The sequence below is a fragment of the Schistocerca serialis genome, chromosome 1, assembly GCF_023864345.2.
Source record: "Schistocerca serialis cubense isolate TAMUIC-IGC-003099 chromosome 1, iqSchSeri2.2, whole genome shotgun sequence".
In the NCBI taxonomy this organism is placed as follows: Eukaryota; Metazoa; Arthropoda; class Insecta; order Orthoptera; family Acrididae; genus Schistocerca; species Schistocerca serialis.
In genome coordinates, this window is record NC_064638.1 from 1,174,334,994 (window position 1) to 1,174,399,402 (window position 64,409).

The 64,409-nt window shown below is 42.0% G+C and overlaps 1 protein-coding gene and 1 non-coding gene across 2 annotated transcripts; one reads left to right on the forward strand and one right to left on the reverse strand.

Annotated features, from left to right (window-relative positions):
* The first annotated feature begins 7,606 nt into the window (after positions 1-7,606).
* On the forward strand, positions 7,607-57,923 carry LOC126456300 (mite allergen Der f 3-like). Its single transcript, XM_050092054.1, has 6 exons — positions 7,607-7,747; positions 11,752-11,840; positions 33,659-33,794; positions 41,780-41,896; positions 50,025-50,180; positions 57,762-57,923. Exons 1-6 carry the CDS (start codon positions 7,607-7,609, stop codon positions 57,921-57,923), a joined length of 801 nt encoding a protein of 266 aa, XP_049948011.1.
* Trnas-cga (transfer RNA serine (anticodon CGA)) lies at positions 23,181-23,255 on the reverse strand. Its single transcript has one exon. It is a non-coding gene; the product is annotated as a tRNA-Ser (tRNA).
* Positions 57,924-64,409: the final 6,486 nt, after the last annotated feature.

Below are 64,409 nucleotides of genomic sequence, written 5' to 3' on the forward strand. Positions count from 1 at the left end.
CGCAGGTTCGAATCCTGCCTCGGGCATGGATGTGTGTGATGTCCTTACGTTAGTTAGGTTTAAGTAGTTCTAAGTTCTAGGGGACTAATGACCTCAGATGTTAAGTCGCACAGTGCTCAGAGCCATTTGAATCATCTACATGCTGTGTTTCACTCTTAATGTGAGAGGAATTGAATCATTTCTTCATTATACCATATATTAAGGTTTCTTTAATTCATGCTATGATGAGAAGACTCGGGCGTGGATCCAAGAGGTGGAGTGTCAGGTGTCTTGATCTGTTTCATTCTCCTACCTCCCCCCCTCCCCCCTCCACCCTCAAAAAAGAAATTTTACTACGGGCATTTATGTTTGTACATACGTTATCTGATCAAAAGCACCCAGACAGCCGTATTTAATGCAAAATTTCCCAGTAGATATCACAAGATGCGAACCCGCCAAAGTAGGGGCTATTGCACTCTCGGTTCAAATAAGAACGCACAAATGACGACAAGCGAAGGTTAGTAGAGATTAGCGCATCTGTCAAATCTATGAGCGAAGCATACGACAACTACCGTTATACTTTAGGAAAGGATCTGGCAGAGAACCGGAGAAAATTTTGGTTCTACGTAACATCGCTAAGCGGGTCTGAGGCTTCCATTCAGTCCCTTGTTGACCGGTCTAGTGAGACAGCTGAAAATTGCAAAACGAAAGCTGAAGTTTTAAATTCCACGTTCAAGAAATGGTTCACACAGGAGAATCGTGCAGACATACCGTTATTTGGCCGTCGGACGGACTCCCGTATGGACGATGTAGTAATAAGCATCTCTGGCGTAGAGAAAGAACTGAAAGATTTGAAAGCAAATAATTCACCAGGTCCGGATGGAATTCCAGTTCGGTTTTACAGAGCGTACTCTACGGTATTGGCCCCTTACCTAGCCTGCATTTACCGTTAATCTCTCGCCCAGCACAAAGTCCCAACTGACTGGAAAAAAGCGCAGGTGACTCCAGTACATAAGAAGGGTAGAAGGACGGACCTGCAAAATTACAGACCAATATCCCGGACTTCGCTTTGCTGTAGAATACTCTAACATATTCTTAGTTCGAATGTATTAGACTTTCTTGAGACTGAGAAGCTTATGTCCTTGAATCAGCGTGCCTTTAGAAAGCATCGCTCGTGTGAAACTCAGGTTGCTCTTTTTTCACATGATATACTGCGAACTACGGATGAAGGGCAATGGGCTGATTCCCTATTTCTAGATTTCCTGAAAGCATTTGGCACGACGGTGTTAACGAAGGTATGAGCATATGGGATAAGTTCTTAGACATGAAAATGGCTCGAAGACATCGTAAGTAATGTTGTCCTCGACGGCGAATGTTGATCAGGGACCAGGATACCGTCAGGAGAGTCCCAGGGAAGTGTGATAGGACCGCTGTTGTACTCTATTAACATAAATGATTTGGCGGACAGGGTGGGCAGCAGTCTGGGGATGTTTGCTGAGGATGCTGTAGTGTACGGTAAGGTGTCGAAGTTGAGGCGGATACAAGACACCTTAGACAAAATTTCTAGTTGGTATGATGAATGGCAGCTAGCACTAAATGTGGAAAAATGTTAGTTAATACGGATGAGCAGGAAGAAGAATCCTGTAATGCTCGGGTTTATTATTACTAATGTCCTCATTGACACAGTCAAGTCTTCTAAATATCTGGGCCTAACGCTGGAAAGCGATATGAAATGTGAGAACTGTGGTAGGGAAGAATGTTTCACCTGTAAAGGAGGCCGCATATAGGACGCTGGTGTGAACTGTTCTTGAGTACTGCTCAAGTGTTTGGGATCAGCACCAGGTCAGATTGAAGAAAGACATCGAAGCAATTCAGGGGCGGGCTGCTAGATTTTTAACCGGTAGGTCTGAACAACACGTTAGTGTTACGGAGATGTTTCGGAAACTGAAATGGGTATCCCTGGAGGGAAAGCGACGCTCTTTTCGAGAACTGCTATTGAGAAAATTTAGAGAAATACCATTTGAAGCTGAACGCAAACGAGTGTACCGCCGCCAACATACGAGGGTTGACTGAAAAGTTATGCCTCCACCTTCGTAACTCTTCAACAGTTGGCAGCATTGGTATGCGGCAGGTACTAGCTTGTGCCGCAGCCTCTTCCCTACAGCTCCAGTTGGCCGGAAGCCTTAGCGTTGAACGGTTGTGTTGTTACAGTGTAAAGTACGGAACACTGTACAGACGGTCGGTCAATGCGATTTAAGCAACGTGCAGTCATTGAATTCTTGACAGCAGAATGTCACCCCAAAGGAGATTCATCAGAGAATGAAAACAGTTTATGGTGATTGTGTTGATGTGAGTACTGTGCGTCGTTGGGCGAGTAAGTTTAGAGATGTTGAGGCGGGAGCAACTGACCTGCGTGACAAACAAAGAGTTGGACGTCCTGCGACAGCAACCAGAGAGTTTCACAAGCAAAATGTTGACAGATTGATTCAGGACGATCGTCATACAATTGCAAGCACAATCTGCTTTTCACAAGGACTTGTGGGTCACATTATTGCTTTGCTTGGCTACCGGAAGGGCTGTGCGCGATGGGTACCCCAGATGCTGATGTCAAAGTGTTTGGTGCACTGTTATACAATTATTAATTTTAGTAGCTTTCAATGGTGTCTAGTGCTGTTTGTAGCGAAATAACGGTTAAATAAACTTTTGGAAACGTTCTCTCACTGTGTTCTTTAGAGTTGTCTGTGCGCTGAAGTCGGTTAGCAAATTTCGTGCGGTAGTTTTCAGCTGACGTTTCTTATTGTTTCTAGTGAAGTATTTCAGTAAAATTTTCATTAACTGTTTTAATTTCTTTGAGCTTTCCAGTGTTCGCTTGAATTTTTGGTTTTAGCTAAGAAGTTGTATGAAGTTTTGGTGGTACTGGTGTTGGTCGTTGTTTAGTTGTATTAATAAAAGTTGTTGCTTTCGTAATGGAGACAGCGTTTCGACACCACTATTGTTAGTTCTTTCAGTAGTTCTCAAAATGGTTCAAATGGTTCTGGGACTGAACATCTGAGGTCATCAGTCTCCTAGAACTACTTAAACCTAACTAACCTAAGGACCGTAGCGGTCGCGCGGTTCCGAACTGAAGCGCCTAGGGACGGGGAATATGATGTAGATGGTGACCTGTTAAAGAGGGATTCTCAAACTGGTGGCACTAATGTCCACTTCGTGTAACTGCATCAGCGTCATGATTGGCTTCATCTTAATGTTACTGTAAGGTGTGTTAACGTGGGGCTGAAGAAGGCGCTGATCGCGGATGGCATGGGTCTCATTACTGTTGTACCAGTGGAGGCCATCAGCAGATCGGGATTCACTGGACATGGCCTGCACCTCAGTTGGTACGGGAAGCAGAGGCTGGCAAATCTTACAGGTGACGGTGTAGTGGGTAGTGGTGGTATCACTACTCGTATTTCCTATAGTAGTTGATGTTAGAGTTGCACCTTTTATAGATTGAAGGGGGCTTATAGGTATACCTGCTTAAAGAAAGTCCCTCTAGCAAAGGAATCGCCTTCAGAGGAGGGCAGGTATCCAGGTAGAGATGGCATTTCCATATTTCATCAAAATATAAGAGGTATTAGAGATGAAGTTAGTGAAATGTTGACTCTGACAATATTGGCGGATTTGGGGAGTGGCCATGTACGTAAAAAAAAAAAAAAAAAAAACAAAAAAACAAAACTGTAATCCATTTGAGTCCATAGACGCATCACGGCACTGCACTGAACAGGTATTTGAATGTTGTGCAAGGGAAACTGAGTTTAGTTTCACTAATCTTCTAATTGTTGTTGTTTGTCGGTCCCCTAAATCAAGCTAGAGAGGGTTTTTGATTCATTTTATAGGAAGTTCTAAAAATTAGTTATGTATGGTGATCAATATTAATTTTGTATACGATTGTGCAAGAAAAAGGATGTTGCTAGATCTCCTAAACTAATATGTTCTGATGCAGATTGTGTTTTTTCCAACCAGGGTGCAGGGGAACAGAGGCGCAGCCATCGACAATATTTTTAATCATTCTGCATTACTAGACGGGCATTCTATTAGTAAAAGGGTGAATGGCTCTTCAGATCATGACGCACAAATTTTGACATCAAAGGGCTTTTTTACTCAAACAAATGTTACTTATAATTACAAACTATGTAGAAAAGCTAATCCAACGGCAATAGAGAGTTTTTCAAACCTCGTTAAGGAACAAGAGTGACAGGATGTTTATAGTCCCAATAACATACATGACAAATATAATCCTTTCCTTAACACATTTCTTATGCTCTTTGAGAGTTGCTTTCCATTAGAACATTCTAAACAGGGTACTTCTAATGAAAACCAGCGTGGGTATCTGACTAGTGGGACAAGGATATCATGTAGAACAATTCAGAAATTATATCAAATTTGGTAGAAAGTCAGAATCAAGCTACAGTAGCCCATTACGAACAGTATTTTAAAGTGAAAAAAAAATTATATTAGGAAGGCAAAGAGTATGTGGTACGCAAATAGAATAGCTAATTCACAGGATTAAATTAAAACCATGTGATCCGCTGTGAAGGAAGCGTCTGGTCAGCAGCACGAGGTCGACGATATGAAGTCAGTTTGTAGCAAAAATATATCTGTTATTGGTAAGTCAGATATATGTACAGTATTTAACAATCATTTTCTGAGCATTGCCGGTGAATGATATAAAAACTTTGTTTCTATGGGGAATCATATAACTCTCTTGGAAAATGCCTTTCGAGGTTGATGTCTGAAATACTCTTCTGTGATACTGAGAATGGGGAGATTGAGTCAGTAATTAAATCATTGAAGACTGACGGCTCTCACGGATATGATGGAGTGCCTAGCAGAATATTATAGTACCGTGCTGCACATGTTAGCCCTGTATTTAGCCGTATTTGTAATTTTTCCTTTAAGAACAGTCAGTTTCCTGAGCGATTAAAGTACTCTACAGTAAAGTCGCTTTATAAAAAGGAAGAAAGAGATAATGCAGACAGTTTTAGAGCTATTTCTGTGCCATCAGTGTTTGCTAAAGTTATTGAAAAGGCTGTGTATGTAAGGGTAATTGATCATTTTATACCACATAATTTGCTATCAAATGTACAGTTCGGCTTTAGAAGTAGTTTAACAACTAAAACGCTATAGTCTCTTTTCTCTGTGAGGTACTGGTAAAATTAAACATTTACGTCTACGTGATTACTCTGCCTGGGAGACTGTTCAATGAACCACCTTCAAGCTGTGTCTTTACCGTTCCACTCTCGCAAGGTTTTTCTACAGTGCAACTTTCTGTTTTAACTAAGGCGTTTGATCGTGTTGATTGCAAAAACTGTAAAATTGGGATAAAAAGCTAATAACTGTGCTAAAAAAAAACACACACTGTGACGATTAAAAGAAATACAAGACGAAGTACGGCCGGACTGTAAAAGTAGCGATGGGCGGTGTAGCACGTAACAGTCATAAAAATAATCGATTGCTGTACTGTTTATAAACCACTATAGTCAAAGCAATAAAATAAGAATAACGTTTATAATGTCATAAATAACAGCGAGTGTTACCAGATACAATAAAATGCTAGTGGCATCGAGCTTATGACAGACAGGTTCCAGTGATGCAGTTACAGAATGAGTAAGGTTCGTACGTATCTTTTATGCCAAAGACATTCAGACCAACGAGTTAAAATTTCATAGAGTGGCTATAGGTCCGCCATGTTTGAAGCAAATTGAAGTTCTGGCCGCCATGTTTTCTTTAGTCAAGGCATTCGTCTGCTGTGTCCCGCCCCCTTGCATCTGCGTTTGGATTACTTGAAATAGCCCATACTAGCTTTATTTTTTCTAAAACAAGCAATACACAGCAGTGATTTCAGTGTACACTGATAGCAAAAAGGGATGTTTTTGTCGAAATATGGCTAAACTTTTCGAGGTAGATAACACTACAAGACAACTCAAATAAGTCTGTCCATCCACTATAACGTTACTTGTTGCCCATAAATTAATGCAATTTGAGCAGGTACCACCAGAATATTACGGTGAAACTTCTAAACACGCTGTGGTTAACTATTACAAACAGTAACGGGCGCAGAAATGCGATATTTTTGTCGCTATTTCAAAGTAAACAGTCAAAGCCTCAAAAACCAGTACACTATGAACGAGAATTTATTTGAAATATGTGTCACAAGTAGTTAACACAAGCATAGTAATTCAATAACAAAGTCGAAGCGTTCTTGGGTGGGGTAATTTCACAAATTTTCGTAAGTAGCTGTATGCCTTGGCAGAATAAAAGTGTAGGGTCAGGGCAAATTTCCTTATTTGCTGAGAATAATGGCATACTTTAGCACTGCACTGAACTTCCAAGAGCTCCTTCAACAAACCAACTACATGTTCACTGTTTAACATATCAGAAACTGAACTACATAGCCTTCTTCTCAAACCAGCAACTAAAGTCTGTAACTGCACTATTCTTCTTTTGTGTCGTACACTAAGTTGCTTCATTTGCTTTATCCGCTTCTTTAGTCGCACATTCTCTGCTTGTACTCTGTTATATTGTGTTTTCAACTTCTTAGGGCTTGGTAGACAGTAATTGTGGTCAGCAGAAACTGATGTGGGTCCGACAGGCACTGAAAGAATGCAGTTACATCATAAGTTTATAACAGAGTTACACCATAAGATTATAATAGAAAGTATGTAATTCAAAGTAATAAGAACACGGAGTAAAATTAAATTATTGACTTACTTTGTGTTAATGATGTCACTGTAATAGCACTATCTTGCAAATTGTCGAAAGATCGCTTTCTGGGTTGTGGTCGTAATACTTTATCTTGCTTTTGTAAATGTGGTGGAAAGTTAAAGATAGTAGGTACTGCTTTTGACAAAAGGCGCCTCTGGACATTTGTGTGGTACATATATTTCTCTTCAAAATGAGCTGAACAGAGGTAACTGGCTGTAGTAGGAAACCAGTTTTCTCGCTTCATATTTATAACCCATCTTTTTGTAATTTCCTTATCTTTTAAAGGAAATCTGTAATCAACGATAAATAAATTGCTTCCTGCATTTGTCTTAAGCATAATTACAGTTCCAATGCAAATGACTCTTTAATAAACATTAAAAAACGTGTGTCGTATTTCGGTACTAATATACTTACTTATAATATGAAATATTTGTTGTTTTATCGCTGCGATTTGTGCAGTTGAACGCTGAACACACTGCAGGTATGTTGACTTTATATTTTCAACTAGAAAAGTTAAATATTGCAGTAATATCACAACAGCTGACACACTTCCAACACAAACAACAGTAACGCTTTCCTAATGTTTTGACTAAGAAGAACATGGCGGCCGAGTTAGCGTTGGTTGCCGCTAGGAGCGCTGTAACTAGTATCTCAGCCACTCTATGAAATTTTAACTCGTTGATTCAGACATACCACTTCAGTGATTTGGAGGAATACATGGTCGAAGTTATATTAGATATCGCACAGAGTGCAGCACTGACAAAAGTTTTTCGGATAAGGTTTTTAAAAAGCAGTTACACTAACATGACATATTAACAGAGCACAAATGGAAATTCATGCAATACAGAGTAAATACGCATTCTGGCACCTGTTATTGTCAACAATGTCCGTACCTTCATTGCATGAAGAACACATGGCAAATGTATGTTCTGTTGCAGGTGGCGCAGTGCAGCGGAGGGTGTCGGTACTACAAGGTCGCATAGTCAACGGCGTCGAAGCCGCACCCGGGGAGTTCCCTCATCAGGTGAGTACTGATGACAAAGAAGCTGGCCAAATGCCTGACTGTGTAACTTACAAGCGCTAAAAAGAGGAAATTCATAGGGCGCAGATTGGGTTGCTTCTTGCTAGTTACTTTTCTACAGTTCAACTTCCCAGTAACAATCTGTTTTTGTCCATCAAAAATGATTTCTTTGAAAGCCTGCGACTGCGAAAACACTTGGTTTGTCTATAAATAACTTTTCTGCTATCACGAAAATCGTGACTGGTAACAGAAAAGTTAATCATAAACACCCCCAGTAACACTCCCCCCCCCCATTGGGGAATCTCTCCGTTACTCAGTAAGGAGAAAGAAAATTTCTCAGCTACCTGTAGGTATACATCCCGTACAGCAAAACTCTTTGGAACTTCAATATTGGTGGCAATGTCGGTACGCTCTGTAGATTGCAACCCAATGTTTGTAGTAAAATAACTAGAAACCACTAGTAAAGTCTGATGTCCAAAACAGTAGAACGCTGGTGAGCGAGAATTCAAGTGAGCAGATATATTTCCGTGCTTTAGAGCTTCCTCACATAAAGCAGCTTAGAGAGAGCTTCTGTTATCTTTAGAGGTTTTTTCTTAACGTAGGTCTAGTAGCTGTGTATCTCATAGGAACAGTTAAGAAGAGAAGAAACACGGAAAGAAAGTGGAACGAATTAAGAAACTGTGTCAAATGATGCACTCTTACGCTGTCCAGCGTGTGTCAGAATGTGATGGAACTAGGACATGTGGAAGTATTCACGACGAACCGTCCATCGGATGGAGATGTTAAGCACAGCAGCGCCGTTAGTATTATTCGAGAGGTGTAGGTTATAAACTGGCATCGGGTTTAAGTCTCCCCCGTATTTCCTTTCCATAATTAGCACACATTTAAGCAACACGTAACAGGGGCGCACCACAGTGACACAAACCACACAGAAGCACGCCTTATTCTGCATAACAGGTTGGTGGAAGACCTATCTCAGGAGCTACAGTGGTAGAGCGCTTGGGAGACAATTTGGCAGGTATAGAATGGAGTGTTCTGCGATTATATATAATACCAGAGACAGGGATTTTTGTGAGAGTGTTCTGAGTACTTCTTCGAAAATTGCTTCGAGCAGCTAGAGAACTAGTTCTCGAATACAAGTTTTCGAATCGGTTAACGTGGGGGAGGGCATTAGAGATTGGAAGGCAGTGGTTGTATCAATGACTACAGGCGTTATAAAGATAAGAAAATTGGAAAAACGTAACTTAGCTAGAGCAACAATTGCACCAAAAAAAATGGCTCTGAGCACTATGGGACTTAACATCTGAGGTCATCTGTCCCCTAGAACTTAGAACTATTTACACCTAACTAACCTAAGGACATCACACACATCCATGCCCGAGGCAGGATTCGAACCTGCGACCGTAGCGGTCACGCGGTTCCAGACTGAAGCGCCTAGAACTGCTCGACCACACCGGCCGGCATAATTGCACAGTATTTGGGCGTCCTACATGAGATATTCAGCCGGCCGCTGTAGCCGAGCGGTTCTAGGCACTTCAGTCTCGAACTGCTCTGTGGCTACGGTCACAGGTTCGAATTCTGCCTCGGGCATGGATAGGTGTGATGTCCTTAGGTTAGTTAGGTGTAAATAGTTCTAAGTCTAGGGGACAGATGACCCCAGATGTTAAGTCCCATAGTGCTTAGAGCCATTTGAACCATTTCGAGATATTCAGCTGCGAGAACGATGATGTGCAGCAAAACTAGATTAAATTCAACAGAATTGTACAATCCGCCTTCTCCCAGTATGTGCTGAGCAAGCGTGTGATGCATAGGAAAGACCCGTAAAGGCTCATTTGCCATAGTTTCAGTTGACAAACAGAAGCTGAACGAAGTCAAAATGAGCACAAGGAGAGCAATGCAAGAAGCATTCAATGAAATATAAGATAAAATTTTGCTAACAGAGCTGCAAAAAATTCCTGGCACATTAAAACTGTGTGCCAGACCGAGACTAGAACTCGGGACCTTTGCCTCAGACGGTAGAGCACTTGCCCGCGAAAGGCAAAGATCCCAAGTTCGAGTCTCGGTCCGGCATACAGTTTTAATGTGCCAGGAAGTTTCATATCAGCGCACACTCCGCTGCAGAGTGAAAATCTCAGTCTGGAAACATCCCCCTGGCTGTGGCTAAGCTATGTCTCCGCAGTATCCTATCTTCCAGGAGTGCTAGGAGGAGGAAGAGATTAGTGTTTAACGTCCCGTCGACAACGAGGTCATTAGAGACGGAGCGCAAGCTCGGGTGAGGGAAGGATGGGGAAGGAAATCGGCCGTGCCCTTTCAAAGGAACCATCCCGGCATTTGCCTGAAGCGATTTAGGGAAATCACGGAAAACCTAAATCAGGATGGCCGGAGACGGGATTGAACCGTCGTCCTCCCGAATGCGAGTCCAGTGTGCTAACCACTGCGCCACCTCGCTCGGTCCAGGAGTGCTAGTTCTGCAAGGTTCGCGGAAGAGCTTCTGTGAAGTTTGGAAGGTGGGAGACGAGGTACTGGCATAATTGAAGCTGTGAGGACGGATCGTGAGTCGTGCTTGGGTAGCTCAGACGGTAGAGCACTTGCCCCTGAAAGGCAAAGGTCCTGAGCTCGAGTCTCAGTGCAACACACAGTTTTAATCTGCCAGGACGTTTTGAAACGTCCCCTTTGAACAATTCTACAAGACTGTGCTTAAACTGACACACAATATTTTGTTAGCGCAACGCAATCTGACTTTCAAAATTCCCTACAAAAGAATGGCCCTGACTAACATTAAACTATACCTTTCACAAATCACTTACCTCACAAAAATCTTCGCTGCTCAAGCTACTGCAATACAGCGAGCGCCACTACTGCCAGCTAAATAAAAGATTCAAACTACTGAAGGCACTAACTACTGATAGGGATAGTTAGCAAAATGAAAGATATTAATAGAGAACAAACAATGTATTTACCTTGATATCATCATATACAAATATAGCAGTTCATGACAAATTTCAAAACTCCGCCATCTCTCTCTCCACATCCACCACTGCTGGCGGCTCACCTCCAACTGCGCAACGCTACGCGCTGTTCACATCCAGCTGCCGCTGCCCAACACTACAATGGCAGACAACAATGTAAACTAGCCACAGACTGCACACAGCACAGCCAGTGATTTTCATATTGAGCGCTACTTACATAGAGAAAACATAAACAGCCTACTTACATAGTGAGCGCTACTTACATAGAGAAAACATAAACAGCCTACTTACAGTTTCATATCAGCGCACACTCCGTTGCAGAATGAAAATTTCATTCTAGATCTGAAAAAATCATTCCCACTTGCGAGAAGCGTTGTCAGGCACATGCACATAATTATAGTCCTAAATCGCTGATGCCACTTTGTAGCAGAATTATGAAACATATACTTCCGTATTATGACATTTTTGGAGAATAAAGATCTCCTATGCAAAAATCAACAGGTGTTCCATAAGAAGAGATGCTGCCAAACACACCGTTGTTCGTCACGAAATCAGTGGTACAGTAGTCATATGCACCCAAGTTGACGCCTTGTTTGTTGGCTTCCGGAAAGCATTCTTTGCAGTTCAGTGCTGTTCTATAGTGAACAAAAGAAGAGCTTACCGAGTATCGGATAATATTGTGATTCAGTTCAGAATTCCCTGCCAGCCTTAACCCAACACATTGTTGTTAACGAGACGAAATCGACGGACGCAAAGGTAAATTCGGCAGTTAAGTCCTCACGCGGAGGTTCATTGGCAGTCGTTCCCCCCACGCGACATTCGCGAGTGAACAGGGAAGGGTCAAACGGATGGTTACACATGAATTACCCTCCGCCACATACCGTAACGTGGCTTTGTTGAGCCTTCAAAACTACCTGCGCATGAAACATGCTCAGTGCGAGAAAGAAGTGAAAATTTGGATTATGGGACTTTTTTATTTGTTCGATGTCTTTTTTGCTGTTTGGAGCAGCTGGGAGGATGTAATACTTTGTGTTTCAGGTGTCGCTGCGGGCCAAAGGATATCACCAATGTGGCGCCTCCATCCTGAACGAGAACTGGGTGGTCACAGCAGCCCACTGCGTCGAAGTGTGAGTAGTTCCTTAAGTATGTAAAATACACCGATTAGTGGCGTATTCCCAGAGAGTATCGTCCATTAAACGCAGGACGTTGTTGGCACCACATTCTCTGTTTTTTCAACATTATTATTTGTAACGCCTGCACTAGCAGGACAGAGCGGACTAAGTTGTGGAAAGGGGCCAAAATGAGTTCCTGTCAGTTGTACTCAACATACAAACTTTACTTATCAACGCACAGTATTACAACAAGGATACAAAACACTTAAAACTTTAATCGACCTCCATTGATTAACTTTAGATCGGCTGTAGACCACACTCAAAATCCAAGAGACAAGGCCTAAACAAGAAATTGAATTACAAGGTTCTTCTGGAGGTTTCACCCAAAAATATTTTCTAAATCTTCAGTCTATACAGGCCAAAGGCCTCAGCAATTTAATTTAAATGGAACTTGGGTGAAGGCCGCATATTAAGCAATAGGGAGAGTTACAATCAAAAGGCAGAAGGCCATATCTTAAAACATTTCATGCAAAAGGGCAAGACAACAACATTAATTTAAGAGATATTAAAAATCAGCTGAAGGCCGCACATCAGCAAATAATTTTTGTATTTCATGAGTTGTAACGATTCTGCGACTGAATAGGAACAGTGCTCAAGTAAAACTAACCATATGGTTGTACTAAAAAGTGAGAACGATGAAATAATTTTACATAATGTGGAGAACTATTGTACAGTTGTATCGAACCATTAGTAATGGAACTTCTGTAAGCCGATCTCCTTATCGACTGGGCATAGTACTTTAATTTTTGCCTTATTACATGTGCATATACAGGGCTATTACAAATGATTGAAGCGATTTCATAAATTCACTGTAGCTCCATTCATTGACACATGGTCACGACACACTACAGATACGTAGAAAAACTCATAAAGTTTTATTCGGCTGAAGCCGCACTTCAGGTTTATGCCGCCAGAGCGCTCGAGAGCGCAGTGAGACAAAATGGCGACAGGAGCCGAGAAAGCGTATGTCGTGCTTGAAATGCACTCACATCAGTCAGTCATAACAGTGCAACGACACTTCAGGACGAAGTTCAACAAAAATCCACCAACTGCTGACTCCATTCGGCGATGGTATGCGCAGTTTAAAGCTTCTGGATGCCTCTGTAATGGGAAATCAACGGGTCGGCCTGCAGTGAGCGAAGAAACGGTTGAACGCGTGCGGGCAAGTTTCACGCATAGTGATGTGAAAGATTCAGTGTTTAAACCTCCTCTACCAAGAAACGTGCCAGAACTGCGAGCTCGCATCAACAATGCTTTCGAACTCATTGATGGGGACATGCTGCGCCGAGTGTGGGAGGAACTTGATTATCGGCTTGATGTCTGCCAAATCACTAAAGGGGCACATATCAAACATTTGTGAATGCCTAAAAAAACTTTTTGAGTTTTTGCATGTGTGTGCAAAGCATTGTGAAAATATCTCAAATAATAAAGTTATTGTAGAGCTGTGAAATCGCTTCAATCATTTGTAATAACCCTGTATATTGTAATTTTTATCTGTGTGTACTACATACAGAACAACCTGATATGGACAAGGGAGGAAATGTACGTTTTAATGGAGCTAATATAGGAATTTCACGCCCTTCCATTTCGTAAACAGTGTGATTTACAAACCAGACACAGCCGACAACTGCCACTGGAGCGCGTTGTGATCGCGTATACCACGTTGGGGCCCACGTACCGTATGCACAAGTCGCACCGTACCTGAGCGTTCAGCAGCTCGTTGAGCTTGACACGCTCAACGTTGACGTTCAAAAGCGCGGTCCGTGTGCCGACCTCTCTAGGAGTGGCTGAGGCGACAGGTGGGCCGCATCAGCTGTGAGGCTAAACCACTCTGGGAGAATAGAGCCGCAGCTCACAGTAAATTTTGGAAATTTGTGGTAAGGTCGTATGGGACCAAACTGCTGAGGTCATCGGCCCCTAAGCTTACGAACTACTAACGTAAACTAACTCACACTAAGGACGACAAACACACCCATGCGCCGGAGGGAGGACTCGAACCCCCCACGGGGGGAGCCGCGCGAACCGTGACAAGGCGCCTTTGACCATGCGGCTACAACGCGCGGCAGCTCACAGTTCATACCGACAATACCGAGCCGCTGCTGTAGCCGAGCAGTTCTGGCGCTTCATTCCGGAACCGCGCGACTGCTACGGTCGCCGGTTCGAATCCTGCCTCGGGCATGGATGTGTGTGATGTCCGTAGGTTAGTTATGTTTAAGTACTTCTAAGTTTAGGGGACTGATGACCTCAGATGTTAAGTCCCATAGTGCTGAGAACCATTTTTTTTAAATACCGAACCACTCACTGACTAACCTGAATTGTTCATGAGACCCAGAAAATATTAGATATAGGCTCCCAGGTAGGTGCCATTTTCCTTGACTTCCGGAAGGCGTTCGATACAGTTCCGCACTGTCGCCTGATGAACAAAGTAAGAGCCTACAGAATATCAGACCAGCTGTGGGGCTGGATTGAAGAGTTTTTAGCAAACAGAACACAGCATGTTGTTCTCAATGGAGAGACGTCTACAGACGTTAAAGTAACCTCTGGCGTGCCACAGGGGAGTGTTATGGGGCCATTGCTTTTCACAATATATATATAAATGACCTAGTAGATAGTGTTGGAAGTTCCGTGCGGCTTTTCGCGGATGATGCTGTAGTATACAGAGAAGCTGCAGCATTAGAAAATTGTAGCGAAATGCAGGAAGATCTGCAGCGGATAGGCACTTGGTGCACGGAGTGGCAACTGACCCTTAACATAGACAAATGTAATGTATTGCGAATACATAAAAAGAAGGATCCTTTATTATATGATTATATGATAGCGGAACAAACACTGGTAGCAGTTACTTCTGTAAAATATCTGGGAGTATGCGTGCGGAACGATTTGAAGTGGAATGATCATATAAAATTAATTGTTGGTAAGGAAGGTACCAGGTTGAGTTTCATTGGGAGATTCCTTAGAAAATGTAGTCCATCAACAAAGGAGGTGGCTTACAAAACACACGTTCGACCTATACTTGAGTATTGCTCATCAGTGTGGGATCCGTACCAGGTCGGGTTGACTGAGGAGATAGAGAAGATCTAAAGAAGAGCGGCGCGTTTCGTCACAGAGTTATTTGGTAAGCTTGATAGCGTTACGGAGATGTTTAGCAAACTCAAGTGGCAGACTCTTCAAGAGAGGCGCTTTGCATTGCGGTGTAGCTTGCTGTCCAGGTTTAGAGAGGGTGCGTTTCTGGATGAGGTATCGAATATATTGCTTCCCCCTACTTATACCTCCCGAGGAGATCACGAATGTAAAATTAGAGAGATTCAAGCGCGCACGGAGGCTTTCAGGCAGTCGTTCTTCCCGCGAACCATACGCGACTGGAACAGGAAATGGAGGTAATGACAGTGGCACATAAAGTGCCCTCCGCCACACACCTTTGGGTGGCTTGCGGAGTATAAATGTAGAAATGTAGATGACTGCTGCAAAAGTATCGTTTATAGTTAGAGAAGACGAAAAACTGGTGGAAATGGTATTCGCGTTTCTGTGTACTTTTCACGTAGCCAGTGCTGTGTATTAAGATGAAAACGTAAGAGACAGTGTTTGGAAGCAGATTGGAGAATTTGTTCAGAGATCAAGTAAGAGTAATACTGTAGTCACTTTTTTTGTATTATTTCTTAGCAATGTGTACTACAATTAGATCAAACTTTATACAACTAGAAATATCTGTTCTGACGGGTAGTACTAACCTGATTGTTTTGCCACGCTACGGCCCCTGCGGGGCGGGGCCGCACAGGGAAACCTTGAAACCTTCTTTACCGGCAAATCGCCACCAATAGCAAGTGGTATTAGACTACTCAAATGGTTCAAGTGGCTCGAAGCACTATGGGACTTAACATCTGAGGTTATCAGTCCCCTAGACTTAGATCTACGTAAACCTAACTAACCTAAGGACATCACAAACATCCATACCCGAGGCAGGATTCGAACCTGCGACCATAGCAGGCGCGTACTTCCGGACTGAAGCGCCTAGAACCGCTCGGCCACAGCGGCCGGCTATAAGATTATTATACAGGGTGTAAGGTGTCAGGCAAATCCAACACCTTCCATGAAAACCCTGACATGATAAGCAAATACAGTAGTATGTCACATAGCTCCGAATAAATCGTGACATTAAATTAACCAAAGTAGTACGAGTAACGAGTGAGCAATTGGGATACCACAGACTAACACAAGAATGCCTAAATGCATGTCATACCTTCCCACCGTGAGACAGACGCAGTTCCGAGGGGAGAAACGAGAACAGAAGCCGAGAGCAGAACCGTGTTAAGCTGGAAGGCCCTACGATAAGGGACAGACAGACACCCACGTCGTCAGCTAACCGCTAGGACCACACCACCCGCAAGTTTTAGCGTGAGACTTTTTCACGTCTCTGTTACATCAAGACCACCCTCCAGCCAATGTTAAAAGCTAGAGCCCTCCAGAAGAACAGTATAGATCTTACGATAACACAAAAAGGGCTACACCACTCGCAAGTTTTAGCGTGAGACTTTTTCGCGTCTCTGTTACGTTAGGACCACCCCCCCAGCCCATGTTAAAAGATAGAGCCCTCCAAAAGAACAGTATAGATGTTACGATAACACTAAAGGACCACACCAGCTGCAAGTTTTAGCGTGAGACTTTTTCGCGTCTCTGTTACGTTGCAAACTTTAAAAACATTGCCCCACCACGAAAAGTATAACGTTTCTCATTCGATAGACAGAATTTTTGTAGGCGGAGCTTAAGGTTAACTTTGAGACCCTGATTGGTCAGATGAAAACATAGCCAGATAATTTTTTTTTAAACCAACTTCGGTAAATTGTAATAAGGAGAAGTTAGGACATCAAGTTGCTTCGGAGACGGCGAGGTGAGCGGAGCTGTGCTGCTCGCCGCCCCCTGACGAACATTGACAAGGTAATGAACGCACACAATGCCGCATTTTTGAGCGCATAAGGCTTCACTCAGAAATGCAGAAGTCTCATCTGTTACATCCCCTTTTTGCGTAATGCTAGTGTCGATCGTCAATTAAAGCTCATGGTGTTCACATTTGCCACTTGATGTAATAATCTGAAACGCGATGATTTTTCTGTTATATAATTATTGAGAAGCCACATCAGCCACTGTAATTTATGACAAGTTAGATAAGTAATTAAAGATAATTGAGGGTCACTGTAGACCATTTTGATAGTTTTCTCTCTTGTGAAACTTAATTTAAACCTAGATTGTAATTCCAGTGGTAAACTTAACTGCTTTTTCGACGTTATTTTACCAGTTAACTAAAAGTAGGAAAGCCTTGAACCCCTTCCACTAAATTTAGTTAGTATTAAGATTCTTTTACAGGGAGTGCAGTGGAGCTGACGCTGAAATCATTAAGTATTTGGTTATATCATCTCACTGAACTCTTCTGAATAAGTATTTGGTTATATCATCTCACTGAACTCTTCTGAATTCTACATGTCATGTGTGGTCTGACGTCTCCTTACCAGCAACAGGTCCCAGGTTCAAACTAGTCAATTCCCTAAAAAACACGCTCAGGGCATCGTTGCGCGAAAGTGGCAGGGAGACACGATATAGAACAAACAGACAACACGCAGAATGTTTAGAAGGGTGATTCAGCGGCAGTGGGTTTTATGCAATCCACAACGCCTTCAAAAACCACGTGCAAAATTTTCATATTCTCTCGCTCCACAAACGATCCTACATAAAATACGAACAGTTCCTTTCTGTAGGAAATTTAATCTTGTTAAATTTTTTACTGGGATATGTTTTCGCTGGAGAGCATGGGTTTCGAGTTAATCAGTAAAAACGCGTTTGAACGTCACTTTTGCAAGTTTTTCTTGAATAACTCGTGGCCTCTAGCAAAAACGTATTTCGGTACAAACTTTATCTACATTAAATTTCCTGCAGAAAGGTTCTGTTCGGTTTTGCTGTAGGACCAAATAGTTGGCGCATTGCAAGGGAAAGAACATGAAAATTTTGTTCGTAGTGTTTGAAGGCACTGCGAGTTGCATAAAACCCATAGGTAGGGGCAGCTGTATCTCTCCATATAATAGTGGCTCTGTTTCATCTATATTATCATATGGTCTGTTGCTGCTCTCCAAGTATCCCTAAGCAGATTTTGCAGACAACAAGTGACAATGATTAGATCCACTGTTATTTCAGGCTCTACAACAATCGATGTATAAAAAACTCGAAAAATACCACTTAATAACGTAAAGATTTTTACAGACACCGTGCGAGAAACGGTAATTAAAAAGTGCTTTCTTGTTGTCGACAATTGCACCTGTCCGAGAATGTGGTAGCACTCAGCTGAAATGCCTCAGAACAGTGGGTAAAACGATGTCAGAATTAAGCAGTTTCCAAGGATGTGGAGCCACAGCGCCACTTCTTAAATGTTACCCTACATTATCCTTGTGAAAAATTCGACTGTCAGCTTCCTTTCTGTCAGAGCCTACATCAGTGAACATGAACGCGTAGCTAGCACCGACGATCGCAAGCAGCGTAATGGAAAAAAAAAAATGGTTTGTGATTCAGAACAGGGGCCCACTATTGGCAGAGGGAAATATTCCCACTTGTTTTCCATCGATAGCTACAACACAGTTTGGGAAATTCCACTTATGTTCAACTTCCTCAGACTTCGTCTTCAGATCATCAGATGAGCGTGCGTACTTAAACAGAGTCTCTAATTTGTTTCTGAGTACTGGCAGCGTGCTTTGTACTATTATGTTGTAACTGTACGATATTCTGAGTGGAAACGCTAACGTTTTAAATGACTCTCTCACTGTCATGAACGTAAAAACAGAAAGAAATTATATTAAAGTTCAGTAAATAAGATCGAGGTGTACAGGGGATTGAAAGTTATACGTAATTGTAATGTTTAATGTGAAATTGGATGCGACTTATTGAGTCACCAATAATTAACACTGACATATTCCACGTGAAGACTGTAAAAGAAGTTGGGGGGGGGGGACGATGTTAATGATATGTGACAGAAAAGACATGTCCGGAAGAACAGGCACCACGTGTTCATATAATTGATTAGCCTCGATGGGCAATGAATCGACCTTTTCAGTGCGTATGCACAAATACTTCCGACCTCCTACAGGAATCTCAAAGTAGCTAGCAGGGAGGACATGACTAGCCACTGCGGATAGATGGCCCTAGATGGGAGTGTGGGTCGGACGACAGGCGTACCGAGACAGTACGCGCAGCTGCAATAAACCGTGTCCAGGTGGCGCAGTGGTTAACGCACCTGACTACAAAGTGGCAGGTCCTGGGTTCGAATACCGGTCCGGCACACATTTTGTTTTGTCCCTGCTGATTCCGCTTAATGTCTCGATGCAGCTAACATCAGTAGCTCTCTTTTGGTTCCTTTCTTCCCCTCCACCTTCAGGTTACATAAAAGACAAAAAAAGAACAAGTAACTGGATCTTCTGCTTCCAGTCAATGGAAATGGAAATGGCCACTGCCTGATGTGCTGACATTTCTTGGCAGAGTGTACAGTAAGAGAAAGATAGATATTGATCACCATTGTTAACTTTCACTCTAAATTATGACATTGTAGTTTCCTTCACTGGAATTAAACTGTTAATTTCATTTCACTTTACAGAAGTACATAGAACATTCAGCTTTCTGATATCAGCATTCGGGAACATAAAGGTGATAAAATCATTGCAGTAGAACATCCTTTGGCAGAGAAATGCCCTTCTTTCAACTAGTAAAACGCAGAAACGATTTGATAAAATTTTAGAACTTGAGGAAGCTAGGCGCATAGAAAGAGAAGATATTGTTAAGAATAGATTACGAAGTCAGTTTATGTCCGTTAAAATAACTAAGACCAGACTTTTTCAAAGAGGCAAAAATGATGTCATTGCAGATGGTTTTCGAGCTGAAAAATCGTAACGAACAAACTGCATAATCATCATCCCCACGTATTAATACTGGGACAAATTTGTCACGACACAATGTGGATTCTACAAACAACCATGCACCTGAATGTAATTAAGCTGACAGAGTAAGAAACACGAGTTCATTGTCAATGTTTTTCATTGTTCAACAACGAAACAAATGTTACATAAACCACTGTATTTTTAAAAGTATTTTGACTTTTCTTACCTTCATGTTACGGCTAACTTTTCATCAGATATTATTGGATACAAATATCAAACTGATGAACCGTTCCTAAGACCTTTTTATGACCAGTCCTAAAACGCAGTTAAGCTGGGTAATATTTAACCTGAAGAACCCACGGAACTTTTGTCGTAATTTAATAAATGATTATTGATAAGTGTGGTGAAGAAACCTTCATTCAAGATTTCCAGTACATAAGTTACTGTTCTTTTCATCTTATTTACTGCTTATTTAAATGCCTTTAAATCTGTCTCGAAATAATGAACTTCATTACTATATCAATATTAATGTTATCTTTCGACTTCGTTAGACCTTTGCTAATCATTTACTGGTTCATTAACAAAACGTTTCTTTAAACACTATTCCAATATAGCTAGTTCTGCAAATAATTATTATTAACATAATTTTTAATTTTTAATTTTGGGGCACTCGGATTGCACAACGTTTGGAAAGGACCCTGTCTAGGTTAGTTGCGAGGATAATTAAATGATGCAAAAGTTCTGGTAAAATTTAGGTTATTATTGCACCAAACAAACACAGTTCACTCTCTGATCAATACGAATACAGTTTCAACCTGCTAGTATCGATGCGGCGGTTGGCGGGCGGCAAGATGGCGAGGCACAGAGCACACATACAACCACAGCTATGGCTCTTCACGTATCGGCACTTTAATTCTTCTTATCGTCGCAATACTTTTCCATTTAGTGCCTATGGAATTCTGCCATGTTGTCTGGGCGTTGGAACGGCATACCCGAGGCTCAGCGAAGCTATGTCTTCCAGGAGAGCCTCCTCGCTCCAGAAGTTGTTTCTCAAACCACTGCCAAACTCCAACTACTACTGAGTCCGTTGTGCCGTGCAGTTCTCACGCGCATTTTCCCGCGCTCGCCTGCCGTCCACCTTTTGCCGCTCCATGACAGACCGGGTATTCACCCGAGGTTTTGCATTCTACATATCCTAACACATTGCCTACATATGGATCAGATGCACAGTTACAATTTTAAACATCTTACAACAGTTTCAACATTTGTTACATTTCAATTCTATTACAAAATTACTTGACATTTGACATAAACATTACTATTCACATTGAAACTCATTTACCGTTTTCTTAGCATAATGGCATGAAACAAAAAGAAATTAAATCAGAACATCAATTACATAAGTGTATCGTAAAATCAGATGAAAGGAATTACTTATATACTTGAAAAAAGAGACAGCATTGGTCGTATATTTTTTACTATTGCAAAATCGATTTTCTGTCACTGAGTGACCATCTTCAGTGCTATATTGTATAACTTAAATTGGGATGCACTGTTGTCACTAAGCTTACGGCAATCACATAGACTGAGGTCGCTGTTTAAGTTATACAATACACAATATAGCACTGAAGTTGGTCACTCAGTGACAGAAAATCGATTTTGCAATAGTAAAAAATATACGACCAATGCTGTCTCTTTTTTCAAGTATACCTGTTATCTGGTCGTAGTGCACAAGACAACATGGAGTCGCCAATCAATTACTTATATGTTCAGTAGTACAGAGTCGTTGTTGTTACAAACTCACCCACATGAAACACAGGTAGTTCGGCCTGCTAGGCGACGCGGAAGGAAGGCTGGTCCCAAAATACGGCCGCCACTTATCTCGGCCCAGACGTTCCGGCTGCACCGAAGCTGATGATTCGCTGTCTCCATACCATGGGGGTTCTACACACTATCCCACAGATGACTATTTTGAAGATACCACTCTGCGTAAAGGTGGCCTCATCTGTGAATAGGATGGATACACAAATCCCGGAATCGTAGTTGCCTGGTGAAGAAACCTGTCACAAAACTGGTCCCAATGTGGAATGTCTGTCGCTTGTGAGCCCTGCACACGCTTTAACTGATAAGAGTAGTAGCAATTATCATGGAGAATGTTTCACACGGTTGGCTTATCCCGTACTGCGGGCCAACTGCTTGGTACTGACACGGTGGTCGCCTTCCACAGTGTTAATCACATTATCCACTAAGTCGTGTCCGAACATTTTGGGTACGCCCTTCAGGATTTTCTGCTTCCTGAAACGACCCTGTCTCAGACTGCTGCAAACATTGAATGCTGAGGTTGTTGTCGTCGGTGATAGGTCTCCTGATACAACCTTGCTGCCCGTTGCCATTTGCCTTTCCATTAGTAAACGCCATGTAGGCAAGCTCTCGATTCGAATAAGGAAATATTGTGTACAACGCTGTATCACATCCACTACAAGGTGAGTCAGCAAGGGCAGTGAATTGGTCACAACATTACCAACTACTATGGCAGGAGAGGGTGCCAGGGCATGTCGTATGAGGTACTTTACCACCCTTTAGGAGGAAACTATGCATAATGTAACTGTGGCTGCATGGTAGAGAGCGTCTTAAACTGCATTCTCTGTAACAAAGTGTGATTGAATAAATGGTATGAAACGTCCCCTTTTAAACAATTATACAAGACTGTCCTTAAACTGACACACAATATTTTTAGCGCAACGCAATCTGACTTTCAAAAATCCCTACAAAAGAATGGCCCTGACTAACATTAACCCATACCTTTCACAAATCACTTACCTCACAAAAATCTTCGTTACTCAAGTTACAGCAATACAGCGAGCGCCACTACTGCCAGCTAAATAAAAGATTCAAACTACCGAAGGCACTAACTAATGATATGCATAGTTAGCAAATGAAAGATTTTGATAGAGAACAAACAATGTATTTACCTTACTAGTGTTCAAAAGTCATAATAGATATAGCAGTTCATGACAACCAGTCTTACAAATTTCAAAACTCCGCCATCTCTCTCCCCACATCCACCACTGCTGGCGGCTCACCTCCAACTGCCCAATGCTGCGCGCTGTTCACATCCAGCTGCCGCTGCCCAACACTACAATGGCAGACAACAATGCGAACTAGCCACAGACTGCACACAGCACAGCCAGTGATTTTCATACAGAGCGCTACATAACGTTGCCAATAAGAAAACATAAACAGCCTACTTACACAGCCCCCATGCTCCCCACAAAAAATTTTACAAATTGTTTTGGGAAGTGGCCAGTAATGGATGTTTCCAAAATGAGATTTTCACTCTGCAGCGGAGTGTGCGCTGATATGAAACTTTCTGGCAAATTAAAACTGTATGCCCGACCGAGACTCGAACTCGGGACCTTTGCCTTTCGCGGGCAAGTGCTCTACCAACTGAGCTACCGAAGCACGACTCACGCCTGGTACTCACAGCCCAGGCTGTGGCTAAGCCATGTCTCCGCAGTATCCTTTCTTTCAAGAGTGCTAGTTCCGCAAGTTTCGCAGGAGAACTTCTGTAAAGTTTGGAAGGTAGGAGACGAGATACTGGCAGAAGTAAAGCTGTGAGTACCGGGCGTGAGTCGTGCTTCGGTAGCTCAGTTGGTAGAGCACTTGCCCGCGAAAGGCAAAGGTCCCGAGTTCGAGTCTCGGTCGGGCACACAGTTTTAATCTGCCAGGAAGTTTCATATCAGCCCATACTCCGCTGCAGAGTGAAAATCTCATTCTGGAAACATCCCCCAGGCTGTGGCTAAGCCATGGCTCTGCAGTATCCTTTCTTTCAGGAGTGCTAGTTCTGCAAGTTTCGCAGGAGAACTTCTGTAAAGTTTGGAAGGTAGGAGACGAGATACTGGCAGAAGTAAAGCTGTGAGTACCAGGCGTGAGTTGTGCTTTGGTAGCTCAGTTGGTAGAGCACTTGCCCGCGAAAGGCGAAGGTCCCGAGTTCGAGTCTCGGTTGGGCACACAGTTTCAATTACCAAGTATTTGAGAAGAAAATTATATATGCAGTTACTGTTATTAGTCCCTTCTTATTGTTCTTTCCATTCCAAGAGCTCCTTTTTCGAAGAATGTGGATCATAAAATAATTATTTGATAGATCTGTTGACAGAAAGTGTTCACATTAGCAAATGCATTTAAGTTTATTTTGTAAAACCAATGCTGCAACACAGCTGGAAAACAGATATCAAATGAAATAAGCAATTACGCAAACCAAAGCATAAAAACATCATTCAACAGCTATGTGGTATTTCATAAGTCAGTAGAAATTCTCTCAATTCTCGTGGAAAGACACTTGTCATAATCAGGTGTGCAGATGTACGAATATTTCCCATCAATTCATAAGCATTTCAGTAAGTAGCACAAAGTACGAGTAATCATGTTTCCAAGTAATGAGCGTGTCGTATTTGCGATGCTTTCTACAAAGAAATGTCAATAGCGAGGATAATGGCCTCTTTTTGTTTTCCACCTAATGGCTTTCTTTTGTCAGACGACTACCTCTCAGCTGGGCGCTCAAAACGCATTACGTCAAGGTCACTTACCTTTCTTACTGAAATATTTACGACAGCAGTTTCCATTACAGTGACAGTCTGATATAAAAATTTCACAGGTCGAGAATTTGTGTTGCAAATCTGTAGAAACAAAATCCTATAAATATAACAGTGTCCAAAATATATTCGTTGGCATGATACATTCACGCATTTACACACATTTCATAACTCTTAAAGTATGATTCTTGGTTTCCAACATCCTTTTTCTCAAATCAGAGTGCCTAACCACTACTCATTATTCCTTACCTTATTACTATATACATATTCGTCGACACTTCAATATATCATCATAATAAATACATAGCATAGTCAAATTCCTCATATAGCATCAGCTTATTGATCATAAACATATCGCAACAGCGTAATACACATCGTCATCATAACATCATAAAACCTCAGCCAAATCTCAAAATCGTCGTAGCTTCCTCCAATAATTTCAAAACCTAAAAAAAATCTCTGCCACTTCAATAGTGTCATCTACCTCAAACGTACTTTAAAAATCGTGATCCCATAACAAATATATCATTCAAAGCTTTCATAATATCACAATGGTTCTGAAAAAATATGAACAGTTCACAAAGTACAGACAAAATACAATTTCGTAAGTGTGAAGTTATCCAACTGTGTAATTACGTAAACATCTGTCACTGATGTAGTAAAAAAAAAAATGTTTGTTTCTCTGTTAAATAATCAGATAGCTGTGTAATTTATGTGTTAGACAAATATGGTACCGATGTGTAAAGTTGTATAAGCAAATACCATATTAGCTAGGGCTCGTTGTGTTTGCCAGACACATAGTACACAATGTAGGCGTGTACCCCCTGAGGATTGAAGATTTTGTCCCATTTGTCTCTGATTTTGTTCAAGCGTTGTGTCTAACTTTTGTAGCCTTTGTCCCATTTGTTGCATTAACTGTAATAACAGTGCAATGGTATCTGAAACATGTTCCTCAGTGCTATTCGGCAGTGCATTTGAACCGGCAATATTCGCATTTTGAAAAGCAGAAAATGTGTCTTGATTTATTTGAGAAAACTGTGAGGACGCAAAACCTGAATCTACAGTATTTGCAAGATTGTGCCATGTCATTTCGGAATCCTGAGGCGAGCTGTTGCCGACCAATCGATCGATAATGCTTCCCTGTTCACTAATTGTTTCACTGCCTACACCATTATTTGCAGTCCGCTCCATTTCCCTATGCACAATTACCAAACTAATACTTTGAACATTAGTTAATTCATTACATGGTGGCGCTAACACACTGCTTTCGTCTTCACTATCATTTCTCAGTTTACTTTGGAGCCTATTATTACGTTTTTCACACGCCATTATTGTCACAATATTTCACATGACAACACAGAAAAACACAATTTGAAGAGCAAAATAAGAAAACACATTAACATAGCACTGAAAATAATATCTAGTTAATTGCAAGCGCAGCTGCGAAATACTTGGCGCAAATTTACATGTGTGGCACACCTGTTTTACTGTACAACAATGAAAGACTGCAACTACAAAGGAGATTCTCTCTACAATTACGCGCTAGCAATAAACAAAGGCTGCACTATTTGCGCAAACTACAAGAAAAAATCAGAAGATTCCAGTGAGGTATCCTCGGCTAAGGGTCAACATATGAAACGTCCTCTTAGAAAAAATTATACAAGACTGTCCTTAAACTGACACAATATTTTTAGCGCAACGCAATCTGACTTTCAAAAATCCCTACAAAAGAATGGCCCTGACTAACATTAACCTATACCTTTCACAAATCACTTACCTCACAAAAATCTTCGTTACTCAAGCTACAGCAATACAGCGAGCGCCACTACTGCCAGCTAAATAAAAGATTCAAACTACCGAACACCAACTACTGATATGCATAGTTAGCAAATGAAAGATTTTGATAGAGAACAAACAATGTATTTACCTTACTAGTGTTCAAAAGTCATAATAGATATAGCAGTTCATGACAACCAGTCTTACAAATTTCAACTCCGCCATCTCTCTCCCCACATCCACCACTGCTGGCGGCTCACCTCCAACTGCCCAACGCCGCGCGCTGTTCACATCCAGCTGCCGCTGCCCAACACTACAATGGCAGACAACAATGCGAACTAGCCACAGACTGCACACAGCACAGCCAGTGATTTTCATACAGAGCGCTATGTAACGTTGCCAATAAGAAAACATAAACAGCCTACTTACAATGGCCTCTAGCATGGAAACCGTGCATTTCCGGGCGTAAGTTCATCAGATCTATTTTTTCCGTAACCTCTCATCGATAAATCCCTACAGTTCGCACACGATGGAAAAAATCACCCTGTATATATTCACTAATCAAATACGTCATAAATAATCCATCACAATTTGAGAAGAATAGTGAAGTCCATATTTACAACACTAGATAAAGAACGACCTTTATTACCAAGAAGCGAAGCTGTCAGTGGGTGAGAATCAAAATTTTTGATCAGTTGCTCAATAACATAAAATATATGACATGTAGCAAAACAAGCCTTAAATCTAACGTAAAACCATTTCTCATAGACAACCCATTCGGTTCCGTGGACGAGTTTATTTTTAAAAGTTGGTAGTACTGGTATTTAAAAAAATTATTTTTAAATGTAATTTGTGAATAGTATTAAAAATATATTCAGTAACGTTAACATCAATCACATGTACCCATCCTGTTAACTGGCTCGTTCCACACCATTTCCCTGAAAGATATCATCCAAATGCGCTATGGAACAGGCAAATCTGTTGGGCGCTCTGACGAAGCTGTTTAGTAGCAAGCCACCTCAAAATAGAAATTACTTTCTGCTGTAGGGGCTTCTCTTCCTGCCACCGTTAAGTTCTACGCCAAGCTTACTTCGTGAATACAACACTGAGGACCAAACACCAATGCCTGTATCAGCTGTCGGTCCTCTGCGGCATATCGCTACAATTTCCTAGCTTTACCAGTTCTATGAATACTACATCAGCATCATCCGCTAAAAGCCTCGTGGATGTTCCGACATTATCGAGCAGGTCATTTACGTACTTTCTGTGAAAAGTAATAAACCTGTAACACTTACGTACACCCACAACTACGTTCTTGTCTGAAGATTTCTCTCCGTTAAAAATATGCTGTGTTCTGTTTGCTAGAAGCTCTTCAGTCGCGCAGCAGGTCTCATATTTCGTGCGCAACAATCTTATTCATTAGGTGGCAGGGCAGAACTGTATAGAAGGTGTTCTGGGAGTCAACGGACACAGCATTACCATGGACACAGGTCTACTTGTGCTTTCTGGTCCTTGCGCACGAACAAAACGACCTGGCTTTATTTAACATGATAATTGCTTGTGCGATCCGCATTGATTCCTACACAGGAGGTTTTCGGTCTCCAGAAATGTCATAATGAGCATATAACGTGTTCCAAATCCAAAAACGGACTGACGTCAGCGATATAGAACTATAGTTTTGGGTGTTGAGGCGTAGCGCCGTATAACGATCCTGCCTTGGAGGCGGTTAAGTGGGAGATGTGTCTCAGAGCTGGATAGTGACAGATGGTGGCGCGAGACTGGACGCGCACGTAGTTTATGTATCAGCCGATAGATGACAGTTTTGGATAGGGTGGCTGTGATTTTAGTTTAGATTGTGCACTAAAGTAGTAGAATGCTTTTCATAAACTGTTCTAGTATTTTCATAAAGTGTTATTATGTCCTTTTGTGTATGTAAAATGTTATAAATGTGTTTTAGCAGTATGAATGATGCGTGAGTGTGGTTTAAGGTTAATATGAAGATAATTGTTTAACGAGTTATGTATTAGGATTTAGTGTGGGAACATTTCGAAGAAGTATGGATATGGACACAGGGGATTTTTCACCATCTGAACTTAACATTCCTATCACTCCACAGGACATCAGCCTCACACTCCACACTAAACGCAACACTGCTCCCGGCCACGACTGCATTGACTACCGCCACCTCAAACAGTGCCCTCCCTCCTTCCTTTCAGTCCTTGCCGCCCTCTACAATGTCGCCCTTGCCACTGTCTTCTATCCCGACCTGTGGAAAACCTCCCATATCCTGATGTTCTCCAAACCCAACAAGCCTCCATCTGATGCCTCTTCCTATCGTCCTATCTGTCTCACATCGGTGTTCAGCAAGCTCTTGGAATCCAACCTTACCTGGCGCATCCATCACCATCTCCGCCAAAACCACCTCCTCCCCGCTACCCAATGTGGCTTTTGACCTTCCTTCTCTGCCGATGACCAACTCCTCTGCCTCACTCATCTCCTCTCCCTCCAGCTTAACTCCCGTCGCTCCGCCATTTTTGTCTCCCTTGACCTCGAAAAGGCCTACAACCGTGTCTGGCATCCCGGTCTCCTGTTTAAACTCCAAACCTACGCCCTTCCTGTCAACTACATCCGTCTGATGGCCTCCTTCCTCTCCCGCCGCCCCTCCTATCTTACCGTCCACAATGCCAATTCCCACACCTTCTACCCCTCTGCAGGTGTGCCCCAGGGCTCTGTCCTCTCCCCTCTCCTCTACCTCCTGTACATGGCAGATATGCCCCCCCCCCTCCAGTACACCTCTTGCAATATGCCGATGACACCACATTCCTCGCCCTCGCTCCTACCCTTCAACGGTCCCAACGCCTTCTCCAGAATCACCTTGACCTTTTTGCTGCATGGTGTAACCAATGGCTCCTGAAAATCAGTCCTACCAAGACCTAGGCTATCATCGTAGGTAGTACCACTCGCTCCTTCCGGCTCCTGGATTTCTCCCTTACCGTCTGCGCCTGTTCTGCCCACCTCACCCTCATCGTCACCTCACCTGGATCCCTCATCTCCGCTCCATCCAATCCAAAGCCCACAACTGCCTCCGACTCCTCAAACTCCTCTCTGACCGGACATGTGAGTCCCGCCTGGATATCTGCCCCCCCCCCCCCAAATTCTGTAAGTCCCTCCAGATCCTTGAGTGTCACGCACTCAACCTCATCTTCCGTATACGCCTCCCGTCCCCCATGCAGATCCTTTATGACCTCATTCCTTTCCCCCATCTGCTTCCTCGAACATATCGCATACTCTACACCTCCCACCGCCTTGATCCCCCTCACGCTGTGGTTTCTCCACTCCTCACCCATCCCCGCCCCTGCCACACCTTCACCGTTGTGTCCTCCCTACCCTCCATCTCTACACCCTTCATCTCCTTTCCCATGGTGGCTTCCATCAACTCCCCCTCCTGGATGATGCCCTCTCCCCCTCCATTTATCCCTCCTATCAACTCACTCCCCCTCCTTTCCTCTGTCCTTTTCCCAGGCTCCCTCTACCCCCCTTCCATCCTCTTTTTTCCCCACCTACCCTCTCTGTGCCCCTCTTCTCTCCCCCGAGTCCTTTTGCATTTCCCTCCTCTGCCTTTTCCCATTCCCTCTCGCCTCTGGCCTGCCCCCCCCTTATGAGTCCTCTCCCTCCATTGGTTCCCCCTCTTTCGTTTTTTCCTCTCCTCCCTCCTTCTTTTCCCCCTCATCTGTCCAGTTTATGGTAAAGGGAAAGTTAATTCAGGTATAAATAACAATAGTAAATAACTTTATGCATAAGCAAAACTTCAGCATATTAGATAATTACGTCGGTAAGAAGTGCAGTCGTTAGGTTTATTATTTTGCGATTGGTTATTGATGAAAAGCGTAGATCGACGCGGGAGAATGTTGTTTTGCTATTGGCTGTTGAGTAAACTGACCGGTGGTAAAGCAATATTCTTCGCGCGCCTATCTGTGCTGGTAGAGAAGACTTATTCTAGAGAAGAGTGGGAGTTTAGCCATGAAACAGTTCGGACGTGTGTAGTAGTTCCGATGGAAACGATAAGTTGCCGGATCTAGCAGTGTTTCATACATCAAAAGTGTGATACGTGACGGCATAATTATTCAGATGGGCGTGTAGAAATTTCAGAATTTTTAAGTGAATTTTGTGACAAGAAAAGACATATATTCCGCATGGCGTATTGAGCAGGTCGGGGACTAAAAACTGTGACTGCATTTGGTACCGACAGACTTAATATTTGGCGAGCATTATCAATCAAAAACAGTAAGTATTTTTGTAGCTGTTACGTTTTCGGGAAATGCAACACCATAAACTTGCTAACGTGAATGAAAGGGATTGTGAGTGACTGTGTTAGGACTAGCACGGACTTGGCCGTGATACTTGTTCACCTAAGTATCAGAATATATTAATTGAGGACAAAATTTCCAACCTTTCATTTCGTGTGAAAACTTTCTCCCGAAACGTAGATTAGTGACTTTAATTGCAGCCTGGTTCACGTCGAAGTACAGTAGGTTTCGCTCGGCTTCCCTACTGATGATCTGCTGAGACAATGTTCACAGGTAGGTGCAGGTTCGTCGTAAAGGGACGGAAAGAACCGCGCCGCCGCAGCGTGTGTTCTCAAAAACAGGAATGACCTGGGCTTTATTCCATTCACTAGGAACGTTTCACTCCTCCAGTGGACTGCTGTAGGCTGCTGCAAGAAGCGGAGTAGGTTCTTTCCCATAATGTACGTAGAATCGTAGTGGTATCCTATCATTCCAGTGGCTTCCCTCCTATTGAGCGATTTCAGTGGCTTTTCCATCCTATATTCACCTAATTCCGACATCAAATGTAAAATTAAAAACACCTTCAGCTGCTCTATATTCAGAATGTCATTTATTTATGCCAGTAGTTTCGCCGTTTCACTACCCCATATTCAGGCCCCCTGACCAATATGTATGAGGAATCTAACCTCACGTGCAGTCGGAACAGGGGCCAAATTTAAGTAACTGGCACCCGTACACTTCCAGTTTCCACAGCACTATCACTTCGTTGTCAACTGAAGAAAACTCAACAGTCTTCAGTTTGTGAACGAAGTGAACTTATTGTTGAAACTAGAAGTCTACAGGTACCAGTTACTCAAGAGTCTTCAATTGATGAACGAAGGGATCACTTTGTTGAAACTAGAAGTCTATAGATATCAGTTACTTAATCCCGGCTCCTATTTTCTACTGCACGTGAGCTTGAATTCCTTCTACACGTTGGTCATGAGGCCTGAAGACAGCGCAGTGAAACTGCGGAAATGATCACATTAATAAATCAGATTCAAAATACAGTCGGTAGAAGGTGTTTTTAACGTTACATTTTATATTGAGCACCCGAAGTCCCTCAACCACGTTGTACAAAGATTGACCTCAGATGTTGAGTCCCATAGTGCTCAGAGCCATTTGAACCATTTTTTGAGACAAATTCAAAATCTATCATTTCGAAGTTCGCAAGACTATTTCAGTATAATGTTGTTCAGTCAATAGTTTTGGAAAAAGGAGTTTAGTATTTCGACATTCTCTCTATCATCCCCGCATAACATTCGCCATACTTTCATACATAACGGTACTAAAATTTAAATATACAATTGGACTCACATTTCACTTACAAGTCCTTGTATTTACTTTCGTCCAAATAAGAACAACGAGAAACTTAACATCAGAATTATGGATCATGAATAGACGAAGGTAAGGAATTCTCCTACCCAGCCAACAAAATAACTCATGACGGACGGAGCAAAAGCAGAAGAGCACTCGCAAAAAGGGCACTTCTGGCCAAGAAAAGTTTGCTAACCTCAAACATAAGCCTTACATATGAGGAAGAAATTTCTGAGAATATGCGTTTGGAACACAGCATTGTATGGTAGTGAGAAACGGATTGTGGAAAAACCGGAGCATACACAGTCGAAGCCTTTGAGATGTGGTACTATAGACGAATGTTGAAAATAAGGTGGACTGATTAGATAAGGAATGAGGAGGTTCTCCACAGAATCAGCGAGGAAAGGAATGTACGGAAAACACTGACAAGGAGAAGGGAAGAATGATAGGTCACCTGCTAAAATATCAGGGAATAACTTCCGTGGTACTAGCGGGAACTGTAAAGGGTAGAGACAGTAGAGGAAGACAGAGATTGGAATACATCCAGCAAATAACTGAGGATGTAGGCTGCAAGTGCTACTCTCAGATGAAGAAGTTGGCACGGGAGAGAAATTCGTGTCGCGCCTCATCGAACCAGTGCCTTCTTTTACTACGTCTTTAGGAATACTTTTTTGGATGTGTGCATTTTGTATGAATTTCCTCGATCTTCACCGTCACTTTGGAGAAAAACGTTTTCTCGTTAGAGAGAAGCCCCTTTCTTTTCTGAACATAGAATTAAAATAAATTAGGAGCACCTGGGATGGTTTTAAAGAATTATAGAGTGTATATTTATAGATGTGTCTAGGCTTGTCTGAGACGAGAATGGTTTGGTAGGTATAAGAGACTGGATTTTCGCAGATCCGTGTGATGTTGCTGCAGATGTAGAGTTTTCAAGGAACATCAGAGACAAGAATGTTGTCGTTCTAGTGTTTAACCATGCAAAATATTGTTCTACTGATGTCTTATCCATTTTCTCGTATGTGCACGATGGAAGTGTTAAATACAAGTCGCACCTTCCAAGAGCGCAGGGATGCCTTTCTGACTGAGCAGAATACAGCCCCAACTCCAGTAATGAAAACTGCTATCTTACAGCGTCGTTCGGGGTCCAAGTTGAACTGTTAGTCACCTTTACAAATGGCAAGGTAAGTGGCAGTAATAGCATTAAGGTAGCAGTGTAGCATTGTCAGTGTAGCCATACGTAGTAAACGTCTGTGGAATCCAAACCAACCTTTGAGTAAAGTACAGTTTCAGTTTCTGTATGTATAAAACATTTGCATGAAATATTTTGCATTATACAGGGTGAACCAAAAATCCACCGAAGGACTATCAGAGGTAATAGTACGGACCAAATCAAGAAAAAATGTCCTGCAAACGTGGGCCCCAAATCGCATAACTTAAGAATTATGGGCAACTGTTCGTCTTCACAACTATGAAACGTATTTCTTCTACTATACGAGTGCTCACAGCTCTTAAGGTATGTAGTTTAGAGCCCATGTTTACCGGATATTCTTTCTTGTTTTGATCCATACCATCTCCTCCCAAAGCACAGCAAGTAAAGAGCATGCAGTAGAAGTGATGTGTTTCACCGTGTCGAAGATAAACAAAAAAGTGACCGTTTTAGAGGCATTTTCTTGGTTTGGTCGGTACTATCACCTCTGGAAACTCGTCGGAGGAGTTCTGGTTCATCGCCCCGCCTTGTATAATCCGATAACGCATCTCCCTTAGCGCTGTCTACCTGCAAACAGCTCTGTGTAAAGTTACAGCCACTTCTCTTCTGCAAAGATGTGACGCACTCTTGTTTTTTTTTTCCGCTGTAGTTCCAACACATTCGACGTGCTAGCTGGTACCAACATCGTGACCGAGGGGGGCACCAAACACAATGTGACAGACATCATTTCTCATCAGGATTACGACCCCAGTGATTCCTGGATCAACGACATCGCCGTGCTCAAGGTTAGTATTCGAACTGTTCTGAAATGTGGATTTATATGGAAACAACTCAGTAATATTCGACAACATTTAAACTGTACAGCATCAAAGACTCAGTACACAAATGAGATGGAGAAGAATAGAGGCTAGGAAGGCGATTGCGGTCCTCCACTGGAGACAGCCGACAAAAGGACAGTGACAGGGTTCCACAAATCAGGAAGGCGTAGAAGACTGACTCGAAAAAGGCTGAAAGCGTACCAAAATATTGGTACTGATAGTAATAATAACCTCTTTACTATAATTTTCCTTCCAAAAATCTCAGTTCATGTGTTCAGAACGCAACATCGAAAAACTGCCCACAAAGTATGATCAATTCGAGAGACTCACGAATGTCAAGCACCATGCCGAGATCCTTAAATGGAGAAAATAACACACATACTGAAACTCCACACTTTGACCAAGAATGTTGTTTATCCATTCGTCTGAGACAGCGTGGATTTTCAGCTGACTAGCAGTTAGTATTCCGTCCACTGATTTGACTATAGTTTGCTAACGATGATTCATCCAGTTGGATTCTCTCCTTACTCTTTTTATTTTTATAGTGCGGAACGTTAACCGAACACACCGCGGAGACTAAACTTGTGGATTTTCGGCAACTGGATATTAAAGAAAAGGTACATATCACTACCACTGTACATATCGCTTTGATATGTTACAGAACGAGTCAAGCGAGCTAAATTCTGGTTATTATTAAAGACTGCTGGCTAGTTTTCTTCTTCACCATCGGTGTAGATGCATCACGTAATTTTATTCCTATCACATACGCCTGCGATATTACTGCGCTGCACGGCAACAATATTGTAATTGTCATTAAAATACCTCACCAACAATCGCCATCTTTCTTTAACTTTCTGCAAGAGCAGTTTTTTTTTAAATTAATCCCAGCCTGGCAATAACATATATAATTAATTTTCTGTAGAGGTTGATAATGATGTTTCAATCAAAATGATTTTGCTATTAGAACTGTAAAATACCGTGGAAGATTCTTTAGAATCGTTAACGACATTGGGAGATTCCTTACCAGTGATTAATTCTTTTATCAGTCGTTACCCTGCATTTCATTAATAAATATATCTTAAGTGTGAAGTCACGTTCTTGGATATCAACCTTTTGTTTTTAAGGTTTCTGTTTTCTTTTAAATTAAACCACTTTACAATGAGCAAATTTAATTTAGCTCTTAAATATTTAATCCTCCATAGGCCGGTAATGAAAATTCCTTTTGTTTAATATTGAAATGACAGAAGGATAACTACCGACTCACGTTGCTAAGGAAGTAAATGATAAAATTGTTCATTGTTGCTAGCTACTTATTATAAATTCAACTTCCCTACTTTGAATTAAAAAAAAAACACATTAATTACTTGTTTCATTTACATTTGTGATCTAGCTCACTGTTAGATAAAATACTTCTATTTCCGCTTATACCTACTAACTTTGCTATGTAGGTGTCCTACAAAATAATATAACAAAAATGACCTCTAATCGAAGTTGTAACTTTTGCCCTATCAAAACAAATATACTTTTCCAGTTCAGATACGATCTTCTACTGAAATCTCACGCTAAAAATACACTACAGGAGTTGATCAGCTTAGATGATACACGCTGATCTACATCTCCATTTTGGTGACTAACTCTGCTATTTACAATCAAGTGCCTGGCAGAGGGTTCAATGAACCAACTTCAAGCTGTCTCTCTACCGTTCCACTCTTGAACGGCGATCGGGGAAAACGAGCAAAGTTTTCTGTGTGAGCCCTGATTTCTCTTATTTTATCGTGATGATCATTTCTTCCAATGTAGGTGGCTGCCAACAGAATGTTTTCGCAAACGGAGGAGAAAACTGGTGATTGAAATTTCATGAAAAGAGTCCGTCGCAAAGAAAAACGCCTTCGTTTTAATGATGACCGTACCAATTCACGTATCATGTCTGTGACACTATCTCCCCTACTTCGTGATAATACAAAACGAGCCGCCTTTCTTTGTACTTTTCGATGTCATCGTCAGTCCCATCTAATACGTATCCCGCTCCGCTCAGCAATACTCCACAATAGGGTGGACAAGTATAGTGTAAGCAGTCTCTATAGTAGATCTGTTGCACCTTCTAAGAGTTCTGCCAATGAATCGCAGTCTTTGGTTTGCTCTGCCCACAACATTATCTATGTGATCGTTCCAATTTAAGGTGTTTGTAATTGTAATCCCAAAGTATTTAGTATTATTTACAGCCTTAAGATTTGTGTGACTTATCGCGTAATAGAAATTTAGTGGATTTCTTTTAATACTCGTGTGAATAACTCCACACTTTTCTTTATTCAGGGTCAATTGCCACTTTTCGCACCATACAGATATCTTATCTAAATGATTTTGCAATTCGTTTTGGTCATTTGATGACTTTACAAGACGGTAAATGACAGCATCATCTGCAAACAATCTAAGACAGCTACTGAGATTTTTTCCTATGTCGTTAATATGGATCAGGAACAATAGAGGACAAATAACACTTCCTTGGGGAACGCCGGATATTGCTTCTATTTTGCTAGATGACTTTCCGACTATTATTACGAACTGTGACACGAAATCACGAATCCAATCACACTACTAAGGCGATATTCCATAGACACAGCGTTTGGTTTCAAGACGCTTGTGAGGAACGGTGTCGAAAGCCTTCTGTAAATTTAAAAATTTGGAATCAATGTGTCATCCCCTGTCGATAGCACTCATTATTTCATGAGTATAAAGGGCTAACTGTGTTTCGCAAGAACGATATTTCTGAATCATTCGAGATACTTCATAATGTTCGAATACAGTATATGCTCCAAAACCCTACTGCAAATCGACGTTACTGATATAGGCCTGTAATTCAGCGGATTTCTCCTACTTCCCTTTTTGGGTATTGGTGTGACTTGAGCAATTTTCTAGTCTTTAGGTACGGATCTTTCTGTGAGCGAGTGGTTGTATATATTTGCTAAATATGGAGATATTTTATCAGCGTACTCTGAGCGAAACCTGACTGATATAGAATCTGGACCGAAGGCCTTGGCTTTATTAAGTGATTTAAGCTGCTTTGCGACACCGAGGATATCTGCTTGTACATTTCTCATCTTGGCAGTTGTTGTTGATTGGAATTCAGGTATATTTACTTCGTCTCCTTTGGTGAAGGAGTTTCGGAAAACTGTGGTTAATAACTCTGCTTTAATGGCACTGTCATCAGTGACTTCACCGTTGTTATCGAATGGTTCAAATGGCTTTGAGTACTATGGGACTTAACTTCTCAGGTCATCAGTCCCCTAGAACTTAGAACTACTTAAACCTAACCTAACCTAAGAACATGACACACACCCATGCCCAAGGCAGGATTCTAACCTGCGACCGTAGCGGTCGCGCGTTTCCAGGCTGTAGCGCCTAGAACCGCTCGGCCACCTCGGCTGGTTGTTATCACGCAGTGAAGATATTGATTGCGTCTTGCCACTGGTGTGCTTTATGTATGACCAGAATCTCTTTAGGTTTTCTGACAGATTTCGAGATAGAATTTAGTTGTGGATCTCTCATTGAAGTACGCCCTATATTTCGAACTTCTGCAAAACTTTACCAGTCTTGGAGATTTTGCGTTCTTTTAAATTTGGCATGCTTTTTTCGCTGCTTCTGAAACCGTGAACTGACCCGTTTTGTGTACCATGGGGGATTAGTACCATCACTTATTAACTTACGTGGTGTATATCTCAATTGCTATCGATACTATCTCTTTCAACCTTTCTACTCTTACATGACCAGATAGGAAAGAGTGAAGACTGTCTCTTAAAACGGTGTTAATAGCATTTTTATCAGCTTTTTTAAATAGATATACTCTGCGTTTCTTCTTGATGGTTGTAGGTGTTACGGTATTCCGCCTAGCAGCAACTGCCTTGTGGTCGCTAATCTCTGTATTCGACACGATACTCCCTATCTGTCCAGGATTATTTGTTGCTAAGAGGTCAAGTATGCTTTCGCAACCATTTACGCTTCGAGTGGGCTCATGAACTAATTGTTCAAAATAAGTTTCTGAGAGCTTGGGACCGATGAAGCGTTTTAGTTTGTCGTACGATATCATAAAATGCTTCACATGTGAGACTATTCACTGAAATACATTTTCTCTAGACGTTAGTCAATAGGTAACTCTCTGAACTTTAAATCGGGTCCTAGATGGTAAAAAATATTGTGCATTATTATTGAAGTTCACTCTAGACTGCTCAATAACAGTCTCAGTTATATTCTCAATAATATTGTGCAATAATACTGTGGTTGGGAATGTTGGGCAATAAAGACGCTACTGCTGTGACAATTATTCTACTTTGTTGCCTGCAGAAAAACAGGTAGATGCAATTTTTGTGTGCTGATGGTTCAGCATTTGATATATTACTGGAAATGGTTCTCTTCATGCATGACCGTTCGCCTAATAAAAAATCAATAACTCGAGAATGAAATGAGATATCGTTCTTCTCTCAATTTTAAATACAATTTCGAAATCTTATCTACATTCATTAATAGGAATGTATGAGCTAAAACTAACTGAGGCCATCATCAAGGGCCGACGGAAAACTGCCCCCTTTCTTTCGGCTAATAAATCTAGAGGTAAAAATTGCGGTCAGTTAGCAGAGGGTCAGATAAATGTACAACCTAGTAGAATTTTTCTCGCTAATGAGTCTCTTGGGTAGTTACACATCGCTCCATTTATCATCCTTCGACCCAATTGGCTGTAGAATCATTAAATTTGTCTGAGTTTCCTAGCAGTTCTACAGAATTGCAAAATACGGAAACATTTGCAAATAAAACAATACAATATGAAATTCAAGAAATTGAAAACAAGTATTTGTGACTGAAACTGAATAAAGCTAATTTTGTTGAGTTAAACTGAAGTCAGTAGTGAATGGTAGCCTCACAATAATAAAGATAAATTCAAACGGTTTTAACAACACTTCATCAACAAAGTTTATATATGTACACAGCAAAGTTAGCAGTAGTTCTGATATGAACAGAAACGAATCCCCATAACAAGCGAATATCACACAAGGGTGTTTAGGTTCAAAGTCCAGAAATTCAGGAAAAATCGGAAAATTTAGATCGTCATTTAATTCAGTAGTCCTTGAAAAGTGGTAATAAAACTGTCTAATGATATCTATTTATTTTCATTTTAGTGCTCCTAGTTCGCCATCAATTAATTTAAATAGATGGCCGATAAATTTAATATGACTATCAAAAACACTGAATATTGTAAAATATCTGAGCCAGAAAACAGGTTATGGATGCGCCAACACTGTGCAGACTTCGTAATACGTGGTATCGTGGGGAGTTGCGTATTCATGTTTAATATTTTTAACTGCAAAATTGTTCGCTGCTAGCAACGTTAAAACTATTTAGTCCATCAAATCGGGACATTCATAGATTATAATATACTCAAGCGTCAAAGAAACTGGTATAGGCATGCATATCAAATACAGAGATATGTAAACAGGAAAAATACGGCGCTGCGGTCGGCAACGCCTATATAAGACAGCAAGTGTCTGGCGCAGTTGTTAAAACGGTTACTGCTGCTATAGTGGCACGTTATCAAGATTTAAGTGAGTTTGAACGTGCTGATCTAGCCGGCGCAACAGCGATGGGACACAACACCTCCAAGTTAGCGATGAAATGGGTATTTCCTTGTACGACAATTTCACGGGTGTATCGTGAATATCAGAAATCCGCTAAAACAGCAAATATCTGACATCGCTGTTGTCGGGAAAAGATCATACAAGAACGGGACCAATGATGGCTGAAGAGAATCGTCCAACGTGATAGAAGTGCAGCCCTTCTGCAAATTGTGGCAGATTTCAATGCTGGTCCATCAACAAGTGTCAGTGCGCGAATCATTCAACGAAACATCATCGATATGGGCTTTCAGACCCGAAGGTCCACTCATGTACCCTTGATGACTGCACGACACAAAGTTTTACTTCTCGCCTGGGCCTGTCGACACCGACATTGGACTGTTGATGACTGGAAAAATGTTGCCTGTACGGTCGATTCTCGTTTCAAATTGTATCTTGCGGGTGGACATATACAGGTATGGAGACAACTTCATGAACCCATGGACACTGCATGTCGGCAGGGGACTGTTCAAGCTGGTGGAGGCCCTGTAATGGTGTGGAGCGTGTGCAGTTGGAGTGATATGGGACCCCTGATACGTCTAGATACGACTCTGACAGGTGACACTTACCTAAGTATCTTGTCTGATAACCTGCATCCACTCATGTCCATTGTGCATTCCGACGGACATGAGTAACTCCAGCAGGACAATGCGACTCCACACACGTTCAGAATTTCTGCAGAATAGTTCCAGCAACAGTCTTCTAACTTCCACTGACCACCAAGCTCCCCAGACATGAACATTATTGATAATATCTGGGGTGGCTCGTAACATGCCGTTCAGTAGATATCTCCAATCCCTTGTACTCTTACGGATTTATGGACAGCCCTACAGGACTCATGGTGTCAGTTCCCTCCAGCACTACTTCAGACATTACTCGAGTCCATGTCATGTCGTGTTGCGGCACTTCGGTGCGCTCGCGGGGCCCTACACGATGTTAAGCAGGTGTACCAGTTCCTTTGGCTCTTCAAAGTATAAACACGTATATTTCATTTGACACCTCCTTTGAGTTCGTAGTGGACTAGGTCCTCATAATATTAATTTGTTAAGGAATTAGCATTCATGAAAGTTATTAACATGGCTGTAACTTGAGTAGTTTTCTGCGTACAAAAACGTTCTAAGGGGTGATAGACTCGTCTCAACTGTGTTAGCTGGCTTTGGTATCATTTTAGCCTTACTAGATGGTGTATTGTGGGTATTCTCGCAATTGTCCATCTCCGTAGCTATGTTGTCAGTGCGATTAACTGCCATGCAGTGCACCAGGGTTCGACTGCCGGTAGGGATTTTTTCTTGGTGGTAGTACGAGTTAAACTCAGCTTCGTGAGGCTAATAGGGGAGGTAATACACCGCCTAGTAGCGTTTCCAAAGTCAAGGACACCAATAGCGACCGGGGGAGCTGTGTTCTGACCACATTCCCCTTCATACCGCATCCGAAGACGCCATTGGCAGAGGATGACACGGCGGTCGGTCGGACTTGATCGGACTCGATTGGACAATGTTTCAAGGCATTATCATTATGTCCCCTTATGGTAAGTAACATATGTGGTGAGCGTTTTTCTGCCGAATTGGAAAAGTAATTTCGCTTCTCAAACGCCGGTCGCTGATATGTTAGTGATTCAGAGTAGTTATTTATCGAGGATTTCTGCAGTCTCTGTCCGTATGAGTGGTCTCACGGTAATCGACCACAAGCGATTACTTACGCTGCCTGCAATCTACATTACAACAGGAAAAATGCTAAGTTCTCCCTCTACAATTTTTACCTGTCCTCCACACTTGTTTCCATTGCCAAACTGATTATTCCTTGATACTTCACGATGCACTGTGCCAACAGATCCTTCCTTTTAGTCAAATTAAGCCATTCATTTTTTTCTCAACTCGACTCCGTATCTCCTCATTAGTTACGCGCTCTACCTGTCTAATTTTCGACATTCTTGTGTAGCACCACATGTCAAAAACTCCTGATCTCCTCTTGACTGTACTGCTACTGGCCAAGTTTCGGTTTCACGTAGGGCTACACCCTAGACAAATACTTTGAGAAAAGTCGTCCCATCTCTTAAGTTTATTAGATATCAAGAACACTTTTATTTTCCAGGAACCCTGTCATTGCTAGTCTCCCTACTCCCGCCACCATTAGTCATTTTCCTGCCAAAATAGCAGAACTCATCTATTACTTTTAGCGTATCATTTCCTAACCTAATTCCGTCGTCATCGTCTGCTTTAATTAGATTACATGCCATTATCTATGCTTACAAAATAACTTTATAACGAACATGGTATGTCCATGCTCCTGCAGGTGTCGCCAGCTTTTCCAATTGATGGTGTCACGGTGGCGCCAATACAGCTGCCGGAACAGGGGGAGCAGGTTCCAGATGGCACCAATATCACCGTCATCGGCTGGGGAGATCTCTGGGTAAGAAACGTCTGCCTAATTTCTAATATCTACAGTCAATTTCTCCTAAAAGCCACCACTTTCAACCCCTGTATTCCCACTAACTGGCTGTGGCTCTTCAGCTTAGACAGCGGTATTCTTCTTGCAAACAGTAGATGCAGGTGATCAGGTAGTATCTGCCTTCCTAGATCTATAAAGGTTGTTCGATGTTGTACCACATTATCGGCTAATAACCAAGATACCATCGCTCTGAGTTCTTCTTGGATACGGTTTTGGTTCGAGATATGTTTGACTAATAGAAGTCAGGGCCAGCAGTGATACCAGATTCTCTACTGATGATAATGTTATAATTCATCAACAGTAGGAAAGTGCAGAGAGGCTGGAACAGGATGTCCATACGGTGTAACAAATCACAGATCTAATTAAATGCAGGTGAACATAAGATACTGATTGTAAGAATGGAAAGCAACTTAGTGGTATTCGATTACAAGATTAGTGATGGACTTCTGGAGTTCATCACATCATTTACATATTTATGGCTAAGAGTAAGAAGCAGTACGAACTGGGAGGATTACGAGAAACCAAACGCAGGACAGGTGACTGGGAGGCAGATGCCTTGGAGATGGATCCAATGTAGACTACTGCTGCAGTGTCCGCAGTCCTTATCAAGCAGGCATGACGACAGGCTTCGGTTGAATTCTGAGGCGTGTGGCTACAACTGTATCAGCTTGGTGCAGACCATGCAAAAATGTAGCAGAGTTGCCTGGGGAACTTAATGGGAATATTTCAGAAGTAGAGCAACGAAATCCGAAAACTACTGCTGCATGACTATGGACAACCAGTATTCGAGGAAGACTGTCCAATCATTTTGCTGTCACTTTCCTACGCGCAGGGACCTGAGAATGAGAGAATTATTTTCCCCACGCTCAGTGAGCGAATGAAATAGGATAGAAAAACACTCATATTAGCAAAAAGTAATGTCAGGAACTCATGATACTGTGGTTCGAAAAGTACGTACACTGACGGAAAGAGCTCGCAATTCCAAATTGTAATTAATGTAGAGGAATGAAGCTTTGCAGATCCATTTGTGTAGGTGACATATTCAAACGATTATCTTTGAAGGATCACATATTAATGTAAGCACGAGACACCCAACTACAAGTGTGAAAATATGGCACATTAATAATCGGTGTAACCGCCAGAATTTTGAATGCAAGCATGCAAACACGCATGCATTGTGCCGTACAGGTGCCAGATGTCAATTTGCGGGATGAAGCTCTATGCCTGTTGTACTTGGTCCGTCAATACAAGAACGTTTAACTGTGTTTGTGTATGACGCTGGAGTTTTTGTCCGATGATATCTCATATAAGCTCGTTTGGAAAAAATGGTTCAAATGGCTCTGAGCACTATGGGACTTAACATCTGTGTTCATCAGTCCCCTAGAACTCAGAACTACTTAAACCTAACCAACCTAAGGACATCACACACATCCATGCCCGAGGCAGGATTCGAACCTGCGACCGCAGCGGTCACGCAGTTCCAGACTGAAGCGCCTAGAACCGCATGTCCACACCGGCCGGCATATGCTCGTTTGGAGACTAATCTGCTGATTGAGCAGGACAAGGCAACATATTGACGTTCTGTAGAGCATGTTTGTCTACAAAAGCGGTATATGGGCGAGAGTTATCCTGTTGGAAAACGCCTCCAGGAATGCTATTAATAAATGGCAGCACAACACCTCTAATCACCAGATTGACGTACAAATTTGCTGTTAGGGTGCGTGGGATAATCACGAGAATCCTGCTGTCATACGAAATCGCACTCCAGACTATAACTCCAGGTGCAAGTCCAGTGTGTCTAGTACACACATAGGTTGGCTGCAGTTCCTCAACTGACCTCCTCCTAACCAACACAGGGCCATCACTGGCACCAAGGCAGAACGGGCGTTCGTCAGAACATACCGCACACCTCAACGCAGCCTTCCATTGAGCTCTCACTTGATACCACTGAAGTAAAAAATGTCGTTGGTTTTGTGTCAGTGGAATGCACGCTACAGGGCATTTCGCTCAGAGCTATCCTTAAAGTAACCTATTGTAAGACGTCGTGGTCTCCTGACCTTCATTGCTTACGTATTCCGCCCTCACAATCAGATTCCGCACATCAAGACGCTTCATTCGAACCCAAACTCGATAAAATAAAATGTATGAATTCATGTAAACGATATGCAAATAATTAGTAAATCGCAAATGCGCACCGAGATTGAAATACTCGAGGCTCGCGTACACACACACATTACAGACACGACGGTCACAGGAGCTTTTAGTTCGGGAGAGCCAGACCACATGCCGGGAGGCCGGTCCCTTCAGAGGACGAGTCAAGTCAACCTATCTACGTTGGCCGGCTGCCGCCCATGGAGCGGACAGCGTTTTCCCGAGTGAAAGGAAGAATGACCCCATGTTCGGCTTAAAAGCAAATTTCGCTACATTGTGTGGGAGCGCCCAGCCTACACATTCTTTACAAATATAGCACACAGTTTCAGAGGTTTTCACAGGGAGTCAGCAAACGCCAAACGCCGATGCTACAGATTTTCGGATTGGTCGCCTTAAACGAAACATCATTCTCCCGTTTTAGAAGAGCAATGCTGATTGGCAGACGATATTCCTGACGCCTTGAGCTAAAGGAGTAAAGGAAGAGACCGAAAGATGTACCACTTCACATCTGGCGTGGAGAGGGGCTGTTCCGTTGTCGCTCTTGGAGAAGGAACACGTAAGAGAGCGTCTGTGCTTGTACGTGTACTCCAAGAGCGAGGAACAAGTCTCTCGTCAGTACTTGACTAGGAGAGCAACCTCTGTCGAGAGCAAATCAGAGTGCGACTCTATAGTGAGTCCTTGCTATTAAGCGTTGTTCACTGTGTTGGCCGCCACACTTACTGTGCAGTGTGAATGGATACAGTTATAGTTAAACGCCTGCGAGCACATTTTTTAGTGGCATCGCAGTGGACTGGTTATCTGACCGGTGTACCACGCCAATAGTTAGACTAGGGGCGAATAGGAGTTCTTGACTTCATCAGGGCGTAGGGAGAGTTTTTGATTGGCGAAGGTCAATCCAGATAGAACGAATCTTATTTGTCAGTAGCGAGCGGTGCAGACAGCAATCATCGCAGCTTACGGTATTGTGCACTACAGCTGTTGCGAGCCCCATATTTCCTCCACAACAGTACCCTTCAATGCATTTCACATGCGACAGCCTCGACCGTACCTAGCAACATTCTAACGGATAATTATTCAAGTTGAGTAGGCACGGCTCTCAGCCATTCTGCCAAGTCAATAACAATCTTAAAGTCTGTATAGAAATTTCATTAGCGAATCCTATCCTTCAGAGGTAACTTCACATTCCGAAAAGAACCCGGAAATAACTTGTTCAGTTCATAATTAAAAGTGCCATTGTGATTTATCAGAATTTTTGCAAAATAAATAATAATTTTCGTTAGTTTCACGTTTTTCTTACACCAACTAGCACTACTCCAGTACCCAAGTATCCCACTAGTTACGTAAGAAATTTTGTGAATTTTTGTGTTATTTCCTTACAGCGGACGACTCCAGAAGATATTTATTTCTGAAAGTGTTTCAGGCATTTCTCTTTAGAACGTTAGGAGCGTCTGTCTGACTTCTGCAATAGTGTTGGGGTGGAAGATTGCATCTTGAAGGAGCCACAGGGTAAAGGGTACATATCACATTAATCGGTTGTGCAGAATGACAGAATAGCACCCACACACTCGCACTATGGCTAACAGTTCCTCGTGTCACTTTGGTGCCAACTGCTGCTCAAATTGCTACCGCAGCTGTAGTATGTTGCTCAGAGCCATACGCCAAACACGACAGTCTTCCCTCTCTGTAGCACCATGTCACTGTCCGGAGTTCGGTCTTTTTGCGACCATAAATTCTCGTGACCATCGCTGCCAGCCGTCATTCACAGTGGCTACACTCCTGCTAAGTCTTTCTACAATATCGGAGAAGGAATATCCAGCCTCGTAGCCCTGTTAAAATACTTCGTTCAGACTCAGTGAGGTGTTGATAAGGGTGTCTTTGTCGCCTTAAAGCCATTCTTGGCTACCATCAACTCACCACGTCCAATCTCAAAGGTAACTAACGCTAACGACCGTTATAGCGTGTATTTGAAGGAAACCTGACTTGCGTCCTCAACACAACTGGCGCGGCATTTGAATTTCGTTTATGTCGAATAACTCCTTCTTAGTGTTGTGAATTTTTTCCGTCAGTGTATAAACAATTAATAAGTCACAGCTGCAAAATACTAACGCGAATTCTTTACAGACGAATGGAAAAACTGGTAGAAGCCGACCTCGGGGAAGATCAATTTGGATTCCGTAGAAATGTTGGAACACGTGAGGCAATACTGCTCTTACGACTTACCTTAGAAGAAAGATTAAGGAAAGGCAAACCTACGTTTCTAGCATTTGTAGACTTAGAGAAAGCTTTTCACAATGTTGACTGGAATACTCTCTTTCAAATTCTAAAGGTGGCAGGGGTAAAATACAGGCAGCGAAAGGCTATTTACAATTTGTACAGAAAGCAGATGGTAGTTATAAGATTCGAGGGGCATGAAAGGGAAGCAATGGTTGGGAAGAGAGTGAGACAGGGTTGTAGCCTCTCCCCTATGTTATTCAATCTGTATATTGAGCAAGCAGTAAAGGAAACAAAAGAAAAATTTGGAGTAGGTATTAAAATCCATGGAGAAGAAATAAAAACTTTGAGGTTCGCTGATAACATTGTCATTCTGCCAGAGACAGCAAAGGACTTGGAAGAGCAGTTGAACGGAATGGACAGTGTCTTGAAAGGAGGACATAAGATGAACATCAACAGAAGCAAAACGAGGATAATGGAATGTAGTCGAATTAAGTCGGGTGATGCTGAGGGAATTAGATTAGGAAATGAGACACTTAAAGTAGTAGATGAGTTTTGCTATTTGGGCAGCAAAATAACTGATGAATGGTCGAAGTAGAGAGAATATAAAATGTAGACTGGCAATGGCAAGGAAAGCGTTTTCTGAAGAAGAGAAATTTGTTAACGTCGAGTATAGATTGAAGTGTCAGGAAGTGTTTGTGAAAGTATTTGTATGGAGTATAGCCATGTGTGGAAGTGAAACATAGACGATAAATAGTTTGGACAAGAAGAGAATAGAAGCTTTTCAAATGTGGTGCTACAGAATAATGTTGAAGATTAGATGGGTAGATCACATAACTAATGAGGAGGTATTGAATAGGATTGGGGAGAAGAGAAATTTGTGGCACAACTTGACTAGACGAAGGGATCGGCCGGTAGGACATGTTCTGAGGCATCAAGGGATCACAAATTTAGCATTGGAGGGCAGCGTGGAGGGTGAAAATCGTAGAGGGAGACCAAGAGATGAATACACTAAGCAGATTCAGAAGGATGTAGGTTGCAGTAGGTACTGGGAGATGAAGGAGCTTGTACAGGATAGATTAGCATGGAGAGCTAAATCAAACCAGTCTCAGGACTGAAGACCAAAACAACAACAATAAACAAATAGATTTCATTTTACACCTCGTCTGAGGTCGTTGCATATTAGATTCTCATATAATTAATTCATTAAGGAATGACCCCAAGTCACCGCCATTAGCGACTTTAGCGTTCGTTATCAAGCGAGAACAGTGTCTTCTGATGAAGGCCCGTTCTGACTCGGTACCATTGATGGCCGTATGGTGGTTAAAAGGAGGCCACTTGAGGGCCTACAACCAATCTGTCTGCACCTACACATGCAGTTATGGTCTGGTGTTTCATTTCATATGACAACAGCAGCACTCTCGTGGCTAGGCCAAGCGTCTTTGGTGCAAATTCGTACGTCAGTCTGGTGAATCGACTTACTGTGCTGCCATTCATGAACAGCATTTCAGGGGGTGTTTTCCGACAGGATAACGCTCTCCCTGACACTGCTGTTGTAACCTAACATGCGCTACAGTGTCTCAGCATGTTGTCTTGGCCTGCTCGATCACCAGATCTGTCTGCAATCGAGCACATGTGGGACATCAACGGACAACAACACCAGCGTCATTTATCAACAGCGATAATCGTCCCTGTATTGACCAACCAAGTGCAACAACTCCCTCCCACAAACTGACATCTGCCACCCGTACAACACAATGCATGCTTGCAACATTTGCAGCGGCTTATCTCGCGCTTACGTTAGCCTATGATCTTGCAATGTTAATCACGTAAGTGTATTACCTAGACAAAAGTATTCCCGAAATTATTTTATGGTGCTGTGATTTTTTTTCCACTACAGAGGGAAAAGAAAGTTAATACACCTGGAAGATAGTGTCGATTTTGATCCGACGACGACATATGCTGCCTGGCTGTTAATAGATGTACTGATAATGGTTTCTAGATCGTCAGGCATCAGACAGCGTATTGGCGTAGCTACCAGAGCGCCATATGTGTCTACCCTTTAATAGGGAGTGTTGACAGCCAAAAGGCTCAATGTGGTGCAAACGTGTGAAGCACTCAGGCAACCATGCCACGGAGATTCACTCGTGCTTCCTACGTCAAACTGAGCGAAATTGAGAGTGGTCAAATTGTGGCCTTCTGAATGGCGAGATGTTGCTTTCGAAGAATTGCCTCACAAGTTGGACGACGCTGGTATCAGTGGTCACATGAACATACTCACATCCATAGACGAGGCTCTGGCGTCCACGTGGCACAGACGCCTGACATGATCGTCATATTGTAAGGGCAGCAGTGTCAGAACGTACAGCCAGAGCAGCAAAGATAAGAGGGCTTGTAAGGTCAGGCGTGTCAACACGAACTGTTGTTAACCGATTATTAGCAGTGGAACCATGGGCATGCACGCCGCTAGCAAGTCTTCCAATCGCGCCACAGCATGAACGGGCATTGCTCGACTTGTGCTGTCCGAGGATCACTTGGAAGATGGAATGGCGCGTCGTTGGCTCAGTGCCAGCTAGACTGGCGTGGCTTGTACACAAAAAGGTTCTCAGGAGTGTACTTCAAGAGATTATAGAACGTGTATTTATACGAGGGTTTCTTAGAAATAACCTAACTTGCTGTCTGATAATTTCGCCAAAGAACAACTCGTTTTACTTACGAATTGTGTGGATGAGGAAAATGTCATTCAGTCTGGTCACTAAATCATGTAAATCACACGCAATTCTGCTAATAATCTCGTAAATACTGTAGGATTACACTAACGTCTGTTCACGTATCCCTGTGATCATCAACAACCAAGTTATTACTCAGGAAAGTGTGGTAATGTAACTCTAAGTACGATGTAAACACAACCTGCTTGGTATAACAGCTGTCACATTCAGTTTGACCTCGCCGCAAAGCTTAGACCACTGGCGGACAAATAGCTTGAATTCTATTAGTCGGCACCCAGAAACTAATGGCGGATGCCGCGGTTTGCGCGCGCGGGTGTTTCAAACGTTAAGATATGCCAACTCTCTTTGAAGATAACAGTCCAGACACTCTTGTAATACATCCCTCAAAACGCACACAAAATACATACAACTGCAGCAGCATAAATTTAAAAGAAAGAGACAGTTTAAGTAAAAGAAAAATACGTATAACTAATTGTGGATCAACGAAGCTACACTTAATGTTAACAGTTCACTTCAAGTAATTTTATTTACGTAGCAAAAGCTAAGAAAGAAAAGGAAACAAACGATTTACTATCTGAACAATGAATTTTCTCCAGGAGGGACTGAAAGATAAGTAAAAAAAAAAATACATTACGAGAATGATCGGCGATTGGCGGACTGTGGTCTGTGCTTCCTTGCTTTAGGTGACAGAGACCTTAAAGCTATTTTGTATCACTACTGGAGAGTGGAGCTCTATGGTAGCTGTTCGCAGACCGTGCTTGTCAAAAAATACTGCAACTCTAGACTTTAAATGACATATGATACCTAATTTAAGTTAGACAGTATGTCATAACTTTATTATTTATTTCTGTATTGTTTTAAAATTTAGGGCATTTCTATAATCGAAGGTATTAAATGTGATTCGCGTCATATATTTCAATATGTTAAATCCTAAGTTTTGAAAACTGGAACATATTACCATAGCACTAGTATACACAAAGACTCTTCCTTTTCCACAGTACCAAGGGCTGAGTACAGTTGAGCTGCGCAAAGTGGACCTTCTAATAGTAGACCAAGAGGAATGCGAGTCAGTGTGGAATGACTATGGCTACGCTGTCCACCCTACACAGATCTGCGCTGCTCGTTTCGAGGATATAAACTACGGCTCCTGTAACGTAAGTAAAGAGCAGACCGGTAGGGAAAAGTATATGCGGGCGAGGAACACACATGAAGTACTGCAGCTCGTGGGCCGATGTAGAAATACGTGACTTTGTCTCTGACAATTGACTTCTTACTATGCAGTTAAATTCAGTCATAGCATTTAAATAAACTCAGTAGACAAACAAGGAATGGACAGTGTCCTGAAAGGAGGATATAAGATGAACATCACTAAAAGCAAAACGAGGATAATGAAATACAGTCGAACTAAATCAGGTGATTCTGTGGGAATTAGATTAGAAAATGAGACACTTAAAGTAGTAGGTGAGTCCTGTGTTTGGGGAGCAAAACAACTGATGATAGTCGAAGCAGAGAGGATGTAAAATATAGACTGGCGATGGTAAGAAAGGCGTTTCTGAAGAAGAGAAGTTTGTTCACATGGAGTATGGATTTAAGTGTCAGGAATTATTTTGTGGAAGTATTTACACGGTGTGTAGTTATTTGTGGAAGTGAAACATGGACGATTAATAGTTTAGAAAAAAAGAGGACAGCAGCTTTTGACAAGTATCACATCAAATGAATTCGCAATTGTGAATAAGGTTTACCAACAGCTGTAGAATGGAATGACGACGACGAAAATTTGTGCCGCACGGGACTCGAACCCCGATGTTCTGCGTATCCCGAGCGGTAGCCTTACCATATGGCTATCCGTGTAGGGCTCACGGCCAGACCCAAACCTTCATATGTCTTTAACCAAGCGCCTACTGGTCTCACTGTTAGTCGTGCTCGGATAGCCAAATGGCAAGGCGATCGCTCGCGATAAGCGGGAGATCCGGGTTCGAGTCCCGTTCAGGCACAAATTTTCTCTGTCGTCATTCCATTTTACAGCTGATGGTAACCCTTATTCGCAATTGCGAATTCATTTGATGTGTTTCGTAACGGCTGTGGTAGCCGCAGTGCATGTATGCATGCATGCATGTCCAAAGGAACTTTGCATCGTAATCAGAATAACATGGGCACTGCAATATCGCTTTTGAAATGCAAATGAATGATGAAGATTAGATGAGGAGGCCACGTAACTAATGAGGAGATGCTGAATAGAATTGGAGAGAAGATAAATTTGTGGCACAACCTGTCTAAAGAAGGGATAGGTTGATAGGACACGTTCTGAGACACCAAGGAATCACCAATTTAGTACTGGTGAGAAGCGTGGGGAGTAAAATCGTAGAGGGAGAACAAGAGATGAATTCATAAGCAAATTCAGAAGGATGTAGGTTTCATTAGTTACTCGGAGATGAAGAGACTTGCACGGCTTAGAGTAAGATGGAGAGCTGCATTGAACCAGTCTTCGGACTGGAGGCCACAAAATCATCCTTAAAAGAGCTCACTGGTTGTTATGCTGCGTTGTGGACTGTCCACAACTGGTACTATGTGGTCGTGTGGCTCTCTACTCATGTCAATGAAGTGGAGATGTGACAGAATGACAGAATCGAACCCTCAGATTTGGACATGCCCACGACCATACGGTGAATAAAGTTTCTCGATTTGTTGGCATATTACTGGAACTGTACAACGTGTGTACAAGGAATAGTGTACGATTGCAGCCAGTGTTACATGGCGTGTGAACAGTGGCCGTAAAATGGTCGTAACAGACAAGGAATGGAGATGGTTTAGAGTGATTTCATAAACATAATATTGCACTACTTCTTAATTTAAGTACTGTAATTTACTACTTTTAAAATTATATTTCTTTGTGCGATGTTCACTACTATCACTTAGACATTGTGGTATGACCACTAGCCACGTAAAAATAGGGTTACAGCCACGAGTCATGTACACACTGCGTTACACGTCATTATTACATAATTGCACATCTAATTACGTTTTATTCTTTGTGACATCGTACTTATATATTACTCCACTGTAAATTATTTATTTGCAGTTATTCATTACTTATTCCGTGGTCTCACATTGCATATTTAATACACCTAACGTAGACCACAAGCACATCGCCATGTTAGCACCTAGACGTAGTGTTGTACTATGCATCTCTTATTACAGTGTTACCTGTTTATTTCTTTTCATTTTACGTCAATTGATCACTTTAACGTCGTTCATGTTATCTGTCTATTTTACATTACTGATACCGTTCTTTGTGGTAGTGACTCTCTCTCTCTCTCTCTTTCTATATATATATATATATATATATATATATATATATTCTGTAACTATACTTTTAGCTACCATGTTCTTATATGCTCATATATGTAAATAATTTACTGACAGTTACATCCATATTCCACTCACCACTCATAGCGCTATATTACCAATTATTTGTATACACTTCTTCAATTCTCAGTTTCTGGCATTATACAAGTAGCTTATTGCATCAGACGTAGACTTCGAGCACAATGTTACTGCAGCGCCTTAACCTTGTGTTGTCCTGTTGTTGGTCTACATTACTGTAATTTGTAGTCTATACAGTGTTTTGTGGATTCAGTATTTTCGTTGTTCCCTTTGGTTACCTACGTACATCATGACATGTACTATCTTGATTGTTCCTGTATTCTTAGCACATGAAGCTCGAGTGATATTTTGTAAGGTTATTCAGTGGCGATATGCTTTTCATATTGTACTTGCATTACAACTATTTTGACTTTATATGCAGTAAGTTAGTACATTTGACATACAGTAATTTCTTTTACATTTCTATAAGAATTGCAGTTCTAAAATTCTTATAAAATTAAAAAGTTATAAGTGGAATTTTGTTATACTCGTTTTGGATTCAGTGGCATATATACTTACATACACGATTGTGTATGTTGCTTTGTTTTGTGCACCCCTAGGCTGTAACTTTTTCCTTATGCTTTATACATTACGGCTGTTTTTCTGTATGCTTACTACTGCATTGCCACATTCTGGTAGTTCGTAACATTTTTGTTTTTGACTAGTGATTCTCATTCGTCTTTCATCTGCTATGTGGATATAAGCTTGTGCAGTCGGTGCAACATGCAAGATATTTTACGTAAATGATGTTGTAATGGTGATGTATCACTTTCTTCCTGTACCTGTAATGCTGTGTTTCGGTTTGACACAATATATTGCACATATGATGGAGATTTATTGAGGTGTACTTGCATGAGGTATGTTTTATACATACATTTGTGTAAATACGTACTTTACCCTATTGATCTGAACTGATTACCTTTGTATTTTCGGCGTATTTGCGTACAGATCCGATGACGGTCATCATACATAACATTTCGATCGTGACTGTTGAAGGTTTTACTTCTGCATTTCGTATTCGATTTTATTGATCGTCGTATGGGAAAATGTTGAGGTTGTGACAGGAAGATTCTGTGGTGGAATATTACATCACTTGTTGTACATGACTACTAGAGTGTTTGGAACTTTCACCAGGCAGGATTGGATGAGGAAACAGAAGCGACCGAGAAGCATGCTACAGCCTCTGTAGCGAATCGATGCAGACAGTACGAGAGTGCTACACGGTCGCCTTTGGAAGAAATACGACTTTTTTCTTGCGAAACGACATCCTGCAGGTTTAAGGAACAAATACACTTTGCATACTGTATGATTATTTTCTTGCTTCCAGAAAACAAAGTGCAGAATGCCGCGTGTAGAGACAGAGAATTGAAACACAAAATGACGGGTTGCTCATTTATCATCCTCATCAGTTAAATAGATACATTTCGTTATATACTGTCTACTAATATTAATTTGTCCACCAGTCGAAAGTCTATACCACCAACCTTTGCAGCAGGGACTGCTTACGTACAGGAAGAGAGTCAATGAGGTTGCAGAAGGTATCGACAGGGATGTGGAGCCATACCAATTCCAACGCCGTGGTCAGCTGCGCTACGTTTCTGGGTTTAGGGTTCATGGCATGAACAGCCCGATGGAGGTGCCCTCAGATTCTGGACTGGGTTTTTAATCCGGGAAGTTTGTTGCCCACGGGAGTACAGTAAACTTATTGTGGTGCTCTTAGAACCAAGCACATGTACTGCGAGCTGTGTGACACGTCGTATTCTCCTGCTGGTAGTTGCTATCGTGTCGAGAAAAAACGAACTGCATGCAGGGGTGAGCATGGACCCAAGGACAGATGCATACTTGCCTTGATCCACTGCTCCTTCAAGAATGACGGTCTCGCTCAGGGAATGCGACGAAACCGTTCCCCAGACCATAACGTCTCCCTCCTCCGACATGGACGCTTCTGATAATTGTCGCAATGTGTTCCAGACGTTTCAGGCCGCAAACGCCAAGGTTTATTTGACCGATGGAGCACGAAAAGTGATTCACCTGGAAAGGCCACCTATCGCCGCTCAGTGGACCTCCAGGTGGGTCATTGAGCGAACGCAGTTGGTACCTGTTGGTTCATATGCGCTGTCAGCTGGTCAACAGCTGCACTTCTGTTTTCCCGTACACGCCACCACAGCCTCCGTTCACCCCTGTCGTCTACGGCACGTGGTGCGCCACAGTTTATTCGGCGCCAGTCTTGTATGTCGCCATTTTGCCGTGCCCTGTATACTTTAACCACGCCGGCGCGCCGGCAGTTTACACACTTAGCCGTTTCGGTAATACTTCCAACCTTGGCTCGAAAGCCTTTGATCATACCCTTCCGTTGGACCTCAGGGAAATTTATCCGTTTCCACATTATGACAACGACTGCCCTGTTTTCCGTGTCCCAACGACACGCTTTGTACACCTTCCACTGCTAGTGCTGCCACATGCCGTCTGTGAGTGGTTAGTGCACGTCGACGTCGGACATAACATTTGTGTGACTGGATAGTGTAATATGTGATGCGCATTTTTGACTGTGCTCGTGTTGGACTGAAACAGTAGTTCTAATCTTTTTTTTTTATTTTTTTATTTTTGGTGGGGAAAATCCAGTGCCTCTTGTACGTGACACCAGTTGCTCACTCAAACACGCCCCTCCAGTGCACTTGCAACCTCTGATGATAAATTATGTGCGCTGCCTGATGCAGTCCGTCAGAATTTTCTACGATGTACTGCATGTGGTGGTAGCCATATTGAAGACGTTCTGTAATGTAAAACACTGTTAAATAAACAGTACAGTACTTCAATGAACTCATGGCGCTTTTGTATTAATTATCCTTGTTGTTTTTGGCATTAAAAAGCTTTCTCTGGTTCCGAATTACTTTCAGTGCGATTACGCTATTGGCCATTAAAATTGCTACACCAAGAAGAAATGCAGATGATAAACGGGTATTCATTGGACAAATATCTTATACTAGAACTGACATGTGGTTACATTTTCACGCAATGTGGGTGCATAGATCCGGAGAAATCAGTACCCAAAACAACCACCTCTGGCCGTAATAACGGCCTTGATACGCCTGAGCATTGAGTCAAACACAGCATGGATGGCGTGTACAGGTACAGCTACCCATGCAGCTTCAACACGATACCAGAGTAGTGACTGGCGTATTGTGACCAGCCAGTTGCTCGGCCACCACTGACCAGACGTTTTCAATTGGTGAGAGATCTGGAGAATGTGCTGGCCAGGGCAGCAGTCGAACATTTTCTGTATCCAGAAAGGCCCGTACAGGACCTGCAACATTCGGTAGTGCATTGTTCTGCTGAAATGTAGGGTTTCGCAGGGATCGAATGAAGGGTAGAGCCACGGGTCGCAACACATGTGAAATTTAACGTCCACTGTTCAAAGTGCCGTCAATGCGAACAAGAGGTGACCGAGACGTGTAACTAATGGCATCCCATACCATCACGCCGGGTGATACGCCAGTATGGCGATGACGAATGCACGTTTCCAATGTGCGTGCACCGCAATGTCGCCAAACACGGATGCGACCATCATGATGCTGTAAACAGAACCCGGATTCACCCTAAAAAATTACGTTTTGCCATTCGTGCACCCAGGTCCGTCGTTGAGTACACCATCTCAGGCGCTCCTGTTTGTGATGCAGCGTCAAGGGTAACCGCAGCCATGGTCTCCGAGCTGATAGTTCCTGCTGCTGCAAACGTCGTCTAACTGTTCGTGCAGATGGTTGTTGTCTTGCAAACGTCCCCATCTGTTGACTCAGGGATCGAGGCATGGCTGCACGATCCGTTACAGCCATGTGGATAAGATGCTCGTCATCTCGACTGCTAGTGATACGAGGCCGTTGGGATCCAGCACGGCGTTCAGTGTTACCCTCCTGAACCCACCGATTCCATATTCTGCTAGCAGTCATTGGATCTCGACCAAATCGAGCAGGAATGTCGCGATACGATACACCGCAATCGCGATAGGCTACAATCCGACCTTTATCAAAGTCAGAAACGTGATGGTACGGATTTCTCCTCCTTACACGAGGCATCACAACAACGTTTCATCAAGAAACGTCGGTCAACTGGTGTTTGTGTACGAGAAATCGGTTGGAAACTTTCCTCATGTCAGCATGTTGAAGGTGTCGCCACCGGGGCCAACCCTGTGTGAATTCTATGAAAAGCTAACCATTTGCATATCACAGCATCTTCTTCCTGTCGGTTAAATTTCGCGTCTGTAGCACGTCATCTTCGTGGTGTAGCAATTTTAATGGCCAGTAGTGCAGTTCCTGTTATAAACTGGTTGTACTTCGACTCCTCTGTTAGATATTTCACTTTTGTTGGCAATCTTTTGGAACATGCTGTATACCTGTGCACAGCTCTAAGTTGGTTTCTGGTACTGATGACATCTGAGTAATAAATTAGAGATCTCTCTCCAATTCTCTGAATTTTTGCCTCACAATACATTCTTTCCTTCTATATAAGTTTCTGTAATATCACTGTGAATGGAATCATTAGAAAATTGATAAGAAACTATCATCCAACTATGTCAAACATAAAAAGATTAACTCAATTTCAAAAAAATGAAATTCTTCCGTAATTGTACATTATTACATACTAAAACCAATATTTCTACTAATATCTGTATGAGGTTGCATTACTGTCCGGAAAATACATAAAGGTTTCATTCCATGTCTTCAGCATTTCTTCGTCTTTTTGGACAGAAATCGAACTTAAATGACACATGTGATGTGTATGAAAATGTTAAACACCTGAAGATATATTAAAATGTCTTAATACTCATTAACCATAACTAGGTTTTTGCTTGTTATATATTTTCACTGATCGGAGGAATGTATTTCAGTAAACATTACTGATTTGTACTAAAGTAATTAAAAGGCTAACTACTTGAGAGTTAGATTTGCAACTTTCCTTTCCTACATGGCAGACGAAGATTTCATAGCATATAAAATAGTACCAGAATGAGTTGGAGACATTATCATGAATTTTATTTCAAAATTGCATTTTAGCTGAAGTAAGCTCAAACTACATTCCAGAACCACATGCTGTAGAATTTTTTTCATAGACCCGTAGTCTAAAATGACAATTGTACTCCGTATGTTAATTAACTTACTTATGTTATGTATTTAAGGATGTGAACTGCTATAGACTCTCATCACTGATACTTTTCACTAGAAGAAATGTGTATTATGTTACGAGTGGTCAGGATATAACTTTCCATACTCTGTTTCTCTGCGCATACCACAAGTGACTTTATCCAGTGATTTTTTCAGGGTGATTCAGGCGGTCCTCTGCTCTACGAGGGAAAGATTGTGGGACTGGTGTCGTGGGGTTACGAGTGTGCTGCCCCTCCGTACCCCTCTGTCGGCACCCGTGTCTCCAGCTACGTGGACTGGATCATCGACAACACCAACGGAACACTGGTGCCGCACTAGCGCCGTTGGATTTGTATTTGCTACACTTTCTAAATACTGATCCAAATTAATGTTATTAAAATATCTTATCAATGTTAACATCTATATACAAGTGACAATAAAGTTTTGTTTATCGGCGATCTTGTCTCAGTATGTAGCAGTGGATTAGTCTGACATTCTTTACATTATAATGCTTGTCATTTAACGCTAATCTTATACAACAAGGTGAAAACATGCAGTTCTGAGGGTCAGTCAGCAAATTTCAGGCATCACCTGGAAAAAAAGCTGTTACCATCACACGTGGTGAAGGGGTCAGTCACCCTGAACATAAACAGCGCTCACTACGACATGGATGACGTGGCGGAGACCTTGAGTGTAGATGTCTGTATTTGGGCTGTACAGGAAGTATTCGCCTCGGAAACCAACTCCTGTCACTGTGGGAACACCTGCAACACAATTGTTTCTTCATCCGAGGAGTGAGGAAGAACTCACAGGGTGCCGCTTCAGCAAAATACAGAAGCTTAGACGAAATTTGATAGCCCAAAGAATCAGCATGTGTTTCTGTGTCCTGTGCACAATGAGTTGCAAATTTGTGGTCGAGCAAACAATGCTCTTAGACAATATTCCTTGGTGCTTCGTCTTGACCACCTCCCATAATGTGCTCGGGAGTTTTCCATAGAATGCCCCTGTGACGGTTTTTGAGCATAATGTTATAGCTCCGAACCATGATAGTCCAAAAACCCTGCCTGATGTTGATTGGGTCAAAATATCTCGATTGGCCTGACACAGCTGCAAAATTTCCGCCGCTGCCTCGGTTCGGCAGAATTTTAGAATCGGCGCGGGCAGTCAGGGAACCATGCAGGTGGCGACGATTTTTATCGTGTTAAAAACATCTTGCAAAGTGTTGAAACCTGATCCTTGACTGATTTAACTTGTTTTTAGCTTACGATAAGCCGGTGTTCGGGCAACATGGGCGTCAGTTTCTCATGCAACTGCTGGTTCTTGAGACATGGCCTGTCGATTTCTTCTTGGTAATTCAGACTTGCTTGAACACGCTGAAAGCTTCTGCACTGCGTTGTCGACCAGAGCTCGCAGTGCCACACCAAAGTCGGCAACGCTCATCGATGCCATAAACATCAGCGAGGTGTCATTGCAATCCGCAGTGACAAATGGGAGAGGCTTTCTCTCTCTGTCTAAGATGCGGCACCCTCACACGGAGGTCAACATAGAGCCGGCTATGGCAGCACTCTGCCCAACTTCGTGACCTCCACTGAAGCAGTCAACTGATCGAATAGAACCAAAACGCTATTCGAGTAACAGATGGCAATGTAGTTCAGCGTTGCACTTCAGGAGAAGAGTTTGTGTTCGTACGCATCAAGGGATGCTTTAACGCTCAAAGACAGTTGTAAATATTCTAGAATTTCTGTGGCAAACGACCGTGTGGAGGTAAGTAAATTTTTTTATCATTCATGTAATAAAATGAACTAATATTTCATAATTTGTAGTCTAATAAGCCATGTACCAGAACAATCAAAGAACCAACAGTTATGGCCAGATAAGTACTATGTATTTGATGATGCACAGTTGCCGTACACTTCCACCAAATCAGCGCCGATTTTACCAGCGTTACTCCCCTTCACATTCAAAAAAACTAATTCCTGCACCATAATTTACTTCATCCAATGAGTTCAATGAGACGCACCACAATGTTTCTACTTCGTCGCAGGGATTTTAGCGGCTAGTAGGACTCCAGACATGTACCTGTTTACCTGTTAACAAAGAAAAATTTAATGATGTGCCTTTTTTTTCACGATGATAATTTAAACTTTATAACCATCCCCCATATAAGAAGTGGTATCGTCCTCCGAATAATTGCTGTTCTCCATATATATATATATATATATATATATGGAGAACAGCAATTATTCGGAGGACGATAACAATGATTAGTTGTGCCAGTTTACTGTACTTCTACCAAGATATGTAGCTGCCTACGTTGTATTTCACTACGTTTTTGTACAGTTTCATATCTTGATTCTGAGCTGCCAAATACCATGGCAAGTACAAAGTTCACAGAAACTGAAGGACACTTACAACCAACAACAGCGTTGTACATCAGTAGCACAATGGTGCTGACAACATATGCACTGACAAAACTAATTTCACGCTTTCTTCGGAACAATTTCTTTTAATCTCTGTAACAATGTTACAACTAACCTTCTGTAAAAAAAAATGAATAAATGGAAAAGGATTTTTCAATTTAATTCCCATTATATGAAAGACATTCTTCTAATATATGATACAAAGCATAACTATCAGTTATCTACAAACTGTACATTATACTGCTACAAACTCGAAGAATTTGATGAATAACCAAAATCAAAGTATTCTGAAGGAACTGAATAATTACACAATTCACTCACACTCAGATTGTTGCTTTTCTTTCGTAACTACTTACTCTCTGGGGCTTTGCATTTTCCTACAGCTATTTAATACGATAATGATATTCTATATTAACACAATGCTCAGTACAAGGATACAGCAGAGCCAGAAATGCCGATCGGAAGCACAATTTATTGGAAGAAGACAGTGCATTTATCCAGTGGAACGGAAAAGTAATTACGTTACAAGGACTCTTTAAACAGCAAGAAGAATGGAATGGAATAAAATGAGTCAACATTTGGGCAAAGTGCTTGGATCTTTTTACACGACGGATTCAGATACCTGAACTCAGTAATGGTTCGATTACCGAGATCGGAGTAACAGAATGATTAACATTATAGGATATGGAATGTGGGAATGTTGTCACGTGCGTTCATACCAGCGTCGTTAACATGAAGCATTGTGTTCTGTTTCCAGGAGTGGAATAGTCTTACCACTTCCTCAAGCAATTTCACATCCAGCTTCACACATTGCGTACAAGAAACGTACCTCACAGATAAATAAAGCGCATAAGAGGAAATTCCGACAATTGTGTTTCAGACTACAGTTGTCGCCCGCAGCTGATTGGTGCCAGCCGAGTCAGCAGAGCAATATGATAACTGTGCACAGGACCCAAGATGTGACCAACTCTGCTCTGATTTGTTTATGATATTTTTTTATTTATTTAATCTGATCTAGTTGCATGAAGTGTGTTCACAGCTACGAATAAGAGCAACTATCAGTTGCACAAGGCAATGAAGACAGTGACTCGAAACCGCATTTCCTGCTTCCGCGAGAGGTCGTCTTACCGCTTTGGCTATCCGTGCACGACTCGCGCCCAGCCCCAACTTCCATATGTCGTCGTTCCTCCGCCACATTGTACGCGTATTATGTAATTCCCGTACAATGGAGGACATTTTAATTGATAGTCGCTTCTTCGTATCGGCGAATAAATACGATGTCTACATCTACATGTGCACTCTGCAAACCACCGTGAGGTGCATGGCAGAGGCTACGTCCCATTGTGCGACTTACTAGGGTTTCTTCCCACTCCATTCACGTTTGGAGCAGGGATGGGGTACACAGATTTTTTACTCCTCTGTTGCGGAGAAACCCATCGTATCATCTACATCTACATCTATACTCTGCAAACGACTGTGAGGTGCATGGAAAAGGGTACGTCCCATTCTACCAGTTATTAGCATTTCTTCCTATTCCATTGAGGTATAGGGTGCAGGAAGAATGGTTGTTTGAATGCATCTGTGGGTGCAGTAATTGTTCTAATCTTATCTTCACGATCCCTATGTTAGCGATACCTAGGGGACTGTGCTATATTCCTAGACTAATCATTTAAAGTCAGTTTTTGAAACTTTGTTAACAGATTTTCTCGGGGTAGTTTACGTCTATCTTCAAGAGTCTTCCAGTTCTATTCCTTACAATGTCTCTGAGACACTCTCCCACGGATTAAAAAAAATCTGTCACCATTCTTGCTGTCGTTCTGTGTATACATTCGATATCCCCCGTTAGCCTATACGGTACTGGTCCCGCACATTTGAGAAGTATTCTAGAATCTGTCGGCCGAGTGATTTATGATCAATTTCCTTTTTAGATCGATTGTAATTCCCAGTAGTCTGCTAATAATCCAAAGCCTTCCATCTGCTTTACTCATGACTGAACCTATGTGATGATTCCATCTTATATACCTATAAAGTGCCTGTGTTTTTAAGAATGATGCAATGTTCCTTCGGAAACGCATGCATGTCGGATGGAACATTTCTACATCTGCATCTACATGGATACTCTACAAATCACATTTAAGTGTCTGGCAAAGGGTTCATCGAACCATCTTCACAATTCACTATTATTCCAATCTCGTATATTGCGCGGAAAGAATGACTGCCTATATCTTTCCGTTCGAGCTCTGATTTCCCATATTTTGTCGTGGTGATCGTCCATCCCTATGTAGGTCTGTGTCAACAAAATATTTTCGCATTCGGAGGAGAAAGTTGGTGATTGGAATTTTGAGAGAAGATTCCACTGCAACGCCGTTCTTTTAATAATGTCCAGCACAAATCCTGTATCATTTCTGTGACACTCTCTCCCCTATTTCGCATTAATACAAAACGTGCTGGCTTTCTTTGAAATTTTTCGATGTCCTCCGTTAGTCCTATCTGGTAAGGATCCCACACCGCGCAGCAGTATTCTAGAAGAGGAGGGACAAGTATAGTGTAGGCAGTCTCCTTAGTAGGTCTGTTACATTTTATAAGTGTCCTGCCAATAAGACGCAGCCTTTGGTTAGCCTTCCCCACAACATTTTCTATGTATTCCTTCCAATTTAAGTCGTTCTTTATTGTAATACCTAGGTATTTAGTTGAATTTACGGCTTTCATATTAGGCTGATTTATCGTGTAACCGGAGTTTAACGATTTCCTTTTAGCACTCATGCGGATGACCTCACACTTTTCGTTATTTAGGGTCAACTGCCACTTTTCGCACGATTCAGATATTTTTTATAAATGGTTTTGCAGTTTGTTTTGATCTTCTGATGACTTTATTAGTCGACAAACGACAGCGTCATCTGCAAACAAGCGAAGACGGCTGCTCAGATTGTCTCCCAAATCGTCTATATAGGAACAGCAAAGGGTCTATAACACTACCTTGGGGAAGGCCAGAAATCACTTCTGTTTTACTCGATGACTTTCCGTCAATTACTACGAACTGTGATCTTTCTGACAGGAAATCACAAATCCAGTCACATAACTGAGACGATATTCCATAAGCACGCAATTTCACTACGAGCCACTTGTGTGGTACAGTGACAAAAGCCTTCCGGAAATCCAGAAATACGGAATCGATCTGAAACCTCTTGTCAATAGCACTCAACACTTCATGTGAATAAAGAGCTAGTTGTGTTTCACAGGAACGATGTTTTCTAAACGCATGTTGACTGTGTGCCAATAGACCGTTTTCTTCGAGGTAATTCATAATGTTCGAACACAGTATATGTTTCAAATTCCTGTTTCTTGTCGACGTTAAAGATATGGGCCTGTAATTTAGTGGGTTACTCCTACTACCTTTCTTGAAAATTGGTGTGACCTGCGCAACTTTTCCGTCATTGGGTACGAATCTTTCGAGCGAGCGATTGTATATGATTGTTAAGTATGGAGAAATGGTGTCAGCATACTTTGAAAGGAACCTAATTGGTCTAGAGTCTGGACCAAAAGCTTTTATTGCGCGATTTAAGTTGCTTCAGTACTCCGAGGATATCTACTTTCAAGCTACTCTTGTTGGCAGCTCTTCTTGTTTCGAATTCTGGAATGTTTACTTCGTCTCCTTTGGTGAAGGAATTTAGGAAGACTGTGTTTAGTAACTCTGCTTTCGCAGCAGTGTCATCGACAGTATTTGAATTGCTATCGCTCACTGAAGACATTGACTGCGCCTTGCCGCTAGCATAGTTTACATACAACTAGAATCTCTTTGGATTTCCTGCCAGGTTTCAAGATAAAGTTTTGTTGGAAATCTTGACTGTTACATTGTCTTGCACGGTCCATCTGCTTTAGTACTAGAAGTTTTGGTCTGAGCTACTTACCTGAGATTATCAGCTTTGCATGAAAATGTTTTGTATTTACTGAGTGTTGAAATTTACTGCTCACAAGAACAGCTGTTCCTGAGATTTTTAATAACATGCAAACGTGTTAGTAGGAGATTTGCTGTCTGTAGCACACACGGAAGAGTTTGTAATGTAGGTTCAAAATACTTTATATACTGTCCATAAAATACTTCTGTTTTGTTGTTGTACACTCTTTGAAGTTGTAAAATGGTGTACCAGTATTTCAGCTATTGCTGGAAGTGATCTGCGTGATGCTACAAACACAAAGCTGCATTGCTCCAGTAATATTACATAGCGTCATGAAGGGCAGTTGCAAGAGGGTAAATCATTTTACAACATGATAAGGACTGCGACCGGCAAGCATTTGATGAAACTTGACTCAGGCCATAAAAGCCTACTAACATTCAATTATGATATAATTTCTCTAAAGTAATCTACTTTCATCAGGAAAGTATACGAATTTTGTACATAATATT

Excerpts from the sequence above, each read along its gene's own strand:
- LOC126456300 (XM_050092054.1), top strand. The coding sequence starts at position 7,607 with ATGTCCGTACCTTCATTGCATGAAGAACACATGGCAAATGTATGTTCT. Across the intron at positions 7,748-11,751 it reads CCGGGGAGTTCCCTCATCAG|GTGTCGCTGCGGGCCAAAGG; the intron begins GTGAGTACTGAT and ends TTTGTGTTTCAG. Across the intron at positions 33,795-41,779 it reads ACGACATCGCCGTGCTCAAG|GTGTCGCCAGCTTTTCCAAT; the intron begins GTTAGTATTCGA and ends ATGCTCCTGCAG.